We start from the raw sequence: 61,206 nt of genomic DNA, 5'->3' as shown, positions 1-61,206 counted from the left end.
AGCAGCTCGCCTTTGGACCATCTCTATCTTTGAAATAGATTCTGAAGTGTGGGGGTCCCAAACTGAGCAAGAGTATTCGAGTTTGGGACGAACAAGTGCTTGGTATGCCTGGCTCTTGATGTTTTGATTAGATGTTTTCAGGTTTCTTCGAAGGAAGCCAAGAGTTTTGTTGGCTTTTGAGATATTGTCATCTATGTGTTTGTCCCATTTAAGGTTTGATTGTAATGTGATGCCCAAGTACTTAGCAGATGTAACAGTTTCTAGAATATGATTATGAAGAGTGTAATTATGTTGTAAAGGTTGACGTTTAGTTGTTACAGAGAGAACATTACACTTGTCTGGGTGGAAGGCCATCAGCCAGTCCTCTTCCCATTTTGCAGCTGCGTCAAGATCAGCGTGCAGTTTTAGGCAGTCACTCTGGGATTTAACTGGCATGTATATGATACTGTCATCAGCAAATAGTCTTAGTTTGCTATGTGTAAGGTAGTCTGGAAGGTCGTTGATATACGCCAAGAATAAGACTGGACCTAAGACAGTACCTTGAGGAACCCCAGAGTTGACTGGGACTGTGCTTGATGATCTTCCATCCAGAACAACTGTCTGGGTTCGATCGGAAAGAAATGCAGAGATCCAGTTTAAAGTGTTTCCATTAATGCCAAAATAGTGTAATTTGTATCAAACTTTATCAAAGGCTTTCGCAAAGTCCATTATTACAAGGTCTGTTTGTGTATTTGAATTGTTTGTGGATTGAAGTTCTTGGATGAAGGAGAGAAGTTGTGTCTCACAAGATCGAGAGTGCCGAAAGCCATGTTGAAGGTCGTACAAGATGTTATTTGATTCGAGATGTTTCATAATATGTGATGTTACTATGTGTTCCATTAACTTGCAGCAAATACAAGTTAATGAGATAGGTCTATAATTGACCGGTTTATGCTTATCCCCTTTTTTATATGCTGGTACGACTCTAGCGTGTTTCCAGTCGTTAGGTGTAATACCAATGTTGTAAGATTTGTTAAAAATTAAGGATAGAATTGGTGCAATTTCTGTCTGCATTTCAGTAAGCGGCCACTGATGTTATCTGGGCCGGTGGCTTTATGTGGGTTGATCTTATTTAAGAGTTTTTCGATCCCGTTTGATGTTATGTGTAACTCACTGATTTTAGGATGTGAACTGATGCCTTTGTTTGGTATTGGGTCATCTGTTACTGGGGTGAATACAGATTGAAACTATTCATTTAAAAGATTTGCTTTCTCTGTAGCGTCTGTAATGATGTTGCCGTCTTTCTTTAGTGCAGAGATACCAGATTTTTCAGTTCTTATTGACTTGATGTATTGGAAGTTTTTTAGGTTTGCTCTGATTTTGTATTTGAATGTCTGGTTCATTAATGGGAAGATCACATATAAGTTTTTCGATATATTCCCAGTAAGCTTTCCTTTGATCTTTTTGTACCTGAGCTTTCATCTTTTTATATTTCTCAGTGTATTCGCTGTTTTTTCGCTTTTTGAAAAGTGTGTTTTTCTTGTTAATTTGACGTCTTAATTTATCAGATATCCACGGTAATCGATGTTTGTTTCGTAGGATCTTAGATGGAATATGTTTTTCGACAGAGCTGATGAGTTTGGTTTTAAATAATTCCCATAGCTCATTGGTGTTAAGAGAATCATAGTTGTCAATGATTGATTTGTAGATGTTACCAATGTCAAGTTTAATTTCGTCCCAGTTGGCTTTGTTATACATTTTGTACTTGTATACTTTTTGGGGAGTTTCTCTTATTCTCTTAAGCCAGATGTCTGCTTCGGCATAGACAATATCATGGTCGCTTGAACCTATTGGTGGTAGTGTGGTTACTTTGTTGATGTATGTTGGGTTGTTAATCATAATTAGATCTAGTATCCGGTCATTTCTTGTTGGTGTATTGACAACTTGATGTAGGTTTGTGTCATTCATTATGTCTAAGAGATTTTGGTGAAGTTGTATGTCAGGTTTGCCTGGTATTGTGCTTGATGTTGACCAATCAATATGACCCAAGTTAAAATCACCCCCACAATAATAGTTGCATTTGATTGACTATTGATACGATTTAGAGATTGATGGAGTTGCTCTAGTGACAATCCTGTATCAGATGGTGGTCTGTAATAGGATGATATTAAGATGTTTTTTGAGCCAGCGATATTGATTTCTGCCCAGACTACTTCACATTCAGTTTCTAGTTCTTTTACCTCTTAACTTATGAATTCTTTTGTAATTGCTATAAGTACACCCCCATAGCTTTGATTGTTGGTACTTGGTGCCCTGTCATTGCGATACACATTATATAAATCTGATGGAAAGTACTCGTAAGAAGAGGTGTTTGGTTCTAACCATGTTTCGGTACCTAGTATGATATCTGGTTTGACAGTATCAATGATTTCTAGTAGGTCCGGTTTTTTGTTTTTAATTGATTGAAAATTCATGTTTATAATTTTTAATGGCATTTTGCCCTTTTTTGTTGTTGTGTTAGCTTTTTCACGTGCAGAATATTTTTACAAAACTGCAAGTGCATCCGTTCCAATCCCTGCTTATTTTCAAATCCCCATACTTCACAAGAGTAAATCATTATAGGTAAAATAAGACAATCACAAAGCTTTAGCTGTATATCTACGGGTATTGCAATATTTCTAATCTTTTATATAGTCATTAGTGCATACAATGCTTTATTGGACTGTTCCAATAATTTCTTTCTAGCTGAACAAAAATAGCCGTTATAATTAAATGCAATACCCAGATAAGTATATGAGTCTAATACATCAACATTTTTACCATATATTTCAAAATCTGCTTTAACCTTGAATTTCTTTTTGCTGAAAATTACAATTTTAGTTTTACTTGTATTAACTGTAAGTTTCCACTTATTACAATATTGCTCAAAAACTTTCAATGCATGTTGCATGTTCCTCCTCTGACTCAGATAAAATAACTGTGTCATCTGCATATAATATTATAAATATTTTTACATAACATAATAAGGTTTCTTTGCATTTATCAGATATATTTTCAAGGTCTTTAACATCATTATCTAGTACCATATTTTGTAGAGTAAGGGGATTATATATATTGCCCCAGGATTTTCTCTGATGTATGACAAAATACAAAATAGCTTCTCCTGAAGTCATACCGATTGACTGTCTTCGTGTTTCCTTTCTATGATTTTTACGCAGGATTGTTCCTTTGTTTCGAGTACTGAGTGGCTATTGATAACTTCCCGCAAAACATATAATAGATATAAGAAGATGTGGTATGAGTGCGAATGAGACAACTCACCATCCAAGTAACAATTTGTAAAAGTAAACAGTTATATGTCAAAGTACGGTCTTCAATCTTGAATCTTCACCCTAACCTGACCTGAAACAATAGTGTAACATCACAACATAGAAAGAAACACAATAAAATATCATTTGAAATGGCTAAAACAAAGACGTATTAAGAAAAAACAATTTAACATACACTGAATAAAGTTGATGTATGACACAATGTAAATTCAAAATTAATCAAAGTACTGAAGTACTAAATCCATTTGTATATCATTGTAATAATTCGATTTTTCTAATAGATTATATTTGAGTATTCAGATTTTCCCGCAAAACGTTCTTGAGATATTCTTCCACATTTACACAATTTTTCTGTACTACGTATGCATAGATATACAATGATTTATTATTGATATATATATATATAACAGTCAGCAGGGTAAAAGAACATCAGTTGTTCGACCTGTTAGTCAAATGCGTTTTGTTTAAACATACTTTTTCACTTTTTTGGTCTTTTGGAAAATGTTGTTTGTGCTGTTTTTAGACCCTTCTACAACGAAATTTGTTTGACATGCACACGTATAAAAATTGCGGTTTTTATCCAACGCAATCATAGGTTTGAACGTAGTTTTTAATTTAAACTCGTTTATATATATATATTAAATTTATATTAAGATCCATTTTGTTACATCTTGTGATCAATTTTATTTGGCAATCGCCAATGACAGTCAGCAGGGTTAAAAAACACCAGTTGTTCGACCTGTTAGTCAAATGCGTTTTGTTTAGATATACTTTTTTACTTTTTTGGTCTTTTGGAAAATGTTGTTTGTGCTGTTTTTAGACCCTTCTACAACGAAATTTGTTTGACATGCACACGTATAAAAATTGCGGTTTTTATCTAACGCAATCATAGGTTTGAACGTAGTTTTCAATTTAGACTAGTATTATAAAATAGTAAAGTATGCTTTATGTGCACTAAGATGTCTTTTATGTTGTTATCACGTTTAGGCGGATCGGGGAATATTTTCTTTAGTCTTTCGGATTGATGGAGAATTTTAAGATTTTTTCTAAGAATTGAATGTACATTTGGAAGCGCTTTGGAAAAAGTGATTACTTAAGGTACCCTGTTGTTTTCTTTCTTCTAGATCTGTTTGTACTGTAATAGATCTTCTCGGTTTAAATTGTCGACTTTTTTCAATTGAACTTCAGTGGACGAGTTGTTGTATCCACGTTTTCTTAGGTGCGTTTTTATTGTTTCTTCTCTTCTTGTTTTGTAATCTTCTTCTGTTGAGCAAATTGACACGAATACCGAGTCCATATGGTATAGCATTTTTTACAGAGTTTGGATGGCTTGACGACACATGTAAGTACATATATATTTCTAACGACAAAACATTTTCATATTATTAATAAAAAAAAATATGTTCTAATTTTTTTAATTTTCATCAGTATTTATTGGAATAAATGAATTTATAACAAGCGATAAGGAATGTTATCTTGCACTCGATAATTTACGAGTATTTATCCGATCGGTTACTATTCAAAAACGAAAGTCAAATGTCTGTGGCAACAATACATCGCCGGGATTGCACTCCATTGAGACTTCTGATCAAATATATGACTCATATATTGATGTTTATGACTATAGCTACTTATAGACCGGAGAATCTGTAAAGTGTGCAACTCCAATGTGACTGAAGATGAAATCCACTTTTTGTTTTTTTGTAACCGTTACTCTGTTAGAAGGAACGAATTCAGACAAGAACTCGCCTCAGTTAACTTTGACTCCCCAGAAGAAACACTAAAAGAACTGTTCACCAGCAACCCGAAAACGGTGGCAAACTTTATCATAGACTGTTTAAGGATAAGACAAGATGTTATATAAACATTTTTACTTTAACAAAACTACAAGACTTAAAAACTGTAAAACTTAATATTTTATATCAAATCAAATGTAGCTATAATAATGTTTTAAAATGACTGTGCTTCGTAAGCCTATAAGGCTGGCTGAAAATAACAATGTTCATATCATATGTATTATATAATGGCAATTCAGGTTGCACTTTAATAAATTATTTATTCATTCATTCATATAACGATGTTAATCGCGATGTAATAAAAGTGTGTTGAGATGTAAAACAATCATGATCAGAAAGACAACCTTTGTCGCCAAATGAAAAACATACCTGGTAAATAAAAATATAAACCTAAATGTGGATTAACAAAAAGGAATATTTTTTTTTTATTTATTATTATTAAAACCAGGCTATTTAGGTTGAAAAATAGAATACATAACTCGAGTCAATGAATAGGTTAATAACGTAGTAATTTAAAATAATGACCATGCGTGGAATGCAATACAGATACAATAAACAGTACAAAGAAAGATAACTCAATTCATTTTTGGTTAAATGCACAGGAGGCATTTTTCTGAGACAAGTGCCTGTGATCGAATGGCACAATTTCTCGGCAAACTTGAGATTCTAGGTTTACCTGTTCATTTTGGCAATACAGCTGTTCGTTCCTTTTTAATTTGAGCTTTTCTTATCACTTGGCGTCCGGCGTCTTCCGTCGTCGTTAACATTTACAAAAATCTTCTCCTCTGAAACTACTGGTCCAAATTTAACCAAACTTGGCCACAATCATCAAGCATTGAGGTATGTAGTTTTAAAAATGTGTCCGATGACCCGGCCAACCAACCAAGATGGCTAAAACTGGTACAAAGGGTTGAAATGTAGATTTTGGCTTATATCTCTGAAACCAAAGCATCTAGAGCAAATCTTACTTACTTACTTAATTCTCTTCGTGCATACTTGCACATGAGGCCACTACCAACGTCCTCCACTGTTGCCTATCTTGTGCCTTTCTTTCGGCTTCTCCCCATGTCATTCCCATGGCTCTTAGTTCGCTCTCTATTGTACGTCGTCATGTTTCTTTCGGTCTCCCTCTCTTTCTTTTCCCCTCTGCTGGTGTCCAACGTAGAGCTATCCTTGTTATGTCATGTTTGTCTCTTCGTAGAACATGGCCTATCCATTTCCATCGCCTTTCTTTAATTTCAACTCTGATGTCTCGTTGTAAGGTTAAGGTGTATAGTTCTTTATTACTGATGGTTTTTGGCCAGAAGATCTTGCAAATTTTCCGAAGACATGTATTGTGGAAAGATGACAGTTTGTTGAAGTCAGATTTTATAACCCTCCATGACTCTGCACCATATAGCAAAACTGATTTTACATTGCTATTGTAACCGGGAGACTGGCTACTGATTTGAAGTTGAGAACGAGCTGCAACCCACGACCGGTTGCAGATGTTGGCGATGCCAACATTAGATGATGACTAGGATCTAGTCACTTGACTGAGAATACTCGCTTTAACTCCACTTGTAGAATTAGACACAAGTCCTATGCAGTAGTTAACAGTTTAATGATTCAGGATGGAATACATGTAGTTTTACAAAATGTTAATAAATTGATGTTCTTTTACACATTGACATATTGAGCGGATGTTGCCAGTTCGAATGCCCGACTCTCACTGAAGTTACAAACTTTAGAAAACATATTTAAATCAAGAATTAACATGGTGACAATTTCATAATAGAAAGCAGATTACAAAATGACAATGAAATAATACGATAAGAATTAACAAAAGATTATAACAAAAATCTGTCGATTGAGCTTTAGGCTAAATAGCGGCGTACTTGAAATTACTAAAGGATTAATTATTCTTTACGTAAGAAAACTAAGAACTCTGTAAAGCTGTGACTTTATCTATTATTTTTGTCTGAATACTGTTTGATAGTTTTTGAATCTTGAATGTTTGTGTTTTCAAGCTCGAACTCTGATAGTTGGTCTTGCAATTTTGTGATATCCTGTCCGTGCACGACTTTACATTCTTGCAGTTGACGTTTTACGGACTTTAGTTCGGAACGAAGAATGAAAGTAACGTCCAAACAATTTTGAAAAGGTGTAGATCTTATGCCTGAGAATGGCAACACGCACATTGCATTTTTTCTTTCAAAATATTCATTAAGTCTTTTGGTATCGCGTTCTTTTTTACGATGTGATTTCTGGGCGCGCTGTAAATTGTTTGAAGATTGATTCGTTTTATTCCAACACTGCCTTGAATAATGTCCGAATTCGTTGCATTTGAAGCATTGTTTATCGATTGCTGAACTTATTCCAAAAAGATTATTTTGTAATCCACATCTGACACACATTAGATTTTGACGGGAATGAAATGTCCACGTGCGCCATTGAGGTCGAAAACTATATTCCATCGCTGAACTAACGAAGATGACGGGAACTAGCGATCATAATGTTCCTTGCTGCTTGAGATACTGGTACCGTGTGTCGAACTAAAAAGTCGACACGCCTCTGGGTTACCTCTACCATAAATGTAACCGGGAGACTGGCTACTGATTTGAAGTTGAGAACGAGCTGCAACCCACGACCGGTTGCAGATGTTGGCGATGCCAACATTAGATGATGACTAGGATCTAGTCACTTGACTGAGAATACTCGCTTTAACTCCACTTGTAGAATTAGACACAAGTCCTATGCAGTAGTTAACAGTTTAATGATTCAGGATGGAATACATGTAGTTTTACAAAATGTTACAAATTGATGTTCTTTTACACATTGACATATTGAGCGGATGTTGCCAGTTCGAATGCCCGACTCTCACTGAAGTTACAAACTTCAGAAAACATATTTAAATCAAGAATTAACATGGTGACAATTTCATAATAGAAAGCAGATTACAAAATGACAATGAAATAATACGATAAGAATTAACAAAAGATTATAACAAAAATCTGTCGATTGAGCTTTAGGCTAAATAGCGGCGTACTTGAAATTACTAAAGGATTAATTATTCTTTACGTAAGAAAACTAAGAACTCTGTAAAGCTGTGACTTTATCTATTATTTACAAAAAGAATTATCTTGAAACAAATTTCTGACTTTGTGAAAATATACTTGACACTTAATTATTACTTATAATACAAAAAGCTTTACAAAGAAAAATCATTACATCATAATGAAATTACTTTGACGGACACATATTGCAAATCAAATGATTTCGATAAAACAATGAATAGTTTAACAATAAAATGACATTTTATGACCGAACAGTTTGTTAACGAAAGTTCAAAAGTATCATATTTATGAAGAATACCCCTTTCAAACAGTTCCAAATGAAGATGCATAATTTACACAAATTATCCCTATCACACTATTATATATTTTGATTTTTGTGGACCTGGATATTGATGTTGTTTTCCATACTGTTCGTAATCTGCAGAAAGAAAGAGCAAATCTGACATGGGTAAAATTGTTTATCAGATCAAGATCTATCTGCCCTGAAATTTTCAGACAAATCGGACAATCCATTATTGCGTTGCTGCCCCCGACGTAGTAATTTTAAGGAATTTTGCAGTTTTTGGTTATTATCTTGAATATTCTTATAGATAAAGAAAAACTATCAACAGCAATAATGTTCAGTAAAGTAAGATCTACAAATAAGTCAACATGACCAAAATTGTCAAATGACCCCTTAAGGAGTTATTGCCCTTTATAGTCAATTTTTAACCATTTTTCTAAACTTTTAGTAATCTTTAAAAAAAGAAATTCTCCTCTAAAACTACTAGGCCAAATTTAACCAAACTTGGCCACAATCCTCATCAGGGTATTTAGTATTAAAGATGTGTCTGATGACCCGGCAAACCAACCAAAATGGCCACCATGGCTAAAAATAGTACATAGGGGGTAAAATGTAGATTTTGGCTTATATCTCTGAAACCAAAGCATTTAGAGCAAATCTGATATGGGATAAAATTGTTTATCAGGCCAAGATCTATCTCCCCTGAAATTTTCAGACAAATCGGACAATCCATTGTTGCGTTGCTGCCCCCGAAGTAGTAATTTTAAGGAATTTTGCAGATTTTGGTTATTATCTTGAATATTCTTATAAATAGAGATAAACTGTCAACAGCAATAATTCTCAGCAAAGTAAGTTCTACAAATAAGTCAACATGACCAAAATTGTCAAATGACCCTTAAGGAGTTATTGCCCTTTATAGTCAATTTTTAACCATTTTTCTAAACTTTAAGTAATCTTTAAAAAAAATCTTCTTCTCTAAAACTACTGGGCCAAATTTAACTAAACTTGGCCACAATCATCATTGGGGTATTTAGTATTAAAAATGTGTCTGATGACCCGGCAAACCAACCAAAATGGCCATTATGACTAAAAATAGTACATAGGTTATTGCACTTTATAGTGACTGTCAAATTTTAACAATTTTCGTAATTTTTGTAAATTTTTACAAAACATTTTCCTCTGTAATTTCAGGCTTGGTCAAGTTCATTATAGATAGAGATAATTGTAGCAACAAGAATGTTCTGTAAAGTAAGATCTCCACACCAAAACACAATTTTGTCATGAATTTATCTGTGTCCATTGTTTAATAAGCACCTCGGGATAAGCACATAGACCAAGGTGAGTGACACAGATTCTTGAGAGCCGTAGTTTTTTTTTTGTATCTTTGTCATATAAGTGCGTTGGTAACTTAAGTAATTGTGTATTTAAGATAGGCACAACATTAAAAAAAATCTGTTTTGCCCTTTATTGTCTTATTGTCCTTTTTCCTCCCTATATGCACTTGATTATTGTAGTTGTTCAGAGTTGTCATGTTTTCTATGACATCAACCGTGGTTAATCAAGTAATGAGCCATATAATATACAATGTAAAAAGCATTATGTTTTCCGGGAATCAGGTATTTCCTAACAATCCTTTTCACAGGCCCTCATTTAGGTTAAGCGTCACACTATAACAAAACCAAGATTATTCTATATTAATTGCGATTATTCATGAATCTGATGCATAATTATCGAGGATCAATTTCCATGTTTTTTTATAATAGATGAAATTCCTTTCTTGTCTACTATTGAAACGGTATAGAAAATAGCTTGTGTATTGTGTATGTTTTACCCCCCAATAGTGTCGTCTAGGTGCGTTACGCTAACCTATATTTAGTTCTTATGGTTGTGCATACGCATGTTCTAATATTTGCATCCGGCTTTATATATCGGAGGATCAATAATTTGTCTTTTTACCGTACATTTCACTGATCTTTTCTCGGTAAGTTCCATATTATCTATGTTTTGAAAAAAATATTTATAACACGTATGAGTCTGTTAAGTTCTTTGTTAATTAAAGTAATCCTGATTTGTAGTTTTAATCACATATCATAATATTTTTTAATTAGTTACTTTGTTTTGATTTTTCAGTCATTAAAGTTATAACCATATGCCTACCTCATAGCATGAATTTTAATTATTTTATTTAAGTTTTAAAAAGGTAATGGAATGCACCATTTGAGCCAATCGGTTTTTGTGGAAGTTAATGCGTGTGTTGACAGTTGTAGTTAGTGCATGAATTGAGAAAAAATACACATAAATCATGAAAATGTTTAGTTCGACATGTGATACTAATCGTGTATAATCTTATGATCGTGTAATTGAACACAATAATGGCAGATTTAACAAATCATAAGTAATAGTTCGATATCTACTAATAAAACTGTTAAGATTCTGCTGCATATAGTAAACAAACACATCATCTTACAATGTTTTGTAACATATCTTTAAACATTCTAGCTTGAGTCACTTTTAGTGGACAGGTAAACTATCGCAAATCAAACTGTAATGCATATGAAATTTATTTAAGCATATCCAACTAAGTTAGACATCACGTGACTTTTGTGACGTATTATAGCCGCCATTTTGTATTTTATTGCCCCATATGCTTCAATAAAGTTTAATTTTCTCATAAACCTGATTCGTTTTTATACGACCGCAAATTTTGAAAAAAAAATCGTCATATATTGCTATCACGTTGGCGTCGTCGTCGTCGTCGTCCGAATACTTTCAGTTTTCGCACTCTAACTTAAGTAAAAGTGAATATAAATCTATAAAATTTTATCACAAGGTTTATGACCACAAAAGGAAGGTTGGTATTGATTTTGGGAGTTTTGGTCCCAACATTTTAGGAATTAGGGGCCAAAAAGGGCCCAAATAAGCATTTTCTTGGTTTTCGCACTATAACTTTAGTTTAAGTAAATAGAAAATAATGAAATTTATACACAATGTTTATGGGTTGGTATTGATTTTGGGAGTTTAGGTCCCAACAGTTTAGGAATTAGGGGCCAAAAAGGGACCCAAATAAGCATTTTTCTTGGTTTTCGCACCATAACTTTAGTATAAGTAAATAGAAATCTATGAAATTTAAACACAAGGTTTATGACCATAAAAGGAAGGTTGGTAATGATTTTGGGAGTTTTGGTCCAAACAGTTTAGGAATAAGGGGCCGAAAGGGTCCAAAATTAAACTTTGTTTGATTTCATCAAAATTGAATAATTGGGGTTCTTTGATATGCCGAATCTAACTGTGTATGTAGATTTTTAACTTTTGGTCCCGTTTTCAAATTGGTCTACATAAAGGTCCAAAGGGTCCAAAATTAAAATTGACAAAAAATTAATCGGTTGGGTTCTTTGATATGCTGAATCTAAAAATGTACTTAGATTCTTGATTATCGGCCCAGTTTTCAAGTTGGTCCAAATCGGGGTCCAAAATTAAACTTTGTTTGATTTCATCAAAAATTGAATAAATGGGGTTCTTTGATATGCCAAATCTAACTGTGTATGTAGATTCCTAATTTTTGGTCTTGTTTTCAAATTGGTCTACATTAAAGTCCAAAGGGTCCAAAATTAAACTTAGTTGGATTTTAACAAAAATTGAAATCTTGGGGTTCTTTGATATGCTGAATCCAAACATGTACTTAGATTTTTGATTCTGGGCCCAGTTTTCAAGTTGGTCCAAATCAGGATCTAAAATTATTATATTAAGTTTTGTGCAATAGCAAGTCTTTTCAATTGCACAGTATTGCGCAATGGCAAGAAATATCTTATTGCAAAATATTGTGAAATAGCAATTTTGTTTTTAATTAGAGTTATCTTTCTTTGTCCAGAATAGTAAGCAAGAAATATCTAATTGTAAGAATTTTTTTTATTTGGAGTTATCTTTCTTTGTCCTGAATCAACTTAAATCTTTGTTATATATACAATATACAATGTATATTCACTTTTTACTACCAACTGATAAATTAAAATAATCTTTACCATTCAGTGATAACAAGCATTTTTTTTACATCTTAATATTTTATTATGTATTTAAATGAGTAGTAATTGTTGCAAACTCTATTAGAAATTTTAATTGAGATTAGTTTTGGAATAAGGGAAAGGGGGATGTGATTAAAAAAATTGGGTTCAATTTTCTCATTTGAAATTTCATAAATAAAAAGAAAATTTCTTCAAACATTTTTTTGAGAGGAATAATATTCAACAGCATAGTGAATTGCTCTAAGAGAAAACAAAAATTTTAATTTCATTAGAACGCATTCATTCTGTGTCAGAAACCTATGCTGTGTCAACTATTTAATCACAATCCAAATTTAGAGCTGAATCCAGCTTGAATGTTGTGTCCATACTTGCCCCAACCGTTCAGGGTTCAACCTCTGCGGTCGTATAAAGCTACGCCCTGCGGAGCATCTGGTCTTACTTTTGCAAATCAATCCTTGATATTCAAACATATTTCTATCAAACAAAGTTGGTCCTAACAGTTTAATTTTTGATTACATTCGGTCAAATCGGAATCGTAAAACATGCACTTTTTCTCGTCATTTCTCCGTTGACTCAATGCTAAATTACCGATACCCATGTCTACTTTTACAACTATTTAAGAAATTCTGTAAATAAAACACAAACTTTGCAAATCGATTAAGTATATTCAAACATATAGGTTGCGGGGAATAATACTTAAAACAGTTTAATTTCAGGTCAAATTCGGTCAAACATCGATTTAAAAAAGGAAATTTTCCGATATTTTTCAAAATGGCGGCTGATGTATCATATGGAGATGTTGCATCAAATCAATGATTTCTATAGTAGGACTTTCCTAGATTATATTTAATTTTTCATAAAGAACCTCTGATGTTTCTGTTATTTTCTTTTAGTAATATTTCGATATCATTGATTTCAAAATTTCTAAATAAAAAAGATATTTTAAGTGTGACACTGGAACATTTATTTTGAGAGTTATCATCCAGGAGATACTGTTACCAGAAAATAATTTACAATATCTATAATAAAAAAAAATCTCTTCTTTTTTTAAAGGTGTTTTTCAAATTTTCTTTTTATATTTTATCTTTCTTTGGAAATATATTTATACATTCCTTTTAGAACAAAATAAAATGTTTTCATCCTAAGAGGAAAAAATAAAACAATGTCCAATTATAATAGATAAATATTCTTTACCTTTAAAATTTCATTCATTGACCGAACAGGTGAAATCTAACTTGGGTTATAATGTTACATCATAATATATATTGTCAGGTAGATGTGCAAACCAAAAGCAACCAGGTGACATCTAACATCCTGTCAGTGTGTATACATGTATTACCAGAGTTTAAATTTTGTAATATACAAAAGTTTTCATAAATGTACAAATAAATATCTTTTCCTTTCTGTGTCAAATCAGAAGAAGTATGTTTCATAATAAACTTTAGGAAAATATTAATATTATGAAATTTTCTTTAAAAACATATTTTTTGCTTAAAAGGCATTCAAATGTTTATATGTTTCTATAATTATATCAAAGAAATATTCTGATTCAAATTTTAATTTAAATGAATTTCGATCATTGAATATGATGTAAATGTTATTTATTGTTTAATCCAATATTTAAAGCTGAATCCTGGCAATGAATCAATATAAAGTTTAAATTGTGTAAAAAAAAAGAAGAGTTATTGTATTCATTCCAACAGAGACGTATATTACGATTGGTCTGGTTTTAACAATTATTATATTGTATACCCGATATTATCTATCGACAGAGTTATCGGTCCTGAATAGGACTGATATAGTTGGGTATGAATTGAATGCTTCTTTTTGTATAAACTTCATTGGGGTGGAAAAGCATTGACCGAAGTACATTTTGTATGTGCACACGGTCAACGCTTTTACAACCCTATGAAGTTACAAAAAGAAGCATTCAATACTTATAATTACATTTTTTAGCTATGATCGTGAAAACACGTATTTTATAATTTTTTTATTTAATTCACCTGTGCACTTTATTGTGGGACCACGTGTTATCATTGAATGACCAGTTTTATTTAAGAATTGAATGCTTCTTTTTGTAAATTTATTGGGGTGTATTTATGCGTTGACCGAAGTACATTTTGTATGAAGCGCGGAAACTATACTTTTAAGAATCATCCCGTTGTAACTTTTGAACAGACGGTCGGACATTTTTGGGCTTATAAAAAAAAATGTAGAGCTCGTCGAGAGGAACATTTTATACGCTTTATGTATGCAGCAAAGTCTTATCGTGTTCCTAATATGTGAGCTTGAAATTGCAGCGTAATTTTATTTTGCACTCTGCGACCTTTGACCTTGGGTGCATATTAAAAATCACATGAATTAAAGGTCGGGTGCGTCTAAACACTGCTAAGGAGTCCTTAGTGCACTAAGGACTGATAACATGCCACTAAGGACTAGATGGGGAGCTGTTACATGTAATTTCTTTTTATATTATGGTAGAAATAGATATTTAATGCATAAATTTCAAATTTGATAGAAAAATAATTGTAAATAAACGAGATATTCAACATTATTTAGACACGTGCCTGCTTTTCTTTGATATGCCGAAAATCAATGAACCGTTTGACACGTGTCAAATTACATAACTGATAACACGAGAATCTTTTTGGTAAAGTTGGAAACTAATAAATAAATTGTTGTTGAAATTTTATTAAAAAAAACAATTCTGAATGAAAAAGTATTTTCTAAAGTGTATATTTCTTGTAAATAATAAATTTGTCACCAGAGAAATATAACTAATGTCGGATTTTTATTTGATGCTCATATTAATAAGTGACTGAAATATATATTTTTTTATATATTTTATTTCAATTTATATAAAAAAAAATTGAAAGTACGTGTTGAAGTTTGGATAACCGGCAGAGATGTTTGTTGCTTTTTCATTAAACCCATCTTGATCTTGGGCTATGATAAGTCCGGTAGAACCGAAAATTGAATCTATAGACTAATATTTCGTAGCGTTCTTTGTCCTTGTAACCAATTGTATTTTTCAGGTGGTCGGACACATTATCTATAATGTGTTTTGTACCCGTATCTCTATACTGTCAAGTTATTATTTCTTGCAAGCGTACTTTAATGTGATTACAGGAGACGATGGACATGCGTTTGAACAATAGACTGGTGTGGAGCTGGAACACTTACTTGAGTTTGTTTCTTGTAGTGCAATGTTCAAAAATAATTTTCATATATGAAGACATTAAGAAATGTTTTACTGGACAAAACGAAACCAATAAGATAATACATTTTTACTACATGCAACCACACTAAGTTCATACATGACCCGTTTGAGCAAATTATTTCGGGCCTTCAACAGAGAGTAAAGCACATACCACATAGTCATTTCATGCGATATGTTAAGCAGACAATTTGTTAAAAACAATACAAATCGGATTTCCTTCTAACATACATGTTCTTCTTTAAGAAAAGTAGATTTAAAGAAATTATAATTGAAAATATTTCTGTCGTCTTTTTCATTTTTTCACGTGATGTATTTAGGTTTAAATATTCAGATTATATTGTATTACCAAAAATATTATTTACACATCATGTGGTAAAGGCATATTTTCGGGGCATTCATACGAAGCATTCTCTTTCTCTGTCAAAATTATATCTTTCTAAATTAACACATACTGAAAAAATTTCGTGAATACTGTACTAAAAACTGTGAAACATTTTAAAAACATTTGTTTCTTTTTTTATATGTTTGAAAATGAAACTTAATCTGGCTAAAAATCGGGAAATATTTTTTTTGAACTTCTTTTACTTTTAGAAGAAAAAAAATCGAACATATACAAACAAATAAGTACCGTTCTGATGATGAAGCCTTTGTAAATAGATATCAAACTGGTTGAAAACTAGTGGTTTTGATAAACCCCAGGAACGCCTCATGATTTTTTCCCCTCAGTTCCATCGTAATTTTTTTAGTAAAACCATTTGTATATACACGCATCATGGTCGAAATTAAAATAAAAACAAAACACTTATCAATATATCTATCCATTTTGGCTTCGTATCTCTTACATAACAAGCTGACCACACTCTAACTTATTAGTCATTTAGTTGGCGCACATCAAAGTCGTGCATCTGTGGCAAATAACTTTGGCGGGAAAGAAGTAAAACAAAAACAAAATTATATGTTCTTTTAATAATTTTAATAAGAACAACACATTTAATTATAAATATTAAGCACAAGTATTTTCGATACAATTGTTTATTACCTAGAATAAAAAGATTATGATTGTTTAAGCAGTTGTTATTTCATTTGGCACGTGTCAAACGGTTCATTGATTTTCGGCATACCAAAGAAAAACGGGCACGTGCCTAAATAATGTTGAATATCTTGTTTATTTATGATTATTTTTCTATAAAATTTGAAATTTATGCATTAGATATAAATCTCTAACATAATATGTCAAAATAATACACATAAAAGTACTCCTTCTAGTCCTTAGTGGCATTGTATAGTCCTTAGTGCACTAAGGAGTCCTTAGCAGTGTTTAGACGTACCGATTGGTGAAGGTCCCAAGTCTCTACGACTTCCGGTTCTCGAAATACATTTTTTCTAAAATTGTGTATAATTTTTCAAGGGAAATAACACCTTATAAGGGTTAATAACAAAATGATTGTATATGTTCATTAAAAGGGAGAAGGTTTGGATCCATTAAAACGTTTAATCCCGCTGCAAATGTTTGCACCTGTCCTAAGTCAGGAATCTGATGTACAGTAGTTGTCGTTTGTTTATGTAATATATACGTGTTTCTCGTTTCTCGTTTTGTTTATATAGATTAGACCGTTGGTTTTCCCGTTTGAATGGTTTTACACTAGTAATTTTGGGGCCCTTTATAGCTTGTTGTTCGGTGTGAGCCAAGGCTCCGTGTTGAAGGCCATACTTTAACCTTTAATGGTTTACTTTTTAAATTGTTATTTGGACGGAGAGTTGTCTCATTGGCACTCACACCACATCTTCCTATATCTATTGACATTGCAATCTATTCCTGTACATGCTGCCGTTTTCAAATCGATTCTATCTCTTATACTTTTTGAGAAAAAATGCAAAGGAAAGAATTTGTTTCACTGATCTTTTCTCGGTAAGTTCCATATTATCTATGTTTTGAAAAAAATATTATAAGACGTATGAGTCTGTTAAGTTCTTTGTTAATTAAAGTAATCCTGATTTGTAGTTCAAAAATGCAAATGAAAAAAATTGTTTCAAGGGGATATAACTCTCATAGGGGACAATGAAATCATATTCAGCCTCATATGATAATACATCATGATGAGATCTACCTTTTGTCCAAATAAGGTCATGATATCTTTAAAACAACAAGGGGGACATATAAAAAAGAAGATGTGGTATGATTGCCAATGAGACAACTATCCACAAAAGACCAAAATGACACAAACATTAACAACTATAGGCCACCGTACGGCCTTCAACAATGAGCAAAGCCCATACCGCATAGTCAGCTATAAAAGGCCCGATAAGACAATGTAAAACAATTCAAACGAGAAAAATAACGGCCTTATTTATGTAAAAAAATGAGCGAAAAACAAGTATGTAACACATAAACAAACGACAATATGTTTGATACCTCAGAATGATGTCCACATCAATATTTCCTACAGGTATATGTCCAAAGTTATAACAAAAAGAAGACACCATATGGTTACCATACAGGGAATAGAAATATAGTTACTCTTGGTCTCCTTTTGGCCGACATGAAAACCCCTGCCGATGTTGGGCGTCTGTTTGATTGTATGTGATGTATAAATTCGCTGCCATGTCCAATCAGTATGGAGACGTTTGAAACTCCGATGCCTCATCTTAAGACATGTGCAGTATTAAGACATGTGCAGTATAACTCTCTACACATTACAACCTTTGCTACAACTCTTTGGGTGATGGTAGCTGGCCTCTTGCAAGTCTAAATTGCTGTCAATTACCCTAACCCTCATAGTGGCAGTCCAAATTTTCAGCCCTTCATGCCGGTTGAACCCTATTCGAGACTTACTTATTGTATATCTATATGTATTGTCAATATGTCCTGATCCTGAATATGCTTTAAATATTTGCCACGACCTTTAAAAGCAGTTATGATTCAACCAACCAATCTTTGTTGAGGAAACAACACACATGGTTCTGCATGATACATTTGCATTCAAAAATATTTTTTTTTAACACATATGCCTATACCGGTTAATAAGTATTTTTTTCAAATTAAGTAACAAGGGGTGGGAGTAGAGGAAGACACTATTTGAATCAAGTTGTGTATCCTACATTGATGAGATCCTTTCCCTTTGCTATCAATTTCATTGGGTCGAATGTTATTCCCAGTGATTAGTTTGATCCTTTGCCTTTACTTGTCATAAAATTGCACTAGCTACGTGATATATTAAAAATAAAATATTTGTTTTGTTCAATGATGAATGAATGTGAAAAAGTGAAATGATGTTTCGTTTTTATACGACCGCAAAATTTGAAAATTTTTCGTCGTGTATTGCTATCACGTTGGCGTCGTCGTCTGCGTTGTCGTCGTCGTCGTCGTCCGAATACTTTTAGTTTTCGCACTCTAACTTTAGTAAAAGGGAATAGAAATCTATGAAATTTTAACACAAGGTTTATGACCACAAAAGGAAGGTTGGTATTGTTTTTGGGAGTTTTGGTCCTAACAGTTTAGGAATAAGGGGCCCAAAAGTACTTTGTTTGATTTCATTAAAAATTGAATAATTGGGGTTCTTTGATATGCCGAATCTAACTGTGTTTGGAGATTCCCAATTTTTGGTCTCGTTTTCAAATTGGTCTACATTAAGGTCCAAAGGGTCCAAAATTAAACTTAGTTTGATTTTGACAAAAATTGAAACCTTGGGGTTCTTTGATATGCTGAATCTAAAAATGTACTTAGATTTTTGATTATTGGCCCAGTTTTCAAGCTGGTCCAAATTAGGGTCCAAAATCAAACTTTGTTTGATTTCATAAAAAAATGAATAAATGGGGTTCTTTGATATGCCAAATCTAACTGTGTATGTAGATTCCTAATTTTTGGTCCAGTTTTCAAATTGGTCTATATTAAAGTCCAAAGGGTCCAAAATTAAACTTAGTTTGATTTTGACAAAAATTGAATCCTTAGGGTTCTTTGATATGCTAAATCTAAAAATGTACTTAGATTTTTGATTATTGGCCCAGTTTTCAAGTTGGTCAAAATTAGGGTCCAAAATCAAACTGTTTGATTTCATAAAAAATGAATAAATGGGGTTCTTTGATATGCCAAATCTAACTGTGTATGTAGATTCTTAATTTTTGGTCCCGTTTTCAAATTGGTCTATATTAAAGTCCAAAGGGTCCAAAATTAAACTTAGTTTGATTTTGACAAAAATTGAATCCTTAGGGTTCTTCGATATGCTAAATCTAAAAATGTACTTAGATTTTTTATTATTGGCTCAGTTTTCAAGTTGGTCCAAATTAGGGTCCAAAATCAAACTTTGTTTGATTTCATCAAAAATTGAATAAATGGGGTTCTTTGATATGCCAAATTTAACTGTGTATGTAGATTCTTAATTTTGGTCCTGTTTTCAAATTGGTCTACATAAAAGTCCAACGGGTCCAAAATTAAACTTAGTTTGATTTTGACAAAAATTGAATTCTTGGGGTTCTTTGATATGCTGAATCCAAACATGTACTTAGATTTTTTTATTATGGGCCCAGTTTTCAAGTTGGTCCAAATTAGGATCTAAAATTATTATATCAATTTTTCTCATTTGAATTTCATAAATAAAAAAATTCCTTCAAACATTTTTTTGAAATTATCAAGTGGGTGAAATAAAAGGAAGTCAGTAGGTATAATTTGTATTACCTGATATAAACATTTTTTCAATATATTACAAAATACAATATATCATAAATAATTAAATACACAAATGAAAATACATAAACATAGATATATAACCAAATTTTTTGGCAAACATCCGCCACTATGAATTTATAAACGGAAAAAAAAAATTTAACAAGGGAGGGAGGGTGGGTAATTTCAACGTAATATCAAATTCAAAAGTAAAGAAAACACTTTGCAATAGTATAAATAAACAATTAACAACAAAGGAAAAGTTTATATCCAATAAAAAGAGCGAAATAATATAGTGAGTAAATTTAATGCAAGAGTTTATACTAATGAAAATCTAGTTTGAACCAGTGTGATTACTGAGGTGTAAAATATAAATTTCACTGTTTTGCTAATTAAATAATTTAAATCTTAAATTAAACCAATTATCAAGTGGGTGAAATAAAAGGAAGTCAGTAGGTATAATTTGTATTGCCTGATATAAATATTTTTTCAATATATTACAAAATACAATATATCATAAATAATTAAATACACAAATGAAAATACATAAACATAGATATATAACCAAATTTTTTTGCAAACATCCGCCAAGCCTGCAAGGCCGCCAAAAAAAAAATAATAAAAATAATAACTAGTATCAAAACAGTTATAATGATGATAAAAACCAGACATACTATGATCACTCTTTGTTCTCACTTCAAATAAGCTCCATCCTTTCAAAATGTGTATAGATATTGAAAGGACAAAACAGCAAACCAACTCAAAATATATGTAGATCTTGAGTAGTTAGAAGAAAACCAGCATCATATTCAGGATGCAAGTTCTCTGAAAAGAGAAAAAAGAATAATTACAGTAAACAATATACATGTATGAAGTAAATAAAAAAAACACAGTTGTAACACATTACAACTTATATACTCTGATGCTTAATAATATTGATTATATTTTTTCTGAAAAGTTCTGTACCAGCAAAATTTAAATGAAGCCCATCTCTCGGAGCAAATAAGGAAGCATCTGGAATATTGTCGAGTACGAAACTCCTATACAAATTACAATATAATAAATTATTTCTTTTACACAATCTTTTTAACTCAGTATTAACTTTATTAACTTTAGCTCCAGTTTTCATGTGATCAACTGGTCTAGGAAGAATAGAAGTAAAGATCAACTTAGCAAATGTCATCTTTTTTAACTTGTGAATTAAATCTCCGAAATATGATATAATAGTATCTACGGATTGAGACGAAGAAATATTATTAGTACCAACATGAACTATAACGAAATCTAATGAAATTAAATCTACTTTCCCAGATGAAATTAACTCAGTAAGACGACCAAAAGTGGCACCAGGAAAGGCCTGAGTTGTACACCCATCTATTCCACTAACATATTTAGGTATAGACGCTGACACAATGGTCGCCCTTTTTTCAAAGAAATTCCCTGTAAAAATTTATAATAAAACATCTGAAATATGTGCCGTCATCTTTTCTGCTACTGAAATCTTATCATCTAATGAAAATTTTAAATATCTTTTATAAGCATCGCTTTTCCAATCTCCGTACAATTGAATTAATTCAGTAGGTACTTCTGCTGCAAAAGTCCAGCTAGCCCCCCCTCGCCTAAAACTATGTGTAGAATATGAACAAGCATCTAAACCAATCTCAGTAATTAACTGTCTCAATATTGTCTGAAATTGTCTATACGTGACAGGTACACATAATTTATGTTTTATAAAACAATAAGCTGGACTCTTATCAGAAGTACAAACTAAAGACTTCATATTCAAAAAAGCTTGAACGGGACACAATGGAGAATCTGGTATCGAGACTAAAGGTATCAATAATTCTCTCTCACCAAACTGAATGGTTTTCGACCAGTTAACACTTATTAATAATAGCTTACGCTTACAATCGAAAATAATACTATCCCTACAAAGCTGCTTATTATGATCAAAAGTAGAAATGGAGTCTGGCACCAAATTAGATTTTCTAAACATTAGAAAAAAGGCATGTAAAAATAAACACCATATAGTAGCATCATATGCACTATTTATATCCAGCTTCCTATAAATTTGAAGTAAAATGTGAGGAGTAATTGGCAAGGCCTGTTTTTGACAATGTGCCTTAATTCTACATAAACCTCTTAATACTAATCTCAAATGAAAAGCTTCAAACTGTGGATATTCTAAATCTAACAATAAATGCAGATATCTTACTGAACTAAGATAATTCTTTATAGAGTCAACAGATTTAAAACTTCTACTTAGAAACTGTGCATATAGTGTCAAAACATGAACTGTCGCAGGAACAGGCATAAGTTCAAAATATATACAAAACATAAAATATGATTCTAACTGAGTTTTCTTATTTTTATAAGTACTCTCCGCAAAAGCATGTTTAGCAGAATCTTTACATTGAAACCGCACAACCTCTAACTCTGTAAAATAAATTACCAATTATTTAAAAATGAAAAATCTGACATGAGAACTGGTACCTCTTCATATCTATCTACTGAAATAGCTGACTTAAATAACTCTCTGTATTTATGACTACAATGCCATCGAGACAAATAGTCAGCAAGTCTATTTTCTACACCTAAAATGTGTCTGGGTCGAACTTCAAACTGAAAACTTGCTTGAATAAAACAAAGCTCTCTCAAACAAGTTTGCATAAAAGCATCCTTAGATGAACCTGAATTGATGACCTGAACAGACGCCTCATTATCACAAAAGATCAGAATTTTTTTCCCGCAAAATGTTTTCACCAAAATTTTAACCGCAACTACAATAGCAAGTAACTCCAAACAATTGATATGTAATTGATCTTTTGTGATATCAGAAGGAAAAACAGCATGAAAATACTGATTTGAAGTAATAGCTCCAAACCCTTCTAAACAAGCATTGCTTGAAAAAATCTCATCATGCAGGACTTTGGTCAAAATTACTTAAATACTCTGTGAATGGTAAAATGTTTAATACTATTACAAATATGTACAGTAACATAAAATCTAGAATTTTTTATAGTAATGAATATTCTGAATTTTTCCCATGTAATGTTGGTGTTAGGCAAGGGGAAAATTTATCTCCTATACTTTTTTCTTTATATGTAAATGATCTAGAAGATTTTCTAATAGAAAAGAACATAGATGGTTTGAAATCTCTATCAGATGAGTTAGAAACTGAACTAGATTGTTATCTTAAACTTTTTATTATATTATATGCAGACGATACAGTCTTGTTATCAGAGTCTCAGGTTGACTTACAAAAGCAACTGGATACTTTATCTGAATACTGTAAATTGTGGAAACTGAAAGTGAATGTACAAAAAAGTAAAATTGTAATTTTTTCTAAAGGTAGACTACCTATTAATGTTAAGTTTAATTATGAAGATATTGTGCTAGAAATTGTTAATGAGTTTACTTATCTAGGTGTCTTATTCAGTAGAACAGGAAGTTTTTTAAAGGCTAAAAAAGCACAAGCAAATAAAGCGATGTGTGCTATGTACGACGTTATCAAAAAAGGCAGATTGCACAATCTTTCTATTGAATGTCAAATTGAATTATTTGATAAGATTGTTAAACCTATTTTAATTTATGGGAGTGAAGTCTGGGGTTTTGGTAATAATTCGGTTATAGAAAGGGTTCATATGAAATTCTGCAAACTTTTGCTTAAGGTTAAAAATTCTACACCTAATTTCATGATATACGGAGAATTGGGCAGATATCCTTTGGAGATTGATATAAAACTCCATATAATTAACTACTGGACTAAATTGTTGTCTGGAAAACAAGAAAAACTTCCTGCAATACTATACAAGTACTCATTGTATAAATATAAAAATGATATTACATGGTTGAAACATGTTAAATCCATTCTTGATGAATCTGGTTTATCATTTGTGTGGGATACCCAATATTTTGTAAACGATACATGGCTATATACTATTGTTAAACAAAATCTTGTTGATCAATTTAAACAGAAATGGCACACTAACGTGCAAGAATCGCCAAAAGCTATAAACTACCGTATGTATAAAGAAAACTGTCAATTTGAATATTATTTTAAACATTTAGATGATAGAAATATTATTACATTATGTAGATTGAGAACAGGAAGTCATAGATTTCCTATTGAGACTGGTAGATGGCAAAACGTTGCAAGAGAAAATAGAAAATGCTTACTTTGTAATTCTGGTGACATCGGAGATGAATTTCATTATATTTTTATGTGTTCTGTATTCAATGATAATCGTAAACAGTTTTTGAGAAAAAAATATAGAAATCAACCAAATGCATTGAAATTTAATGAACTGATGAATAGTAAAAATCTTTCTGATCTTAATAACTTGTGCAAATATATAAGAATTGTAAATATTCATTTAGGCTCTCCTGGGTAATTCATGTACTTGATAAGGGAAGCCATAAACCTGTCTCATTCTATGGTCAAACATAACCAGGAATCTTGGATAGGAAGTATTAAACATATATTTAAATTTCTAGACTTAGAATATCTATTTGTTAACCAGTCAAACTTTAAACAAAACCATATTCTAAAAAAGGTAAAAACATCTTTAACTATTAAATTTAAAGAAAGCTGGTTAGCTAGTTTAGAAAGCAATTCTGGGAAGTGTACTAATTTACAATCTGGCAATAAATTAAGAACTTACAGAAAATTTAAAAATATTTTTATGTTTGAACCATATTTAAAAATGAATTCAAAAAAAGACAGGCAAATAATCACAAGATTTAGAACTAGCTGTCATGATCTTGAAATCGAAAGAGGGAGGTATTTTGGGATTAAAGCTGAAGACAGAAAGTGTAAGCTATGTAAGAACGCAGTTGAAGACGAACTACATTTTCTTTTAAAATGTCCTGTTCTAAAAGATACTCGATCTCAACATCTATCTAATTTAAATTCAAAATTCAAAAATTTTTCAAGATTATCTGATGAAATGAAATTTGTTTGGATTCTTTCATCTGAAGATTTGTTTGTAACTTCAAACTTATCTAATTTATTGCACTCCCTTTTTGAAGAACGAAAGAAAATTATAGAAAATATTGTTGTTTAAAAAAACAAAAACAAAAAAAGAAATAAATAGAAGAAAAATATAGATAGATATATAATTATAGGAAATAAAATTGATCAGGAGTTGTCTCCCATAGACCTAGTACCATAAAGAATTATGTCATTTCTCCAGGTCACAGTGGCACCCATAACAACTATGTTTTGTTAATAACTTGGTTTATATCAGGTTAATTAGTGTAAATGTGTATTCATGTGTTGTTTTTATTTTTTGTTGTCTAAATGTACTTTAATCATTCTAATCATTTTCTGTGCTTTATTTTGTAATTCATTCATTTGATTGTATAGCTCAAATTTTGGGCACCATGATTGGTTAATAAAATTATCTTATCTTATCTTATCATTTAGTTTAATATGTATATCGTAATATATGATATGTACCTCCTCTTGCTTTCGTATAATTTTTGTATGTCTGTACATATACACTATGTAATTATTGTGTGTATCTCTATACCATTGTAATTTGGTTTGTTGAGAAATAAAGATATATAAAAAATCTCATCTGGAGACGACCAATCTTCAAGAGACATCATCGAGATACCATTATAGCTCGACAGAAACCTATGCCACCACAATAAGTCTTTCTGTACCTCTACCGGAATCTTTCTATATATCTTATGTCCACTGCCCACGACATTTGAAGGGAAAGCACTACGAAGCCAGTTCAACAAACGACTGACAAATAATCTACCGGGTCGTACACAGGTGGACACAAAATGAAGTTTCCCAAGTATTGACTGTAACTCTCTTAAAGAAATTTCAACGTAATATCAAATTCAAAAATGTAAAGAAAACACTTTGCAATAGTATAAATAAACAATTAACAACAAAGGAAAAGTTTATATCCAATAAAAAGAGCGAAATAATATAGTGAGTAAATTTAATGCAAGAGTTTATCAGGTCGAGAACTCTAGATTTTCTGACGTCAGAATAAATTTGCATAGTAATTTCCAAAACACAAGGCCAATATGGCCTTGAAAAACTGACCAATCGACTCAATGAACTACAATGCATTGTGGGCTACTACGAGTAAACTACTACTTAAAACACGTGGAATTAGTGGGAACACAGTCAACTAATATATTGTCTGGGACTCTCATTACCAATGTGTTTATTCTGCAAATATATTTAATGTAAAATATATAACGTAATCCTCAATTTGCATGCTCAGATTAAAAAAATATTGCTTACTGGCTTCACGATTCGACTTTCCTTTTCGCCTTGCAAAAGTAGTGGAACCGGTTTTGTGCATTGTTATGAATTGAACCTACATTAATTTCAAGACATGAAACAGTGAAATATCCAGTGAAGTGACCACTGTCCAGTAAGAAAATCATTTGAGATCTTTAAAACCGATAATGTCATTCCAAAATCTTTTCTGCCTAGAAAAACACGAAAACTTTTATTGAAACACTTCTTTTTGTACTGAATGTGTATTATTTTTTTTATCAAGACCTGAACTAAAAATAAGAACATCATAATATTCATTATGCTAAAAATAGATGTTATGAAATCGGCAGGGGCGGATCCAGCCGTTTCAAAAAGGCGGGTCCTAACCCTTGACAAAAGGAGAGGGGGTTCCAACTACATGTCCCCATTCAAATGCACTGATCCTTCAAAAAAAAGTGGGGTCCATAACCCGGAACCCCCGCCCCCTGGATACGCCACTGAGCGGGTACGGTATATAGCTCAATACATTTTTTTTTTTATAGTTTCAACAATCGATAACATCCGTTTGTTGCTAGTTTTATCACAAAATATCTCCAATTATTAAAAGTCTCTGGATCATAGTGGGTGCCATATTACCTATTTTTTTTCCTTCTAAAACGTGCTTTGTATATAGAAATAAGAAGATGAGGTATGAGTGCCAAATGAGACATCTTTCCAACAAAAAAATAATCTAGTAAAGTAAGCAGTCATAGGTTCAATGCTGAAAAGTAAGCCATAAATGACCCAAAAATTACTTGTGTAAAACAATTTACAAAAAAAAAAAACCAAAACGGCCCAATTAAATATATAAAAGGAGAAAAAAACTATCCCATAAAAAAATTAATTGTATATGAGCCTGTATTTCAGTGGTTGTCGTTTGTTTATGTGTTACATATTTGTTTTTGTTCATTTTTTATATATAATTAAGGCCGTTAGTTTTCTCGTTTGAATTGATTTACATTGTTATATCGGGGCCTTTTATAGCTGACTATGCGGTATGGGCTTTGCTCATTGTTGAAGGCCGTACGGTGATCTATAAATGTTAGTTTCTGTGTCATGTTGGTCTCCTGTGGAAAGCTGTTTCATTGGCAATCATACCACATCTTCTTTTATTTTATTATTGAGCCAACGCTGCAATTTTCACAAAACATATCAAATTTTCCACCTTGTCGCACATACACATGGATAACATCATTACAGCTTATTTCCTAATGCATGTAGAGCAAAACTTTGGTTAGCTTGCTTGCTTTGTTTGTATATTGTACAAAATATAAAATATACAAGTTAAACAATGTCTATACATGTATATTGTTTAAATATGTCGATCTTATTTTCAAAGCTTGTATAAACAACTATACAATCAAAGCAAGCAAGCCAACCAAAGTTTTACTTTGCAGGTATAAGAAATCAGCTGTAATGATTTTATTCAGTTTGGCAAATGTCCGAGCCCGTTAAAAAACGAACAAACTGAAACTACAGTTGCTGACCTTTACTACCTTCAAAACAAAGGGAACAGTTTGGAAGTCCCATATACTGAAATGTGAAAAAAATAAATACTTATAGATTTTGTTAACACTGCGATGTATGTAAATACCTCTTCGCCTTTTTTACGAACACAAAATTCAAGGATCACACATTAGCCTTTAATTATCTATACAAAAATTGCTGTACCCATGATTATCGCTATTTTGTGCATTTTTCGTTTGATCTTTTTTTGTGATATTTTTCATATCATGCTACTCGCTTGAGATGGAATAATTATCACTAGAAACTAAGAAGGCCACGTGACGTTGCTAACGAAATTGACATGAACATGATGAAATTTACAACGTCGTCATAGGTAAAATAGCGATAAATAGATTATCATTGGTCATCTCAACTCGATTGCTTTTCTCACTTTCGCTGTACCAGCTCAAGCGAGAAAATCAATCTCGTTGAGATGATCAACGATAATCTATAAATATCAGCACCGGCTGTCTATTATCGACGGCTTACTTTATTTACACTAGTAAGTTGTCATATGGGTAATTGTGTTTTCTCGCTGTTGTTTCGTTGTTGTCTGGTGGACAAATACATGAAATACCTGTACCATCATCAAACATGTTAATGGCTATATATCGGGTAATTCAAACCCTTTTTTCTTCGCATAGAAACAACTCTTCGTTAATCTGAGCATGGAAGTAATACTTTATATCATGAACTATAAATAAGGATACACAAATTGAAAAACTAAGCGAAATTGTGAATCCCGCATTGCACGAAAAAATGTGTTGTATTTCAGTAAATAACACGTGTTCTTGGTTGATTGTAAACACGTAGTAGTCCATCATGCATTGTGACTCATTTAGTGGATTGGTCAAAAACCTAGGTAAAAATAAATTGCGTCACATGTAAATAAACAATTACATGTGCGAGAACATAAGTATGCTAATTTATGCATTTCCATATAAGGTAGTGGTCCTGACCTGTTTATACTAATGAAAATCTAGTTTGAACCAGTGTGATTACTGAGGTGTAAAATATAAATTTCACTGTTTTGCTAATTAAATAATTTAAATCTTAAATTAAACCGAGGATTAATATTCAACAGCATAGTGAATTGCTATAAGGCAAAACAAAAATTTTAAGTTCATTAGACCACATTCATTCTGTGTCAGAAACCTATGCTGTGTCAACTATTTAATCACAATCTAAATTTAGAGCTGTATCCAGCTTGAATGGTGTGTCCATACTTGCCCCAACCGTTCAGGGTTCAATCTCTGCGGTCGTATATAGCTGCGCCCTGCGGAGCATCTGGTTACCAGTATGGTTCAATTTATCAAAATAAGCTAAGAACATCGATGATGAAGTAGTATTCACTTACAAGTGAATAATTCGACCTAATTAAATCCGTATGCAGGTGACTTTCAATCTACCCCTTAGCTATTGGAATACGCATGAACTCTGCATTTTCAGTTATTAAAAGGAAAAAAAACCGAATGTGAACATTGAAAGTGAAACATCATAAACATAGGTAGAACAGTTAATGGACTAATCGATCCACAAAAGTTCATTCCTATACCGGTAAAAACGACGATAAACATATACCTGTACCTGTAGGAAAAAAACCAAACAGACCTGGAAAAAGCGAGTTGCACGGGTTCACTATCTATTTATATTTATGTTTATGGCCTATATCGCTTATATGACCGTCGGCTGTCATCGGCGGCCAACTCGATAGTAAATTAGATGGCGTCTAGGCTGAAATACACACGAAACGGTGATACATATTACCGAGTCATTTGAATATACGTGTGTTATATATAAAACAAATATGAGAATATGATTCAAATCGGACGGTGAACATGAATTTGACAGCCAATGTCACTTTAAGGAAAAGGACATTAACATGATTTTGAAGTCAGATTACACAATTAACGTTTTACATGAAATATTCAGGAAGACGGAAGCGTATTAGTGCCACCAAACTATATATTTCTTCCTATGTTATTGCACGACTTCTGTCAAGCTGTATATTATGTACATTTGCCTCTTTTAACAGTGTACACTGTCAGAGTGTACAATACAATCTTGAAATCTTGAATCCTATGTTTGAGGTTTGCGTTATTTCGCAAAGGTTATAATGCAAACGTAGGAAGAATTATGAAAAAAACTGCGTGGCGCTAATACGCGTATCCATGGTAGTATTGCCATTGTAAACTTCAAATTCTTTCCCACACACATGTGACTATTCACCATAAGATTTCTTTCAAGTTGATTGCTTTTGAAAGATAAACGACGAAGCGTAGAGTATTTAAAAACCTGGAGCAATGTCAAAGTAGTCTTCCTGTTTTTTCATCCTGACTGCACATTTGTAAAAATGCCCAATTTACTTGTAATAAATAACGCATAGGATGTGTTGCATAGGTGAGGAGTCCATTAAAATGAATATGTACATCTTCTGGAGATATTCTGTAGAAGAAGCAATAAACAAAACAAAAAATCCATTTGCCGTCGAATATTTCATATCTTTTTATTATGTTGGATGACATAAATGAAGTTTACGTTGATTTATCAGAAAATAATTACATTTGATGTATGTTTCAATATGATACTTTATTCCGATTGGCTAACTGCACATCACATGACTTGTTATTCCTCAAGCAATTGCATCACTCAATAAAACTTTTCATTCATGATAACACGTGGTTCCACAAGAAAGTGCATAGGTGAATTGAATAAAATAGTTATAACATTCGTATTTTCATGATCAAAGCTAAAAAAATGTAATTATAAGTATTGAGTGCTTCTTTTTGTAACTTCATAGGGGTGAAAAAGCGTCAAGTTGACCGCGCTTCATACAAAATGTACTTCGGTCAAAGCTTTTACACCCCAATGAATTTACAAAAAGAAGCATTCAATTCTTAAACAAAGAATTGTTATAGCCAATAAACTGTAATTGAAGATTTCTTGGTATAATTGTGTTTTAAAGGGATAATTCGCGATTTTTCACTTTTCATCTTATTATGTTCATAATACCATAAAAAACATATTCACCAAGTTTTATTTTGATATGAAATCTAATAAAGAAGAAAATTGGGAATTATTAATTTTATTTCTTGAAACTTCCTGACTTATGTGACGTAGTTTAAGTCTTTGATGCATGCCGGGAGTGAAAATATCTCATTTAAGTCTTGTTCGTTAACAATCTAATTACGCGATTTAAAGCGCATCGACGACTTTTGGTGTAGCTATTAACCAACGAAAACTAAGTGATAGCCATGCAACTTTTAAAATTAGATCGTGTGGATATTTTAAAACGGATTTTAATAATAAAATTAATTCATACAATAGAACATTTTTATGATTTATTTTCTACAAATACTTTAAACAAACATATGAAATTGACATGATCAATAGTGTATTAAAAATACATGCTTGTATTCTGACGTTTTTGCTTCATTACAGCAAACATTTTCACTTGCTTGTACGGTGGAAATAAAATGTGTATTGTTTGGTGACACCTAAAGAATGTTGAATGCGTAGGTTAACTCAAGGTAATTAAAAGATTAGCATTATGTAATTCTAATCCTTTGATCCTCATTCAGTGAAATCTAGGCGTCACGGTTCACTGGCATTTCAGGTGTGAACAACATAATTGTAAACGGGAGTCCAACAAAATTTCAGACACATGAATGTAAAAAAAAATAATTAAAATTAATTAACGGGAATAATAAGATCGCACAATAACAGGATAGCAGTTGTATATTTTTATATATTTTGCATAAGATCACTTTTAATGAATTATGACTTTTGATTACTTTAGTGACGATCAAACACTGAATTATTTTAATTGAAGAATTTATAAATAAAAATAGCCTTCTAAACACGAGTTTATGAACTAAAATTTGTACTATTTCAAATTAGGATAGGCAGCCTTAAATATTTCAAACAGATCATTAACAATTGCAATTTTATATTTTAGTCCATCCGAAGTGATCTTTAATTGCCTATTTAGGAATTAATGTGCTCATCAAAATATTTAAAATCTGACAACACATGAAGACTTAAGATATTTTAAAAAATGGACAGGAAATTAAAGGATCCAATTGGAATGATATCTACAAATTACGAACAGATAATATGCTTTTCAAGTGTGAAAAACATCGACAAAATTTATACATAATCGGGAATATGTCCTTCTTAAAATACTCTTCGTCTCACACCGTAACTATATATAATACTTTAGCTATTTGACCAACGATGTATAAAAAAGACAACGAATTTAATGTTTAATAATCTTTCCCTATTTTTATACGACCGCAAATTTTGAAAAAATTTTCGTCGTATATTGCTATCACGTTGGCGTCGTCGTCGTCGTCGTCGTCGTCGTCGTCGTCGTCGTCGTCGTCGTCCGAATACTTTTAGTTTTCGCACTCTAACTTTAGTAAAAGTGAATAGAAATCTATGAAATTTTAACACAAGGTTTATGACCATAAAAGGAAGGCTGGTATTGATTTTGGGAGTTTTGGTCCCAACATTTTAGGAATTAGGGGCCAAAAAGGGCCCAAATAAGCATTTTCTTGGTTTTCGCACTATAACTTTAGTTTAAGTTAATAGAAATCTATGAAATTTTGACACAAGGTTTATGACCACAAAAGAAAGGTTGGGATTGATTTTGGGAGTTTTGGTTTCATCAGTTTAGGAATTAGGGGCCAAAAAAGGGCCCAAATAAGCATTATTCTTGGTTTTCGCACAATAACTTTAGTTAAAGTGAATAGAAATCAATGAAATTTAAACACAATGTTTATGACCACAAAAGGAAGGTTGGTATTGATTTTGGGAGTTTCGGTCCCAACAGTTTAGGAATTAGGGGCCAAAAAGGGACCAAAATAAGCATTTTTCTTGGTTTTCGCACCATAGCGTTAGTATAAGTAAATAGAAATCTATGAAATTTAAACATAAGGTTTATGACTATAAAAGGAAGGTTGGTATTGATTTTGGGAGTTTTGGTCCCAACAGTTAAGGAAAAAGGGGCCCAAAGGGTCCAAAATTAAACTTTGTTTGATTTCATCAAAATTGAATAATTGGGGTTCTTTAATATGCCGAATCTAACTGTGTATGTAGATTCTTAATTTTTGGTCCCGTTTTCAAATTGGTCTACATTAAGGTCCAAAGGGTCCAAAATTAAACTTAGTTTGATTTTAACAAAAATTGAAACCTTGGGGTTCTTTGATATGCTGAATCTAAAAATGTACTTAGATTTTTGATTATTGGCCCAGTTTTCAAGTTGGCCCAAATGGAGGTCCAAAATTAAACATTGTTTGATTTCATCAAAAATTGAATAATTGGGGTTCTTTGATATGCCAAATCTAACTGTGTATGTAGATTCTTAATTTTTGGCCCAGTTTCAAAATTGGTCTAAATTAAAGTGCAAAGGGTCCAAAATTAAACTAAGTTTGATTTTAACAAAAATTAAATTCTTGGGCCTCTTTGATATGCTGAATCTAAACATGTACTTAGATTTTTGATTATGGGCCCAGTTTTCAAGTTGGTTCAAATCAGGATCTAAAATTATTATATTAAGTATTGTGCAATAGCAAGTCTTTTCAATTGCACAGTATTGTGCAATGGCAAGAAATATCTAATTTCACAATATTGTGAAATAGCAATTTTTTTTTCAATTAAGAGTTATCTTTCTTTGTCCAGTATAGTAAGCAAGAAATATCTGCAAGAATTTTTTTTAATTGGAGTTATCTTTCTTTGTCCAGAATCAACTTAAATCTTTGTTTTATATACAATATACAATGTATATTCACTTTTTACTACCAACTGGTAAATTTAAATAATCTTTACCATTCAGTGATAACAAGCAGTTTTTTTACATCTTAATATTTTATGATGTATTTAAATGAGTAGTAGTTGTTGCAAACTCCATTAGAATATTTTAATTGAAATTAGTTTTGGAATAAGGGAAAGGGGGATGTGAATAAAAAATTGGGTTCAATTTTTCTCATTTGAAATTCCATAAATAAAAAGAAAATTTCTTCAAACATTTTTTTGAGAGGATTAATATTCAACAGCATAGTGAATTGCTCTAAGATAAAACAAAAATTTTAAGTTCATTTGAATACATTCATTCTGTGTCAGAAACCTATGCTGTGTCAACTATTTAATCACAATCCAAATTTAGAGTGGAATCCAGCTTGAATGTTGTGTCCATACTTGCCCCAACCGTTCAGGGTTCAACCTCTGCGGTCGTATAAAGCTACGCCCTGCGGAGCATCTGGTTTAATGTAATTATAAGTCTGTTTCAACTGGCAAGAATACCACTAAAGCGGACAAGCAGTTTCTTCAAATTGCTGTCATTGAATATCTAGAGAGAAAATAAATCCCGAAATTGATTTGAAACTTTGATACTCTATAGTTTTCCTGGAAAATATTCACACCCCTCGGTATTAGTGTACTTCCAGTGGCGTATATATTACATGCATTTCGGAATAATTGTGACGAAGACGAATTTCTTCCTTTTTCGAGAACAATCTAATTGATATATAAATGTCCTTTAACTTCGATGAGCCAGAAAAGTTATATATCGACCTGTATTTAAATCTCTTCTTCTTCTTCTTCTTCGTTTGGTATACAATAGTCTATCGACATTTGATGATTACTTACTGTTGGCATACGTGGACTTGTCATTTTACAAAACTTTTACCCCAATTTACGCAAAATTTAGGTTTCTTTCTTATGTTCTATGTATAAATGTATATATTTAAATTTGAGCTATAGTTCCGTAACTTATTATCCAGGCGTTTATACGAATGGTCGACAAGTGCGTACCTTTTTTTAAATCAATATTTCTGGTATGTTCCAATATTGACAAACGAGTATATATTACATTTTACGAAATTTACCCTTGGAAAAAATTTGTATATAGATTTTTATTTCATCAGATCTGTTTTTTTGTTGTTGTATTATTTATATTTTTATAAATAATTTTCTTTTAACCAGAAATGTTATTCGTAAACAAGCGTATATGTTTAGTAATGACTATATATTATATCACTTTCGGACACGCAAGATAGAGATGTATATTAAACACCTAATAGTTCAAAATGGAAAGTTATAAGTTATCGGCCGTGTACACTTATCAGTACACTAAGAAGTGAAACGATGCATGAATTTGCAAACTCGACAGGAAATCGCTTGAATACCTGGACGTGTCACCTCGCACCCCCTACAATACCTTTGGGAGTAATACCTTTAGCCATGCAGGTGATCAGTGGAGCGAAGATCCTAATATATTTGAATAAAGTTTATTACATAAAGAATTATGAACTAATTAGATTACCGAAAACAATTCAAGTTTCACGGAAGACTTATTTATGATTTGAAATTTTGACTTTTTCACTATTTCCTATATTATCAGTCTAAAAATAACAGATCATGGTTATTAAAAAAAAAGAAAATTTTCCGTATCAAGTTAACTAGTCGGATAAAGCAACCGTACGATTGACGAGATATCGACACGCAATTACGACTCCATCGGGTTACTTTAGTTCTGGTCCTTAGACATATCGTGACTGCAAATCGGACAAGGTAACAAAATGGCCGACCGTTGAGAATTGATACTCTAAATTTAAAATCGATGGTGATCTCTTATCTAGCAGAATAAAACTTTAATATCTATAATTTTGAGCATTTTTATATAGAATAAACATAATATCAATTTTTGATTTTTTTGCGAAGTTTCCCTTTAAGGGCATACGATACAGTGTTGATCCTGTATTTACAAGTTCATGAAAATTTGCATATAGGCTATTTCTTACCTGATTAAATCAAATATGTAATAAAAAATATACCTTCATGTGCTACTTTTTGAGTAAACTGAGGTCGTAATTTTGTATATTTGCTCGAAATTCAGATTTGTAGCCGTAATTTCTTTTTCGAAAGAAAGACATTACTTTTTTGTTATAAAAGATAAACACAAATTGTTTTTTGTCAAATAATCGGTAATTTCTGTATTTTATAAATATCCTAAAAGAATATGCAATTTTGTATGCCGAAATACCTCATATTTATCAAATGTTCATGATTTGAGGAAAAACGTCATTTTTTACTGCATGTTTATCAAAATTAAAAAAAAATCCTCTATTTACAGTTTTATAAAATTTGGGTCACATAATCTCCCTACAAAATGAAACAAAATGCCGTTTAGACCCAAATTTTATAAAACTGTAAATAGAGGATTTTTTGTTAATTGTGATAAACATGCAGTAAAAAATTACGTTTTTTCCTCAATTCATGAACATTTGATAAATATGAATTATTTCTAAATAAAAAATTGCATATTTTTTAAAGATATTTATAAAATACAAAAATTACCGATTATTTAACAAAAAATAATTTGTTTTTATCTTTTATAACAAAAAAGTTATGTCTTTCTTTCGAAAAAGAAATTACGGCCACAAATCTGAATTTCGAGCAAATATACAAAATTTCAACCTCATTTTACTAAAAAAATAGCACATGAAGGTATATTTTTTATAGCATATTTGATTTAATCAGGTAAAAAATAGCCTATATGCATATTTTCATAAACTTGTAAATACAGGATCAAAACTGTATCGTATGCCCTTAATTTGTTGAATTTTACCATGTTGTTAGAATATGGATACCCGACTATTCTAGGTGAATTTATTGTCCCATTTCAAAATTTAAAGGTCACATTTTTTATGTCAAAATTTTTATCACAATCCAAATTGTATCAAGTATCAAGCTTAAATACTGTGTCAAAACGTATCCCTACTGTTCAGACTTCAACCTTTGTGGTCGTATCAGGATGTGCTCAGCGAACGAAGCATTTTATGTATATTATATACTTGACTTTTAGACTCGTGGTTTTCGTGAAAATAAATGAAATATTTGTCCCTGGACGATAAAAATAAGCAACAAACCAACAATCAATTCAAACCATTTGAGATGTTTTGGTAGGGGTCGGGGACATGATGTTTTTGTATAAGAATATTTTTGGCCTGGTAAAAGCTGAACATATACAGACATGCTTAAGGACCTTCATCTTCGCAAGCCACGAGTTACGACCCATACAGGGAAGCTCGCACAAGGCTTCAATACACAAAAAACGTTAATCACACGGCAGCACACTTTCTATTATATCTGCATTCATAAAATTAAAGTCATTTAGACTAAGCGACGCCATGTTAGTTATGTAACTTTAACGTCTTAACCACCTATTTAAAAGAAGAGGAATAAGAGGAACAGCAGATCTTCCCAATGCAAAAAAAAAATGGAATGGACCTCTTCTTGCTCACTGCCGATGAACAAAAAAACACTTAAGAAATAAATTCCCAAACGATAATAATTGTGCAAAAAGGTGCGGCATGCCTGTATTGTGTTAATATATCCTGTACCAAGTCAGGAAAAAGGCAGTTGCTATTTTATAGTTCGTTTCTGTGTGTGTTACATTGTCATTTAATTTTTGTCGCACTTTAGTGTTTCTGTTGTTTCTCTGTCTTCTTCTTATAGTTGATGTGTTTTCCTCGGTTTTAGTTTGTAATCCGGATTTGTTTTCTCTCAATCGATTTATGACTTCCGAACAGCGGTATACTACTGTTGACTTTATTTAATAAAGTGATTTTGGTGTAAAATCAAAGTTACATTTCCAACTTCTCTACTGAAAACTTGATTTTCACTAAAAAAATATGTTTCAGAATAGAAAAACATGGGTGGAGCTGGCTTAATTGGAATCAGTATTGTAGCAGGAGTTTTACTGTTGGTTGGATTAGTCACCCCAGGATGGTTAGGAATTGACGTCAAGTCAGGCGAGAATGATGTTTCGGTAAGACTTTTTTAAATCGTTCATATTTTATCTGGCAGAGTCCATAACTATTTTACCAACACGAGTTTCTTGTGGTGCATATTTTTAAAAGTGTAGCCAAACACGCGGACACCATGAAATTGCCTCATACTTTTATCTCCTATTAGTGTTTTTCTTTTATTTAAGACAATTAATCATTTTGATCGTTTCAAAGAAGTGAATAAAGTCATCATAGATACCAGGATTAAATTTTGTATAGGCGCCCGATGCGCGTTTCGTCTATAAAGTCTCATCAGTGACACTAGAATCGAAAAAGGTAAAAAGGCCAAATAAAGTACGAAGTTGAAGAGCATTGAGGACCAAAAATTCCTTAAAGTTTTGCCAAATACTGCTGAGGTTATCTAATACCTCAAAATAGATTTCACATAAGGATACATGATATTAACATATTACATTTTTTTTTCGACCGCAACATTTGTATAATCGTATTGACATTTAGACGACTTTTTACAGTTCTGTCACCGCACTACCAATGGCTAACAAACACTATATATGATATTCAAGAGTCTATCTAAAAATGAGGGTAAATTTTATATGGCCTTCCAAATACCGTTTCGGTCCCTAACATCACCGAAATCCGGATCTGGTGTACAAAAAATATTGACATCTTATGTTTGTGGCATAACATCGTGGCTACAAGTTAATTGTTTTCTGTTTAGTATTAAATTTATATTAAGATCCAATTTGTTACATCTTGTGATCAATTTTATTTGGCAATCGCAAATGACAATCAACAGGGTTAAAGAACATCAGTTGTTCGACCTGTTAGTCAAATGTGTTTTGTTTAAATATACTTTTTCACTTTTTTGGTCTTTGGAAAATGTTGTTTGTGCTGTTTTCAGACCCTTCTACAACGAAATTTGTTTTACATGCACACGTATAAAAATTGCGGTTCAAAGTTTATCCAACGCAATCATAGGTTTGAACGTAGTTTTCAATTTAGACTCTATAAAAAGAACCAACCAGCAAATTTACTATGTACCGGATCGTCTAGAATAGGCGATACTATGCAGATAAGGAAAAAAATATATCAGTCTAAAGATTTGCACAACGGTACTGATATAAGGATGTTATAATACGAAAATGTTGTTATTAAATCGTCTGGACAAATATTTCGGCTCAACAAATGGCCTTCTTCTGTGTCTCAACTTATGTTAAAACTTGTGACACAGAAGAAGGCCATTTGTTGAGCCGAAATATTTGTCAACACCATTTTTGTATTATAACGTCCTTATATCAGTACCATTGTGCAAATCTTTAGACTGATATATATATATATACAACTCGTCTAAACATCAACCCAACAATGTTAGATCTGTAAATTTGATTTCGCAAATTTTTTGTTCTTCCCTCAACGGGATTCGAACCCATGCTACTGTGATATTGTGATACCAAATCGCCTGCACTGCACCCGTCCCGCTAGACCACACGACCACCTGGGCTCTACAAAATAAAAAGCTTTCAGTGGCCGTGTGTTACCTTTCCTCGTCAGTTTTAATCTAGCGGAGTACTACAGTACATGATATATAAGGCATGGAGATGTTATTGTTACAGGTCAGTTCAATTATCTATAGTAAAGGATCCTACAAGTTAATGTAAGATACAGTCACAGAAAATAATTATATTTATAAGTACGTCCGAGTCAGTGACAACTAATTTATCCATCGGATCGCAATCAATGATGGTGTATAATATATATATATATATATTTAATCAAGTCTAAATTGAAAACTACGTTCAAACCTATGATTGCGTTGGATAAAAACCGTAATTTTTATACGTGTGCATGTAAAACAAATGTCGTTGTAGAAGGGTCTTAATACAGCACAAACAACATTTTCTAAAAGAACAAAAAAGTGAAAAAGTATAATTTTACAAAACGCATTTGGCTAACAAGTCGAACAACTGATGTTTTTTTTAACCCTGCTGACTGCCATTGGCGATTACCAAATAAAATTGATCACAAGATGTAACAAAATAGATCTTAAAATTACTTGTGGCCACGATGTTATGCCACACACATAAGGTGTCAATATTTTTTTAGTACACCAGATCCGGATTTTGACAATAAATGTCTCTTCAGTGATGTTAGGGATCGAAACAGTATTTGGAAGGCCATATAAAAAGTACCCTCATTTTTAGTAAAAGTACCCTCATTGAGTTAAGTCTGCCAATTGATATTTTATCGTGTGTTTTTCTATGTTGTGATGTTATGCTATTGTTTCAGAAAAGGGGAGAAAACAATGAAAATTTACAATACAGACACTTTCTATTATAATATGACGTTGTCAGCGATGTCTCGCGTCGTTGTCCGAAAACATTTAGTTTCCAGACAATAACTTGAGTATAAGTTTATGGGATCTCACAAGGTTCCATACCACAAAAGAAATGTTCGGATTGGATTTTCGGGTTATTGTCCTAACATTTTAGGAATTGGTGTAAAACAATCATTTTCTTGGTCAGGACAATAACTTATGTGTAAGTTAATGGAGCTATATGAAATTGTACCACATGGTTCCATATCACAAAATAAAGCTGTGATTAATTTCGGGGGCAATGGCCTTAATGTAGGAAAAGGGGGACAAAACATTACTTTTCTGGACCAATTTAAATGGGGTTTAATTCAAAGTATTTAAATGCTTGGGACTCTTACTAATGTAAGTATGCAAAACCAAACCATGTATTCAGATTTTAGATTATTGTTGTAGGTCCTGATTGTTAGATTCTTTGACATGCTGAATCTTAAAGTAGATATATGTTTGATTGTGGGCCCAGTTTTCAAGTTGGTTCAAATCTGGGTCCAGAATTAACTTTTGAGTAAAAAAAGGGAATAAGGTTTTCTTATTACCTGCATGAATCTAATCATGTATTTTAAATTTGGATTTTCGACCCCTTTATTAAATTGAGGTCAAAAGGGTCCAACATTTTAGTTTTGTTTTATTTCATCAAAAAATAATTTTTGGAGTTCTTTGATATGCCGAATCAAACCATGTATTCAGGTTATGAATATTGGATCATAATCAAGGGGTACAATCGAAATCACGTGATGGATATACACACACCGGAAGTAACAGTCGAGCAGACCGCTTGAAGGTTAGTTGTCGTATTTACTTGTTTATATGAATAAAATTTAATAAATGAGGTAGTGCACCGAATGTCGGATACTATCTAGTTTTGAAATACACAACTATCCTTGCTGGAAAGCGTGCATTTAATGCTAACACTTCGACACAGTTCCAAAATTTCACCAGATAACTGTGTCGAAGTGTTTGCAATAACTGCACGCTTTCTAGCAAAAACAATTGTGTATTCTAAAACTACATACTATCCGACATTCGGTGTGCCAACTTATTAATAAAAATGTAATTGATATAAACAAGAAAATGCAACTACTAACCTTTCAGGCGGCGAGTTCGATTGTAACTTCCGGTGTGTGTATATCCATCACGTGATTTTGATTGTACCCCTTGATAATACTAGTAAGTAAATCAAATTATACTTATTATCCAACATCCATAACGGAGGGGCATCCAGTTTTACCCTTGTCAATCTGTACGTCCATCGGTACGTCCCGAAATTGTTTTCCGTTCTCTAACTTTAGTTTGCCTGACCCAAATGCGATGAAAAATACACAATGTTTATACCACAAAACACATTTCTAGTTTGATTTTTGGTGGTGTAACTTTTACTTTTCTAGAGTTATGCCACTTCACAGATGTAAAAAATGCTGTTTCCGTTTTCTTTCGTTTATAGTTTGCCTCAACAAAAATTTTAAAACCTACTACACCATGCTCATTACCAACAAACTCAGATTAAGAAATAATTTGAGAAGCGTCACTTTCACTGTTCTTGAGCTATGTCCCATGATAACGTTATATGAAAGTGGGAGCATTAATTGTGTCCCATGAACACATTGCTCATTTATTTGCAAATTATTGTGGAATTGTCATAATACTCATTTAACAACACTTACTACTAATATTCTTCAGTGAATATCGGTGCCTTAATTTATATGATGCGATGGTTACAACCCCAAATTTATTTTCTGATATGTTGGATATAAAGATTTGAAATATGATTGGTTGTTGAGGCCATATATTTTACGAAAATTGATATTAAGCTTTAATTTAGAAACCATTTATTTTTAGATCAACATGAATATATTTTACAGTAGAGTATGTGTACAGGAATCTGCAATTGACACTTGTTTGACTATGTCAAATGCTGCTGCAATGGAGCGTGCGACCAGCTCAGTTGACAGTAAGTATGCTTAACATATATAGTAACCTTTATATACAAAGTTCTAACAAATGTTGCCATTAATCTTATACGAACTTATAAGTTGCGATATTTTTTAATGAAAGTTGAAATCAGCAGGAGGATAATATTGCCATTTTAGGCCTAAGACCACAATAAACTATGTTATGTATGAATTTAAAAAAATATAGAATTTAGAAATTAATTATACTACAAGTCAGAAGAGCATTATTTACGAAACAGCTTAACATATTGATAGGTTATGGAAAAACTTATTTTTGGATATGGAAATACTTTTTTTTAGATATTTGATTGGACTTAAATGGCGGAAAAACTTAAAGGCTTACTCTGACTTTAACCTTATTATACGACCGCAAAAATTGATTTTTTTTTTGGTCGTATATTGGTATGACGTTGGCGTCGTCGTCGTCGTAGTCGTCGTACGAAGACATTTGGTTTTCACACTATAACTTTAGTATAAGCAGAGACATGTATTATATGTCTCTGGTATAAGTAAATAGAAATCTATGAAATTAAAACACAAGGTTAATGACTATAAAATGAAAGTTTGGATTGATTTTGGCAGTTTTGGTTCTAACAGTTTAGGAATTAGGGGCCGAAAAGGTCCCAAAGAAGCATTTTTCTTGGTTTTCGTACAATACTTTAAGTACAAGTAAACAGAAATCTATGAAATTTAAACATAAGTTTTATGACCACAAAAGGTAGGTTGGGATTGATTTAGGGAGTTTTGATCGCAACAGTTTAGGAATATGGGGCAAAACAAAAGTACCAAATAAGCATTTTTCTTGGTTTTTGCACTTTAGTATAAGTATATAAAAATCTATGAAATATAAACACAAGGTTTATGACCACAAAAGGAAGGTTGGGATTGATTTTGGAGGTTTTGGTCCCAACAGTTTAGGAATTAGGGGCCAAAAGGGTCCAACATTAAAATTTGTTTGATTTCATCAAAAAATGTATGCCAAATCTATCTGTGTATTTAGATTCATAACTTTTGGTCTTGTTTTCAAATTTGTCTACACAGCTACTTTTGCATAGGTACCATTTCTGTACTAAAAAATGCAGTACTAGAAATTTACTTTTAATATTTTGAATTAGTACTATTTCTTTACTTTAAAACTATTGTAATATTTAGGTACTTTTCCAGTACTTGATTTGTACTAAATATTTTGGTACAGAAATAATACAATATTCCTTGTTTGAAAATCATAACTTTAAGAGATTTGGAATAGAAAAACTTTCAAAATGCTGAAAATGTAACGGTAGTAACCAAAAATCTATAGTACCTAAATTTCAAGTACAAATAAAGGACTGTAAAATACAGGTACCTAAATATTACAATAATTTTAGAGTAACAAAATAGTACTGCATATAAAAGTAGATTTCCAGTACTACAAATTTTTAGTAGAGAAATAGTACCTATGCAAAAGTAGCTGTGTACATTCGGTCCAAAGGATCCAAAATGAAACTTAGTTTGATTTAACAAAAATTAAATTCTTGGGGTTCTTTGATATGCTGAATCTAAGCATGTACTTAGATTTTGATTATGGGCCCAGTTTTCAAGTTGGTCCAAATCAGGGTCCAAAATTAAACTTTGTTTAATTTCTACAAAAATTGAATTTATGGGATTCTTCAATATGCTGAATCTAACCAAGTATTTAGATTTTTAATATTTGGGCCCGGTTATCAAATTGGTCCACATTGAGGTCTAAAGGGCCAAAATTGAACATTTTTGATTTAATTAAAAATTGAATTCTTGGGGTTCTATGATATGCTGAATCTAACCATGTATTTAGATTTTGGATATTGGACCATAATAGGTAAATGTCCAATTTAAAATTTTTAAGTTTTGAAATTTAATAAAATTAACGGTACCAATTTTCTTGCACCAGATGCGCATTTCGACAAAACATATCTCTTTAGTGATGCTCGTGGCTAAAATATTTGAAATCCAAAGCTTATATAAAAGATGAAGAGCTATAATCCAAAAGGTCCAAAAGGTATAGCCAAATCCGTGAAAGGAATCAGTTTAAGTTCTTAGACCACATTTATTCTGTGTCAGAAACCTATGTTGTGTCAACTATTTAATCACAATCCAAATTTAGAGCTGTATCAAGCTTAAATGTTGTGTCCATACTTGCTCCAACTGTTCAGGGTTCGACCTCTGCGATCGTATAAAGCTGCGCCCTGCTGAACATCTGGTTTTTACCATTGGCATTATTTGGGTGGCTTGGGTCTCAAAAGATAAAAATATAAAATGTTCTTAAGTTTCGAAATAATGTTGATGACCGTTCTTTGACCTTTAATGTTTTTTTCTTTTACAAATTATGGATGAAGAGTTCTTGCATTGGCACTCATACCACATCTTTTTATATCTATCTACTGACATGACATGACTACATCTTCAATGCACAGTTGGCATTCTACTATGTATTGTATACCGAAGCATAGGAATAATAACGTACAGGTTTCATAGTTTCATAGTTGCATTAACATTTAAATTGTATCCTGGGACACTATTGACTTTTGTATATGTCCCAGTTGTTTCTAAGTACTCATTAAAAATGTTATGTTCAACTTTGCATCTCTGAAATAAATGCATTTCTGGTACAATTTTTGTTAATTTTCATTTTACATAAATCGGTGGAAATGTTCTTGATGAAAAATGTTTATTGTTCATCTGTTTCAGGTTTCAGATTTACAGAGTATTTAGTTGAAGCTGTCGGAGCCTTAATTGGCTGTGGTTGTGGAACTATATTAGCCATAATTTATGGCTTAAGTGTTGTGAGAGAACAAGACAGCATCAGACCTCGATCTAGCAATTTAGCCGTTACAGGACTTGTTTTCTCTATAATAGGAGGTAAGAATATAATATCCGAGTGATTTAAACAATGTTTTATGTAGAATTAGAAAGGGGGTGATACATGCACATTTTATTATGATTTTTGACCACATTTATTTTGTGTCAGAAACCTATATTATATCAAAAATTTGATCTCAATCCAATTACATACAGTTTCAAGCTTTTAATACGATTTTTTCGTCATGCTTAAAGTTATTAATTTGATATTTGGTATATTGTGTTATTATGACAAGTTATCGATCGAGTTAGAATTTTCTTCCGGGCGGATGATTTTGTGCAGTCCTTGGACTTAAAAAATTCACTCAAATAATCCGTTTTTCCGCACATGTTTTCGTCATGCTTGAAGATATTGATTTGAAAATTGGTATATAGTTTACACCATGACAAGTTAAATTAAGTTATAATTTTGTTCCAATATAATGATTTTTTAACCAATCGAGGACTATGTATTGCCAATGCAATAAAAAAAAAAAGCTGCTGACCAAGTTTCCAGGATAGAGGATCATAGTTTAAGAAAGTTATTAAAATTTCAAAAAGTTGAACACAGTTGCCCTGTCGACGATGACGTAATGTATGATCGCTATATGTCTCGCTTTTGTGACAAAAGTCGCAAGCTCGACAAAAAGGTGGAAATGTTGGACATAGGGCCTAAAAAGTGGGGTTTTGAGAAAAATACATAAAAACTACATTTGTGAGATGAGCATCCCCTCACAAATGTTTGAAACCGAATGCAACCTTTCTCTCAAAATAAGCGTACATGATATTTTATACAGGTATTTGTGGCGGCATTTTGGTTATCGAATTCATCATCATACATACAAAGATGGATATGGTGACGGAAACCTACGGAGAACAACTAGAATCTAGTAACGTTGGATTAGAGAAGTCCTTCCCATACTCACTGGTCATCATGTCACTTGGTCTGTTCTTTGAGCTTATTGCCGTCATCGTTCATATTTCTTGTATGAGAACTCCATACACTGGAACTCCAAATGGTATCATCCTTACTCCTGCAGTAAACGGACCTACAGCTGTCGTTGTCCAGCACTCAACCGTATCATCAACTCCATACGCTAGGTTCGCTTAGAATGAACACAGTGAACTGCGTGTTGTTTGACATTAACAAAATAGGACTGCTTACTTATAAACTGCATAATACCAATTTCATTTGACATACAAAATTTTGTGGAATCATGGATAATGAAATAATATTATGTCTTTTAAATTATAAGTTTTGTGTTTAAATTTTTCATTCTGAAATACGTCAAAAATCATATTTTGGTATTGGTATACCGGAAATTAATTTCAACTTGATAAGTCATTTCCAATCATTAACCTTATTTCCCGAGAGTCTATAAACCATCCTGACGGTAACCACAAAATAGCTGATTTAGCGGGGACGCACATGGGGACGTTTTTAATTTATTCACTTATCTGCAAAAAAAAAAAATCCATGCAATACCCCAAGTCATAGAGGTTCTGGATCCGCCTCATTTCTTATAACTCCCGGTAAATAATTTCATTTACATTAATGTTTGCTGTTTAATTCTAGTAATACGAACTATTTGGAACCATAAATTTATATTAACAAAACGACATGAATGAAATGATCCCATTCGTATTCTGTTAAGTGAATAGCGGGTTATTTTGTTTAGTGTTTGCTCATAAAACTTGCTTTATATCTGTATAAACACTACAATTTATTTTTGTAAATCATCAGATAGAAAAAAATATATTCATAAATTGAACCACATTACAAACTCGTAATTAAGTAATTATTACCAAAATGTACCATCTGGTACCATAATTTCATAAGCATTGTTCAAATGGTTGTATATTTATCATGTTACAGAGAAATACAAAAAGCAAGATACAAGTTTAGTAATGGACATCTGGTCATATATTATCTTGCTTTAAAGTTTATTAATGTTTATAAATTTCACGTACAGAGATGCTTACTGGGCACTGTCATTCTGAAATGCATAATTCTATTATTTAAATTTAGTATTTCATGTGTTACATTCTAGTAACATTCCAACGTCTATACATTCTTATAATGTTAGGCACTGAATTTCACTGTAAAGTAGGATGTGCAGTTATTAACAGTCTTGAATATGTTTTGTTTATTTTTATTACGTCACCTTACACAATGTATGTATATAATTATTGTTGAATAATAAAATCATCATTAGTTTTGTTACAGTGCTTTTTCTTGTTAAAATACAGAATGATACCTAATATCAACTAAATAGTGGGGCGGCTTAGTACTGAAATTTAACATAATCATGGAAATGGTGATGCAAGCATAATAGGATTTGGCTCAAATGTTCTTTATGGTGTCTTTAATGGTCGGGTTTTGTCTCTTTGACACATTCCCCATTTCCATTTCAATTTTATTTATGGTGTGCTTAAGCATATCGGAGAGGAAGCCAACATATGTTTTAATTTGTTTCACGGCGGTCATCTTGAATTTAAAATAACATCATTTTACTCAATAGAAGTGATTGAAAAAAGATTCACAACTTGTTTAACGTGATATATATACCGGTATATAGGTGATGGCAACTATTGAAATACAACTAAAAATGATCCGCAAATATATTAACCAGACAGGTATTGTAAAAAATAATTACCACTTCCGGTTACGCCGGTAAAAACTCATGCAATTGAGTGAAATAATGGGGGTAAAGATTTGTGATGCATTAAAAGCACATGTATGTTGTTTTTGTTTTGTTTAGAAGGCCGTTACACTACTTATACTTACTCCATCAGGTAATCAACACTTCAAAAAATCAAATTAACATAGAGACCTAACTTGGGAAACTTTTTTAATTATTGACCAAAAATTATGAAACTAATTGTCAGAGTTCGTATATACCATATAAAAATATACATCAAGGAAAACATTATAAATACATAAAAATGAAAAGAAGTCAAATGGACAATAACGTGCACACAGGATAAGCGTTTCTGGTTCTATTTTAGAATGAATCCGTTATGCCTGCGTCACACTGTCCCGATTTTTATATACGATGGACACCCGATTGCGAAAATTGTAGGTTCGTACGAAGTTGGTCCCGATCTCGTTCAAATACCAAAAAGTGACCGAAGCAAGTACGATGAATAACGAAGTCCATACGATTGTGCCGAAATTATATACGATAGCAAAAGATGGACATACGAAGGTTAACCGAAGACGGGTATTTGAGCTTCATATCTCAGCCGAAGCCTACACGATGGATCACGAAGGCTACACGATGGATTACGAAGGCTACGCGACGGATTACGATGATGGCGCGATGGCCATACGATGTCTAAAAGACGTGTACAGCTTACGCTGCATTTAAATTATATGTATGTACATAATACAAGTATACAAACAATCTAATGCGGGTGTTCTACCTGTTTTGAACTTTTTTAATGATGCGAACAGAATTTCGACAACATATCGTTTCTGTACTACCATGCATGGCGGGAAATCGATCTTTTTGTCTACTTCTTATAAAACTTAGTGTATTATCCCCTCGCCTACTACATGTAAGTTTCGTGTAGATAAAATTGGTATGGACACTCAAGAACAAAAATGCTCAAAACTTGAAATGGTGTTACTCGTTAAGAATTTCTTAAGCGCTATCGACTTTAAAGTTCAAAGGTCAAGGTCACAGTGGCAATTTTAATACAAGGCAATATCCCCCTTGTGGACACTCTAAAACCAATATGCTTCAAAAGATTTTAACCACATTTGGTATATTGTTCCTCCTTGTAATGATCTGACATTTTTTACGTTCAAGGCCAAAGGTCAAGGCCATGCAGATGGACTAGTTTTATCTCCTTGAAAAATAGCATAATGCACAGGAAATTGGTTGCTCATTTTTTTACCTGCTGGTTCTAAAGACAATATTAAAGGTATTTTCAGATACTGAATGTTTTTGGTTGCTAAAAAAAATAGTAAATGTATCAAATATGCATATTCAATTTACCATTTTCTGCATGTGTCATATACAAATATGCAATGTTGTGTCCATATTGTCCTCTATATGTTACATACGATGTGATGCCACGCTCGGCATTGCCTTGTTTGAACTGTAAAATGTGTGCACTAGTCTGAATAATCACCCATAATTATGCCCATGTTTACTGATCTATCTTGAAGGTAAGGTAATGGGTTCTTTGATCCCTTATATTCAAAAAGAGCTCTTTCCTGGAGATTATCATAATAATATAGACAAAAGGAAGGATGTGGGGAAAGCAACAAATGCGGCAAAATATGATATATAGAAATCAAAATGGTTATGAAGTAAAAATTCGTGGGACAACAATTCAGACGGTACATAAAAACTCAGAATAATGAAGAAAAAGTTGGTTTCCCTGTATACATGTACCAGCAGTGTTGGTGTACGAGGCGCGTTTTTGATTTTCATTATGTTACTTGATATGAAAAAATTGACAAAAAATAATATTTTAATTGTAAAAGTAAATTCTGAGCCTGTAATAGCTGCTCTTCTTGTTCCATTTGAATTCATAGAAACAACACAGTCGCCTTTCTTTTTCTTATAGAATCATATGATATGAGCTCAATGCTTTGTGAACGTCTTTCTTAAATGTCGTATTAGACTGACCAGTGCATATCGTGCATAGCACTTTAAATGTATTTTAGCGCGAAAATTAACTTACATTTAGCTGGATTTTATGCCGTCGTAGTTCCATCTTGTCGCCTTCGTACTTTTATACGATGGCAACACGACGGGATTACGAGGTCTTCACGAAGTCATGTTGCCATCGTAAGACCTTCGGGTAGCTTCGTGATTCATTCGTGTAGACATCGTTACGTAAAAATTGCCCGATGGAAACGATGGAAACACGAATGCAATACGATTTTCAAAGATGCAATCCCGGTGACATTACGATGTAGAAGATGGTGATACGAACTCAATACGAACCCTCAACATCGGACGCACCTTCGGGGATTTTTAAACATGTTTAAAAAATTTGAACCCTTCCCGAGGTTATCCCCGAAGGCTAGAAAAAGTGGCCGATGGTTCTACGATGGTTAAAGATGACAGTACGAATAGCCCGATCTTGATATGATCATTCCCGATTTTGAAAATTTCTATAATCGTGTTGCCATCGGCGTAAAAATCGGGACAGTGTGACGCGGGCATTCGTGTTTCCATCGTTTCCATCGGGCAGTTTTGACATTACGATGTCTACACGAATTAATAACGAAGCTACTCGAAGGTCTTACGATGGCAACACGACTTCTCGAAGACCTCGTAATCCTGTCGTGTTGCCATCGAGAAAAAGTACGAAGGCGACAAGATGGAACTACGACGGCAAAAAATCCAGCTAAATGTAAGTTAATTTTCGCGCTAAAATACATTTAAAGTGCCATGCGCGATATGCACTGGTCAGTCTCATACGACAGTTAGGAAAGACGTTCACAAAATATGGAGCTCGTATCATATGATTCTATTAGAACCAGAAAGGCGACAGTGTTGTTTCTATTAATTCAAATGGAACAAGAAGAGCAGCTATTACAGGCTCAGGATTTACTTTTACAAGTAAAATATTATTTTTTGTCAATTTTTCATTTCAAGTAACATAATGAAAATCATAAACGCGCCTCGTACACCCAACACTGCAGGAACACGTATATAGGGAAACCAACTTTTTCTTCATTATTCTGATTTCTTATGTATCGTCTGAGTTGTTGTCACACGAATGTTTACTCCATAACCATTTTGTTTTCTGTATGTCATATTTGCCGCATTTTTTGCTTTCCCCACATCCTTCCTTTTGTCTATATTATTATGATATTCTCTTGGAAAGAGCTCTTTTTGAATAAAAGGGATCAACGAACCCATTGTCTTACCTTTAAGATAGATTAGTAAACATGGGCATAATTATGGGTGATTATTCAGACTAGTGCACACATTTTACAGTTCAAACAAGGCAATGCCGAATGTGGCATCCCCTCGTATGTAACATATTGGGGACAAATATGGACACTATATGTGTATATGACACATGCAGAAAATTGTATATTGAATATGCATAATTGATACACAAACTATTTTTTTTTTTAAATCAACCAAAACATTCAGTAACTGGAAATACCTTTAATATTGTCTTTAGAACCAGCAGGTAAAAATATTAGCAACCAATTTCCTGTGTATCATGCTATCTCAAGGAGATAAAAACAACTCCATCTAAATGACCTTGACCTTTGGCATTGAACGTACAAAAAATCAGATAATTACAAGGAATAACAATATCCCAATTGTGGTTAAAATCTTTTGAAGCATATTGGTTTTAGAGTGTCCACAAGGGTGGTATTGCCTTGTATTACAACTGCCACTGTGACCTTGACCTTTGAACTTTAAAGTCAATAGCGCTTAAGATATTCTTAACGAGTAACACCATACCAAGTTTTGAGCATTTTGGTTCTAGAACCAGAAATGAAATGTACAATATAACATATATTCAATATTGATCAAACAATTTAAAACGCGTGACGCCGTCGGCATATATAATTTAAATGCATCGTTAGCTGTACACGACGTCTTTTAGACATCGTATGGCCATCGCGCCATCATCGTAATCCATCGTGTAGCCTTCGTAATCCATTGTGTAGGCTTCGGCTGAGATATGAAGCTTAGATACCCGTCTTCGGTTAACCTTCGTATATGTCCATCAACCCTATTGATAGTTGGAAGTGTTAACAACCTGTTCAGTCTTTTGTTTTCAATCACATGTTTTAACCGACTAATTCTATTTGAAGGGATGATGCAATGGCGGAATTTAAATGCGGTTGTAAATAGTCTGCAGACCTATTAGATTCTAATATAGGTCCAGTGGTGTATCCAGGGGGTCTGGGGTTGGAAACTCCCTGTTTTGGCCGATCAATGCATTTGAATGGGGACATATGGTTGGACCCCCTGGTTATCCTGGGTTAGGAATCCCCTTTTGAAAACGGCTGGATCCACCATTGAGGTCACACTGCTATAGCATATCCACATGGGTAATATCGAAATAGACAAAAAACATTCATTCAAACAATCCAATCCAATACAGCTCCAAATAACAATGAATATTCAAATGGTAAAATAAATATTTCTCAATAAATGAAAATTTACAAATGCTGATGTCCCGAACTTTGAAGATGCCAACTGAGTAGCTTCAGACTATAAATTGAACAACTTCAGATACAACGGAAATCAAAAATCTTGTCAAACAGAAAATGTGTTTATTATTAACATAGAAAAAAATATTGACAAGGAAAACAGTTTTTTTTTGGATATAAAAGACTTTTTCCGTTGGTAAATCGATATTTCTATGAACATAATCAGCTCGCCGCATGGACGCTCTTTGACATCTCGATGACCGTGAGGGAATTCCGATGCATTGTTGCCACACAGATTTGACTTTCGTTTTTGACTAGTAATCGTATAAACACGCGAACATTTCTTAGTGCAAAATAACAATCCGTATCTTTTCTATATTTATAAATTTAGATCGTTCAGTGCTCTTTATTTGGTAATTTTATTGACGTAATCGTTCTTGTACCATCATAACTGCCGTTAAGTGTGCTTTTTCATATCACAGAAGATTCAGCACCCAAGTGACGTTTTTGGAGGACTGGAAAGCAGTTATTTATTTTAAAGATTTATAGATATAAGAAGATGGTGCATGAGTTCGAATGAGACAACTTTCCATCAAAGTAATAATTTGTTTCAAGTTAACCATTATAGATCAAAGTAGGGTCTTAAACACGGAGCCTTGGCTCACAGCGAACACCAGCGAACACCACACTATATAGGAACAAACAAAAATACTAGTGTTAAACCATTCAAACAGGAAAACCCACAGTCTAATTTGTATAAACAAGGAGATTTTGTCGAATCAATCTAAACGAGGATAGTATGATTCATCTTTGTCACAAGTTAGTTTCATTGTTACCAAAAAAGAAAGTCTTCCATGCGTGCGTTGCGATCATATGATATATATATTATTTTGGTGCGTTCATTATAAAATTTGCTAAATGTTATATATATGTGAACAATAATTTTGATACTTACATGTAGCTATTTGATTACGACATTGTTTATTAAACCTCATCGGTACTAGCATTTTCAAATTTTGAAATTGGTGGATTGAACTTGGTTTTATAGCGCTAAACCTCTCACTTGTATGACAGTCTCATCAAATTCTGTCATATTTACAACGATGCGTGAACAAAACAGACATAATAGGTAAAATTGTCCAAATATGGGTACATCAGTCAAATATTAATACTAATAAGAACTTATATTGATATAAGAAAAACACCGCTATGATATTTTAAAAGTATCGCATTGATATAAGAAATAATAACATTTGTATATTTATGTATATAAGAAAATCACACCAATTCAAATTTTACACGGACATAAACGTTTGCTTCTAACTAACTTCTGAATGTATATTAAGACTCAATTGTTATTTATATTTGTACAATAACTTTTAAAGTTAGTATTTTCTTAATATTTCTTTGCCGAAAACAACATTTTCCGCATGGTATGTCTGCATATTTACAATTGATATTAGACATTATCGCTATGTGATATAAGAAAAGTTTTTATCGATTCGCTTCTTCCATAGACTGATCAAATAAACTTTAAATTAACGTCAATGAACCAAAATATATAGAACTGCTCTTTGCGGTCTCTGATAAACTATGATCTATAAACTATTCTACTTAAAAGATATACAACTGATACGAATAACTAGCAGATGAGAAGGCATTTGACAGTTTGAGTGAGCGTAAAATCATTTATATAGATAGCCGATGACAAAGAAGTTAAAGGTAAATGGTTTAGTAGTATTACTAACATAAGCAATTAAGTTGTCCACTCTGTTACGGGAATACCCTTATCAAAAACAGTAGAATTAATAACAAGAGGCTATTAAGAGCATGCATCGCTCACCTGTAATTCTTTGCTTAAATCTTTCATCAATGATTATTTTTGACAAATAATACACTCTCTCTATTTAGCAGAGGAGAATTTAAAATCCTGTTATCTATTTAAATTGAGTTTATTTACAACCACATTTGATCACAATCCAAATTCAGACAGAATCAAGCTTGGATATTGTGTCCAAATTTTCCCAAACTGTTCAGTATTCGATCTCTGCGTTCGTATCAGGTTGCGCTCAGCGAAGCATTTTATAACCTTAGCTTTAGGTCTTTTTGGTCATCAATGCTCTTCAGCTTCGAACTTTAATTGCCCTCTGATTTCTTTATTCGAGCGTCACTGGTGAGTTTTTTGTAGAAGAAACGCGTGTCTGGCGCAAATATAAAATTGCCTTAATATAATCGAACAAATTGAGTTATATAAAAATCAGCATGTTTAAAATACTATACAGGCTATTCCCATACATTAAGATTTTCAGATCAGTACGGTGGCATATTCTCTTTTTTGAGTAAAACTAGAGGCTCTTAACAGACTGTGTCGCTCACCTTGGTCTATGTGCATATTCAACAAAGGACACATATAAAATTGTAGATCTTACTTTATTGAACCATCTTGCTGCTTACAATTATCTTTATCTATAATGATTGGCCTAGTAGTTTCAGTGGAAAATGTTAGTACAAATTTACAATTTTATGAAAATTGACTATAAATGGCAATAACTCCTTAGGGGGTCAATTGACCATTTTGGTTATGTTGACTTATTTTTAGATCTTAGTTTGCTGTAAATTATTGCTGTTTACAGTTTATCTCTTAACTATAATAATCTATACTATTAAACGAGAAGACCTCATTTTTGGTGTCGCTTCTCCTCCTTCCACAATAAATTGATCATTGTAACTGTATGTCCTATAGGTACCATGCATAGTCGCATTTGTCATCCATTCTTATGATTATTCAGTTTCGGTTATTTTGGGAGAAAAACGGAAAAAAAGAAGTCCGGATATGTGTCCGTCATCACCCCGGCTTTTATTCATAGACAACTTCCTCTTCCGTTTATTTTTCCAGAAGTTTTGTAAATTTACATTACATACCCTATATTAGTCCAAATAATTATGACGTCTGGCAAGGCTATTGTGGGATCAAAAAAAAGTCAGACGGCATGATTATCTGGACTAACCCTATATTATCATGTTTTATTTAAGATTTATTGACTGAATCGTTATACAAGAATATTGTATCAAGTGTAAACAACAACACAGGCCGCGTGAAAATAAACACAATCATTTGTGTAATTCACTTATCGTCACGTAAATAACGACACATGCATAGCCTATATTATCATGTTTTATTTAAGATTCATGCAAGCCATTTTCACATTGCCTGAATGGTTATATGTTGTCCCAAGTGTAAGCAACGACCCAGGCCGTGTGAAAATAAACTCAATCATTTTTGCCATTCACTTAACGTCACGTAAATAACGAAACAGGCATAGCCTATATTATCATGTTTTGTTTAAGATTTAAGGACACAGGCCCATGAAAAACAAGAATGTGTCCATAGTAAACAGATGCCACATCCGATCGGCACTATCATTTGCTTTGTTTTGACCGTGAAATGGGGTAAAATCTAATTTAGCATTAAAATTAGAAAGATCATATCATAGAGAACATATTTACTAAGTTTCGAGTTGGTTGAACTTCAACTTCATCAAAAACTACCTCGACAAAAACTTTAACCTGAAGCGGGACAGACGGACGGAAGAACAAACTAGAAAATATAATTCCAATAAATGGGGCATGAAAATTTATTGTTGAAAGTAAAAACTTTAACCTGAAGCCGGACAGAAGGACGGACTAACAAATGAACGGAGGAATGGGGCATACAAATTTATTGTTGAAAGTGAAAGTAGTGATTTGGTCAAAATGAAAGTAGGGTAGAGATAAGCGGGAGGCAAGACTTATTAGGAACGTCGGGATCTGGTGCTATTAAGCTCGGAATTCGGAACTGATTTTTACGGGATGCAGGAATATTTTTTTTTTTATTTCGGGATGTCGGGATATGAATTTATCTCGGGATTTCACCCATGTTTTTTTAAAGCCCGGAATTCATAATCAGGGCCCCTCAAACCACCCCTCAAATGAGCGTTAGTCATTTATACGAGATTCAAATCCTACCATTGGCATGTTAATAGGGCTTTCAAATGGAAAAGCACTGATGGAATGTTCTACAAGCACATTTTATTATCTAATAATAATGGTATATAAGCAGTTTCATTTGTTTCATGATTGAAGCGGTGCAAATTTTTAATTTAATTTGACTTTTATCAAAAATGCATTGTACCAAAGAGGAAGAAAAATTGTGGCATAAGGCCAGAAACACAAAAAAAAATCGAATTTAACAGAAAGGAAACACATAACGGAGGGCATTTTTATAACTTATATGAAATTCCCCAGTCAAAATATATTTTACCAAAAATCATCCTACAACAGTTTACAAGCTGTATATGCCCGCGATTTCGCGGGTGTGTTCTAGTATTCAAGATAATAACAAAAAACAGCAAAATTACCTTAAAATTACCAATTCAGGGGCAGCAACCTAACAACCAGTTGTCCAATTCATCTGAAAATTATTTAGCAGACAGATCTTGACCTGATTAACAATTTTACTCCTTGCCAGATTTGCTTTAAATGCTTTGGTTTTTGAGTTATAAGCCAAAAACTGCATTTTACCCCTATGTTTTATGTTAAGCTATGGCAGCCATCTTGGTTGGTTTACCGGGTCACCGGACACATTTTTAAAACTAGATACCCCAATGATGATTATGGCCAAGTTTGGTTTAATTTAACCGAGTAGTTTCAGAGAAGAAGATTTTTGTAAAAGATAACTAAGATTGATGAAAAATGGTTAAAAATTGACTATAAAGGGCAATAACTCTTAAAGGGATCAACTGACCATTTTGGTCCTGTAGACTTATTTGTAAATCTTACTTTGCTGAACATTTTTGCTGTTACAGTTTTTCTCTATCTATAATAATATTTAAGATAATAACCAAAAACTGCAAAATTTCCTTAAAATTACCAATTCAGGGGCAGCAACTTAACAACCAGTTGTCCAATTCATCTGAAAATTGTGAAGCAGATAGATCTTGACTTGATTAACAATTTTACTCCTTGCCAGATTTGCTCTAAATGCTTTGGTTTTTGAGTTATAAGCCAAAAACTGCATTTTACCCCTATGTTCTAATGCCGGATCACCGGACACAATTTTTAAACTAGTTACCCTAATAATGATTTTGACCATGTTTGGTTAAATTTTGCTCAGTAGTTTCAGAGGAGAAGATTTTTGTAAAAGATAACTAAGATTGATGAAAAATGAATAAAAATTGACTATAAAGGGCAATGACTCTTAAATGGGTCAACTGACTATTTTGGTCCTGTGACTTATTTGTAAATCTTACTTTGTTGAACATGTTTGCTGTTTACAGTTTATCTCTATCTATAACAATATTCAAGATAATAACCAAAAACAGCAAAATTTCCTTAAAATTACCAATTTAGGGGTAGCAACCCAACGGGGTGTCCGATTCATCTGAAAATTTCAGGGCAGATAGATCTTCACCTGATAAACAATTTTAAATCGTAACATTTGCTCTAAATGCTTTCATTTTTGAGTTATAAGCCAAAAACTGTATTTTATCCCTATGTTCTATTTTTAGCCATGGCGGCCATCTTGGTTAATTGGCCGGGTCACCGGACACAATTTTCAAACTAGATATCCTAATAATGATTTTGGCCATGTTTGGATAAATTTGGCCCAGTAGTTTTTGAGGGGAAGATTTATGTAAAAGTTAACGACGACGGACGACAGACAACGGACGACGGACGACGAAGACGGACGCCAAGTGATGAGAGGAGCTCACTTGGCTCTTCGGGCCAGGTGAGCTTAAAAAGAGACCAGTATTTGTTTGAGTTGTACACAATAGGTATTTCGTCAGAGATATTTCATATCTTTTAGAGAGTTTTGCGATGTTCATAACTTAAACCATAACTTTGGTTAAAACTTAAGGCAACAACCCCACGAGACGGATAACTGTTAAATTTTCACAACAAAACTTATGAAAGACGTAGTATGATTATAAATATCATCACTTAACAAGTGTATTCGACTTGCGTACCATTAATTTTGTCTGCCATTAGGTACATTACAGTGTAAACTGCATAGAGTGTTAATAAATTTTGAAGGTTTGAAAAGCACTTGGGACAAAATTGAACTCAACAAATCTAGCTGTCAGAAATTAACTAGGACGTCTATCTTTAGAAACTTTTATAAAAATCCAAACCATGATTTACTGAAGAGCTATAATCCCAACAAGTTTAAAAGTTGTGTGCACAAGTTTAAAAGTTGTGCGCTCAAGATTCAAAGTTGTGCGCACAAGATTTAAAGTCGCGCGCACAAATATTCTAAATTTCATCTTTGGCACTTAAGGGGCTCCACATATCAATGACTACAAATTTCTGACTTGGAACAGACGCAAATTATTTGCTGAAGAGTGAAAATAGTTTGTTCAAGGATTTCATGTAAAAACCAAAAAAAAACCGCACGCATACACACACAGAAACAATAGAAATGAAAGGAATGTACTGGTATTCTATTCCTACTAAAGAACTCTAACATCAATTGACAGTAACAAGGACAAGCAAACCAAAGATGACAAAAGTTGTGCGAATAAGTTCAAAAAAATTGTGCGCACAAGTTTTAGAAAGTTGTGCGCAAAAGAATAAAAGTTGAACGCACAAGTTTAAAAGTTGTGCGCACAAAATTAAAAAAGTTGTAAGCATAAGTTTCAAAAGATTAAAAATATTTTTAATTTCATTTTTGGCATTTAAGGGGCTCCGTACATTTTAAGTCATACGATTTATTACACTCGAAAAAAAATACGGAATGCTCTCGAAAAAACACGGACATATATGAATTTACTCTCAATCCTTTTCAATACAAAGAGAAGATGTTTTGTAAAGTATCTGTATATGTAAGTGCATAGAGATTTCATGTGCACATTTCCGCTAACAAATGCATAGGTGAGCAAAGGGTTATTCATGTATGTGTGTCTGTTTGATATTTTGTAATTGTTTGTTATATTGATTGTATTTCATGAGGGCCTCAGGGAAGATTAGCTTTATCAGGGGCGGATCCAGGATTTCTAGTTAGGGGGGTCGCAAATTTTTATAAATCGCCGAGCGGAGCGAGGCGAAAAAATTTTGGAGGTTTTTTTGGTAAAAATATTTAAATATTTTTCTAAAGGGGTGAAATGTAGATATCTCGAAGTATAATGTGGGAAAATTAGTGAAAAAGTTAAAGTTTTAAGCTGAAACCGCCATAGTCCGCACATGACAACATTCTACAGATAGACCGGTGGACAGACGGACGTAAAGCGAGACGAGACAGATCACAATTGCTCACCTGACCAAAATATTTTTCAAACGAAAATTTCTACTTTTACCAGCAATTTTTAATTGTCCTTTCATACTATCTGTTTTTCACTTTTTTGACTATCGGAGGTCGTGCCACAAACATCTGACATCAGAATAAGATGCATTTATATTTATTTTCTTAGGATCTCAAGCATACAGTAATGCGGTACATAATTCGGCTTAATATTTAGGTTGCAAGTGAGAAATAAATATAGACACAGAGATAAAAATTAATACACTAACCTTTCGCTTGAAACAGTTTTTCTATCTTTCATTACAGATAGTATAAAAGAATCTCACCTGCCGACTGTTTTCTTGACCGTGTCATGATGAAATTGTGAAAGTGTGTAAGGGATGTTTTGGAACTTCGATTATCAAACAAGTTGATTATAAAAACCGCAAATACAATGTAACATTTGTTTTTGCTTTGACTGCTTAAAACCTATTATATTTGTCATCAAACGCAGCTCCGCGTTTGACACCTTCCTTTGAAATTATTGATAGAACTTTAATAAAGCGTAGACGGACATTTGATTAGTAATCACGTTGATTCTGTTGAACTGACTGTTTTATATACTCATGATACTTTGAATGTTAAAAAGATTGAATCAGTGGTCTTTTCTGATTCTTAAATATGTTGAAGTCAACCCATGCTTTGCAAATTTTAGGGGGGGGCGCACGCCCGCCACGCCCCCGCCAAAATCCGCCCCTGTTTATAGCTAACTGTGTAACCCTCTTTAAATAAAGAACTATTATTATTATTAATATTAAGGTGTGTGTATGAAAATGGATCAAATCTATATTTTGGAATAAAGTATTGGAAGGTAAATTATTCGTTTTTAAACAAATTGAGGAAAGGTATGTAACATCTTTTTTTATCAAAAATACTAATTTATCTTCTATGTCCTGGTAAAGAAGGTTCTAGCATATTTTTTTCAGGTTTTACCAGAAAGGAACTCTGTGTGTTTACATTCTTTATCATATCACTAAAAAAAAAAGTGATCACACTCGAAAAAAAACCCCGATTAAATCAACTAGTCAAAACATTTACTAAATTTTATCATCGTTACAAGGACATTATTCGCAAATAGAAACCAGCATGCATCTTATACGTGCAGGTACTTTTAACATCAAAACTTTTATAGTAATATTCTGTACAAAGCACAAAAATGTCGTTATTCATCTTAAAAGCGACCAATCCTTAAAACAAACATATACTAGTCAACAAAAGAAACGATACACGACTTTGAAATAAAATTTATCAAAAAGTATTAAATATAGAACAAAATGAGATACACTATTTTAAAAAGCTTTCATTTGCAATGTATGCACATGTGATAATGAAAATCAAAACTTGTCGGAAAGTATCTAAATTACGTGTAAACGATCACAGGGTGCAAATTAGTTTTGCGGAAAGTTGAATAAAAAATCGACACATAATTTTCGAAGTACTGAAAAGAATTTCAAATTTGTTTAAAAATATTCAATATGCTAAATCAAGTTGTGTTCATGTTGTAACTAATTGGTTGAAATATTGTTTTTTAAAATTTTCGGGAAAAAAGTGTTTTTTTGAAATTTAGATATGAAAACAACACACAGTAAATTTGAAACCTTTCGGATTAGTTTTAAGAT

The 61,206-nt window shown here is 32.5% G+C and overlaps 1 protein-coding gene across 2 annotated transcripts; it reads left to right on the top strand.

Annotated features, from left to right (window-relative positions):
* Nucleotides 1-10,271: 10,271 nt before the first annotated feature.
* LOC134721368 (uncharacterized) lies at nt 10,272-47,345 on the top strand. 2 transcript variants are annotated; one of them, XM_063584323.1, is made up of 5 exons: nt 10,272-10,424; nt 37,842-37,969; nt 42,157-42,268; nt 44,976-45,146; nt 45,923-47,345. In XM_063584323.1, exons 2-5 carry the CDS (start codon nt 37,853-37,855, stop codon nt 46,234-46,236), a joined length of 714 nt encoding a protein of 237 aa, XP_063440393.1. In that variant the 5' UTR covers nt 10,272-10,424; nt 37,842-37,852; the 3' UTR covers nt 46,237-47,345. The 2 variants fall into 2 exon arrangements, with proteins under 2 accessions (XP_063440393.1, XP_063440394.1); XM_063584324.1 differs by lacking the exon at nt 10,272-10,424 and adding an exon at nt 17,572-17,591.
* The last annotated feature ends 13,861 nt before the right edge of the window (nt 47,346-61,206 follow it).

Source organism: Mytilus trossulus, chromosome 6 (genome assembly GCF_036588685.1).
Source record: "Mytilus trossulus isolate FHL-02 chromosome 6, PNRI_Mtr1.1.1.hap1, whole genome shotgun sequence".
Taxonomy (NCBI): domain Eukaryota; kingdom Metazoa; phylum Mollusca; class Bivalvia; order Mytilida; family Mytilidae; genus Mytilus; species Mytilus trossulus.
This window is presented reverse-complemented; position numbering and strand designations above follow the sequence as displayed.

Coding starts and splice junctions, on each gene's coding strand:
- LOC134721368 (XM_063584323.1), top strand. CDS start 37,853: ATGGGTGGAGCTGGCTTAATTGGAATCAGTATTGTAGCAGGAGTTTTA. Junction 37,970..42,156: donor CAGGCGAGAATGATGTTTCG/GTAAGACTTTTT, acceptor ATTTATTTTTAG/ATCAACATGAATATATTTTA. Junction 42,269..44,975: donor TGCGACCAGCTCAGTTGACA/GTAAGTATGCTT, acceptor CATCTGTTTCAG/GTTTCAGATTTACAGAGTAT.